General features: G+C 45.1%; 1 protein-coding gene across 1 annotated transcript; it reads right to left on the minus strand.

Moving 5' to 3' along the window:
* Positions 1-28,857: 28,857 nt before the first annotated feature.
* LOC142290914 (uncharacterized) lies at positions 28,858-43,579 on the minus strand. Its single transcript, XM_075335034.1, has 7 exons — positions 43,465-43,579; positions 43,310-43,387; positions 43,151-43,228; positions 42,848-43,061; positions 42,611-42,767; positions 37,477-37,570; positions 28,858-29,046 (listed from the first exon to the last, which is right to left on the minus strand). The coding sequence occupies exons 1-7, from the start codon at positions 43,504-43,506 to the stop codon at positions 28,858-28,860; spliced, it is 852 nt and encodes a 283-aa protein (XP_075191149.1). The 5' UTR covers positions 43,507-43,579.
* Positions 43,580-69,472: the final 25,893 nt, after the last annotated feature.

Consider the following 69,472-nt stretch of genomic DNA (forward strand, 5'->3'; position numbering starts at 1 on the left):
TAAATGATGGTCCAACTAAACGCAAACCAGATGGAATAGCATACCGCTGCAAGAAGCTGTGGTAGCCATGCTGGTTTAGTATGCCTTCAATTTTGAATAAATCCCCAACAGTGTCACCAGCAAAGCACCCCAAAACCATCACACCTCCTGCTCCATGCTTCACGGTGGGAACCAGGCATGTAGAGTCCATCCGTTCACCTTTTCTACAAAAACACGGTGGTTGGATCCAAAGATTTCAAATTTGGACTCATCAGACCAAAGCACAGATTTCCACTGGTCTAGTGTCCATTTCATGTGCTCTTTAGCCCAAGCAAGTCTCTTCTGCTTATTGCCTGTCCTTAGCAGTGGTTTCCTAGCAGCTATTTTACCATGAAGGCCTGCTGTACAAAGTCTCCTGTTAATAGTTATTCTAGAGATGAGAAGGCATGTCCAAACGTTTGGTCTGTACTCTCTCTCTCTCTCTCTCTCTCTCTCTCTCTCTCTCTCTATATATATATATATATATATATATATATATATATATATATATACAGACAGGATCTGGTAAAGTAGCAGCATTTTTATTGTCGAAGTACACAGCTCGTTCCACAATGGGACAGAAAAAGATATTGTTGATGAACATTTAATTGCATGAATAGAGAAAGAGATAGGACAGGTGGCATCAGCAATGTCAGTGAAATTAATTATTATACTCCATTTAAACACATTGCGCATCATTACAGGCAATTAATACAGTTTTTCAATATCGAAAATCAGGCGTTTTATATCTAAAATTCACAATGACTAACATTTAGAAATAGTAATAGTTCTTCTGGAGATTCTGGTGAGATTTGTGGCCCTTTTTAGCTGGAGAAATACTTTAGGACCAATTCAATTTACCCTCTGTCATCTTTTAACTTTTCTATTTCTTAAATGAGATTTTGAATTTGGGTTTTTGCCCAATTTAAATAAAAAGATGGTTAAACTCTTCAAAATGTTAGTTGTTATCTTGAGGAGTCCATAAACAGAAAATGATTTACTGAGTACACACAGAACATCGAAACCTAAGAAAACTAATATATTTTTTTAAGTTCTTAATTGGAAAGTAAATATTAAAATGTGAATATTTTACACATCAGCCGTGTATAATATAAATCCTCTTTTGTTAAGACGTGGAACACTACAAACATTCAAACAGTGGCTTCTCCTAATGTTCTTTTCTCGTCTATTTTAAAAAAAGTTAAATGTGCTTTGGCTTTGTACCATGAAGAACTACAGAAGCCAAACAGGGTAAGACAAAATGGAGAAAAAAGGGTGAAGAGGCACCATTTATGGTAAAAATAATTAACCAAATAGAAAATAAAAAATCTTCAGAGTGGGCACAAAGCAAGTTTATTCTCAACCAAGAAGAGTGGTGCTTCATAATGATGCATTTTCTACGTCTCCAAGCTATCATCAAAAAATAACCTATTCTTTAAATCAGGATTTATTTTACATGTATTTAAAAAATGGCAGTTTATTTTTTTTCATATCACAATGTTTATTTTTTTTAAATAAAACAAAAATTTGTACTTTTGCAATTTTCACATTGGCCACTGGATTTTGGTGTAGACCTACTGTATATACTGATGAGCAGCAGGGTACTAACAATGTTTTGAAGTTTTGAACTTTTTACTTTCAGGCTCCATACCTCAAAATCCTCTACAGCTTCCAATGTGAGACTACCTTCATTTAATAGACGACTTATCTGGCTTATCTCATACCTAAGTTTGGCTTACAATTATTTAGCATATGATTAGTAGTTATACCACAAATTACAACCTGTTCTCACATTCCCTAATAGCTCACTGTGTTATTAGGTTAATTTCCAAATGAAAGGCCAATGGTTCATTTTAAGAAGCAGCCATGAAGAAGATTTCACAAGAAAAGAGAAACAGTATCTTCCAGCTCATTCACCCCTTTAATCTCTGCAGCAATGCTGGCAGCGCTCATACATCTATTTCAAAAAGACAACCTCTGGATATAAGGCTGAGCACATGCACTCAACTTCTTTGGTTGACGATAGCGAGGCCTGTTCTGAGTGGAACCTGTCTTGTTAGCCACTGTATGATTTTGGCCACTGTGCTGCAGCTCAGTTTCAAGGTGTTGGCAATCATATTATAGTCTAAGCCATTTGTATGTACAGGAACAATTCTTTTTTTCAGATCCTCAGAGAATTCTTTGCCATGAGGAGCCATGTTGAACTTCCAGTGAGCAGTATGAGAGAGTGTGTGAGTGATAACATCAAATGTAGCTCACCTGCTCCCTATACACACCCATGACTTTGTAACACTAATGAGTCATACGACACCAGGGAGGAAAAATGTCTAATTGGGCACAATTTGATCATTTTGACTCAGGGGTGTATTCAATTTTGTTACCAGCGGTTTAGACATTAATAGCTGTGTGTGGAGTTATTTAGAGGACACCAAATTTACACTGTTATACAAGCTGAACACCGACTACTTTACATTTTATCTCAGTGTCAGATCTTCAGTGTTGTCCCATGAAAAGATGTAATAAAATATTTACAAAAATGTGTGATATTGTGATATGTTGTGATTTTGTATGTTCAAATAAAAAGAGAATATCACTTTTCTTTTTAATTCATTATGCGACATGCACAGTACTTCATAATTAATTAAATTGACGGTGTGCACTGACAATTCAGCAGTAACAACCAAGGTCAGAGAACACTTTGATCCTAGTCATATAACCTTTAATGCATTGTGATCAGTTTGGAGATGGTGAATGGGAGTGCTACAGGTCTATAAAAATAAAAAATGAAGGGAATTTAGTTCATTTGTTTGTTTTTATTTCAAATAGGGTGGCCCCATATGTATGCTACATCCTGTTACTATACTATAATATTCTTAAATAGGAATGCTTCTTTAAAGGGAACCTGTCACCAGATTTTTCCCTTATGAGCTATGGCCACAACCAGTAAGCTCTTATACACAGCATTCCATAATGCTGTATATAAGAGCCCAGGTTGCTATGTAGAATGTAAAAAACACCTTTTATAACACTCACCTGGGGGGTGGTCCAGTCTGATGGGTGTCGCTGCTCTCAGTCCAGCACCTCCTCCATCTTGTGCAATCGCCATCCTCTTGTGCAGCTCTGTGTGCAGCCTCCATTGCGCTCCTGAGCATGTATACTTTGATCTGCTCAGCTAACGGCAGATCAAAGTACTGCAGTGCGCATGCGCGGGTGGTCTTTGACCTTTCTTGCACCTGTGCATTACAGTACTTTGCTCTACCCCCAGCCAGGCAGATCAAAGTTCGCATGCTCAGGAGCGCAATGGATTAATCTCTGTAAATGATGCAGGATGCGTTATGCACACAAGGCTAGGCAAGATAGAGGAGGCACTTCTCCGAGAGCAGCGACACCCATCGGACCGTACCGCCCCCCTGGGTGAGTATTATAAAGATGTTTTGTACGTTATACAGCGCAGCCTGGGCTCTTATATACAGTATTCTGGAATCCTGTACATAAGGGCTCACTGGTGGTGGCTGCAGCTCATAAGTGAAAAAGCCTGTTGACAGGTTCCCTTTAAGAGTAAACGACATATAGGAAAAGCAAGCGGTGATTGTTCCACTAATATGACTGTGATTCATTATTTTAGAAACTTAGCTTTCATCAACTAGGAAGTTTAATGCAAATGTCTCTATGTAAATGGAGAATATTATAAATCAAACTATTGTATATGAGCATGTAACAATCAGAGATTCTCTTGAAATTCTAACTGCTCTTCAACCGTATGAACCATTTGCCCCGTCTCTTGAACCTCCTTACAAAGAAAAATAACACTTACTTTGCTTATGGAAGACTGAATTTGCTTGAACTAATTTGAACAGGATATTGTAAGTGAATATATTTTAATATGTATATATAGGTAGGTTTTCAAAAGCAAATAGGATTTGACCTCAAACAGACATGAGTTCCATCTGAATTGACTGTATGAAAAAGGGAGTGGAGCGTAGAGGTGGAATCAAAAGTGTTCTCACCTGTTAAAATGGAAGCTTGGATAATATTATAAAAAATCATTTATTATATTATCATCACTTATTTTATAATAGCAAAGTACACAATTTACATTAAAAGTAAACTTTTAGGCAGAGTTGCTAATAAGAGGTGACATCTTTTTGCTTATGCCATTAGTCTAGTTATTGTTACCAACCCTCTTATGCTAGAAGGTCTTTGATTGTAACACATTGATGAAAAATATTATGAAACCAGAAATACAGTATACATGTACTGTAGGTACTATTATATAAAACACCAGCCATATATTTGAGAAGCCTTAGTATGACTATCCTGCTGTATCTTCTCCTCTAGCATTACAAGTGAGATGTAATTTTATTATTCATCCCATGTTTACCATGCTTCAGTACACAGATTAGCCAGTGTGTGAAAGGGGTGGTCCACTATTCGGACAATTCCTTCTCAATCAATATGTTTCCCCTTGTAAATTAACACCACATATACTCTCCTCCGCTGTCAGCACTGTTCCAGTGGTGTTCGCACTGACTCTCCAGGGGATCACGTGACATTATGTCATGAGATCCCTGTGGTCAATCAAGGCATGTTTTACTGTCCCCTCCTAAAACACAAACTAAGCAGTTGGCATGGTGTCAAATAACTCTAAATTGCTATTAAACTGGCTTAGAATCACATTTTGAGCATTATGTAACACATGTGAACTACGCTCTTTATATGTTTTAATGAAACACTACTATAAGTGAATTTTAAATCTAATATGGATAAGCTGGACCTTAACAGATATTGCAAGTCTATGAACCCATGAAGACGTGGAGTGTACAAACACCAGAATAAAATCAGGGCAAGGGAAAACATGACTAAAGACTGTACAATTTTGTATGAACAGTCACATAAATGCACTACCAATTATAAATAAAAAAATATGCTTATAGCAAAAATTATTTCAAAATAAATTGTATGTTGTTAATCATACATTATCTTTAACTTTCTAATGCATTCTTCTTTAATGATACTTTTCTTGCAGTATACTGGCCAGGAGAACATAATAATTGGGAAAAGTTATTGTCCTTCTAGAATATGTTTATCTACTAAAGGACCTTTGAGATCCTATTTTATTAATGTAAGCTGGAAATAGTTTCTGATGAAACTCTCATAATGGTGGAGACCAAATGTGATTCCAGAGTCAAAGGTTGATGAATTAAGCTTGAAAAGAACTTTTAAACCACATATTAAAAATGCATCAATAAATACAGAACCAGTAGGGTGCAATTCACTGGATGGTCCACTCACTCCCTTTGTCTATCAGCCCAATGTTTTAAAGAATGAAAAGTGATGTGTTTGAAATCTTTTACATTAGTCAGGGACATAATAGTTCTTCTTAGGCTAAGTTCACACTTCCGTTGTTTTGTATCAGTCACAATCCGTCGCCTTGAGGAATTATGGTATCCTGCAAAATATTTTGCAGGATTCCAGTTTTTCCCCATAGACTTTTATTGGCGATGGATTGTGACTGATAATGCTGCGTTGCATCCGCTGCGTCGCGGTCAGTCGTTTTTTGACTGACCGCCGGGCAGGAGCAACGCAGCATGTAACGTTTTTTTGTGCAGTGGAATCCGTTGGATTTCGCTACGCATGTGCTCTCTGGCTCCCCGCACAGGTAACCAGGATAAACATCGGGTTACTAAGCAACGCGCTTTGGTTAGTTACCCGGTATTTACACTGGTTACGGGTGCAGGGAGCCAGCGCTGAGCGGTGTATGCTGGTAACCAAGATAAATATCGGGTAACCAAGCAAAGTGCTTTGCTTTTACCCGATATTTACCCTGGCTGTGCACGGAGCCAGACACTTCACCGCTCGGCTCCGCCCCCTCCCACACTCAGCATGTGTATACGCACACACACACTCTCACACTTACACTCACACTACACTCACACTTACACTCACTTGTCCTGCAGTCCCCGCGGCACTGATGTCCTCAGTGCCACGGCCCCGCTCGGCTCCACCCACCCCGAACTTCGCCCCCTCGCGCTCCGCCCCCCGCACACACCATGTATACATATACACACACACACACTCTCACATTTACACTCACACTCACCTGTCCTGCAGTCCCCGTGGCACTGACGTACTCAATGCCATGGCCCCGCTCGGCTCCACCCAACCTGAACTCCGCCCCCGCACACAACGGAACCCGCCAAAGAATTCTGTTCTTTGTCATCCATTGTCATCCTTTGTACAGCGCATCAGTCACATGCGTCAAGCGACGCATGTGACTGATGCAAAACAACGGAAATGTGAATTTAGCCTTAATCAGCATCTTATTCAGTTTGCCGGCTCAGATCTCATTCCTTATACAATGTATAATGTGTCACCAGCATATGTGACACCAGCATATGTGACAACTCATTCATTTTTTTTTTTTTTTTTTAAAGCATCACTTCAGCGTTTTTAATTTTTTTTTTCAGCACTGGAGTGCCACTTTTAATCTAAACCCTCTGTCATATACTTATCTTCCGGCATCTTCAGCTTTAACCAACGCCTCTCTGGTCCCATGGCGCCATCTTATGACTGTAACTTCTGACTGACCAAAGTCAGAAGTTACATCACCATCTCTCACTGCATCGCTATGAGAGCCAGATAGAGGCCAGAATAAGGCTGTCATAGAGATATATTGATTAGTGACCTCTGACGCCCTCCATGAAACACTGGAGCTGCTGGTAGGTCACAAATTGCCGAGACCGACTGGAGCAGTGAGTGAGTGAAGCTGCCAGAAGGTGAGTATATGGTGAGTATATTCCTTGCTTTCTAACCTCTGAACCAGGTGAGAGTTCCACTATTTCAACACCTTTAACTGCACTATAATCCTATTGGAAAGTGCATCAACTCCTCTTTGATTATTCAAGTCTTTCTAACCTCTGAACCAGGTGAGAGTTCCACTATTTCAACACACCTTTATATACCAACATTGGTAGCAGGAGCGCCGAAAGACTAGTAATTGCCTTTGGGAAATATGACACGGGGCGGGAGACTTAGATGAGCTGATTTTTTTCTAAAATTGTAATTCTGGTGCTTTGTTGTATTTTCCTAAAAAGTTAGATTCATGGCAAATAATTTTGCATGAATCTCCATACTGGCTAGCTTGTAGTTTCTTAGAAAAAAAACACGTAAGGGAGAGGAGAGAGACAGACAGAGAGAGGGAGAGACAGGAAACCCTGCTAACCATAAATGCTTATACTATATTGGAGAGAAAGAGAAGACCCCATTAGCCATTCGATTTAACATACTATAGAACAGAGAGCGAACTCACTGACCATAAGAGCTTATAATCTACAGGAGAGAGAGATGAACGCTCTGACCATAAAAGCTTACACTGTACAAGAGAGAAAGAGGACCCTGCCAATCATAGGAGTTTATAATCCACAGGAGAACGAGAGAGGACACGCCTGAACATAAGAGCGGAACCACTGGCCATAAGAGCTTATAATCTACAGGAGAGGGAGAATGAGAGGATCCCACTGACCATAAGGACTTACACACTACAGAAGGATGAGACCCAGTGACTCTGTAGGTGGAAAACAACTCTGCTGTACAAACTGTGCTCCACTGGAAGTCGCTAATTTTTTATGTCCCAGGTACTGACCACCAATGTTTATCCCCCATATGTAATTGCTACAGGGCATTATGGGGCGGCATGTTCAGCCATGCAAAAGGACTTAAGCCCACTCCCTAATGTATCAGCAGTATGGGAATTGGTGAAGATAAGGCATTTTTTTGCAAACCAAGAATCAAATCTCAAAGTGTTCCAGTTGATGTGATTGTGAGTTTCAGGAAATTTGATTCCAACTTGATCCTCGGAGGATCCTAGCAACTTTCCAACTAAAACAGATACAGAAACCATCCTTCCTATCTATTTATGGTCAATAAACAACCACACAGGTCACTATATAACGCAATTCCTAGGCTAGTTTGGCTGTCGATATGCACACTAAAATTAGAATAAGTCTATGCCATTTAAAGTGATCAACAATTGGCATGTAAGTGGTAAGCAGGAGGTAAAGCTCGGGCTGAGATATCATTGTTCTGTATCACATGAAACATGCTTGTGTAGTATTTAGGCTCTTCAGTTTTCTTGTCTGAAATAATATTCCAGATAACACTTACTGGTTATACATGCAACAACCTACTTTCAGCATACAAATACTGTAAGTATATAGGAAACCTGGGAATCATTCACATACATTACTCATCTGTTTTGCATTGAGAACTTTAAGAGATTGAATGATATAGAACAAAGATTTCAGATCCTCGTCCATCAATCTCCATAAAACGAATTCATTAATTGGAGTTGTTACTTAAAAAAAGAGTCTTTTTATTTAATTTCCAACCTCTGTGCAATGGGAGTCTGTGATCCTTCTATATTTAAAGAAAGGCACAGAGGAGAAGCCTGGACTGCTCTCACATAAACCCATAACAAAGGTCTTTTCAGGCCTTTTGTAGAGCTGAATCCAATTTGCGATTCTTAATTTGCTATACGAGATACTGTTGGTGATAAAGCGCTTGTGCAGAGAAGAGAAGCATGCCTTGTCATCTCCAAGAAGAAGAAAAGAACGATTTTTCTAGCAGTTAATTTCTAGCACAAGCTGCACAAAGAGCCGCCTTTATTAACACTGAATATTTTAAGTTAAATTGGGCTGAAGCTGGCCTTGAAATTTGAAGACTTTCCATCTAGAAGTCATGTACTCTGAGAATCCTGATTTATTGTCAATGTTCTTTGTATAAAAATGAAGCAACTTTTGCTCAAATGAAGACTTTTCACATTATGTATCTAGATGTAAAATGTTTATTCTGCTGCTTCTGGCCCTGACCCCTGATGATATGTGATCACTTACTGATTACCCCTCTCTATGTCCTTCACATGCTCAAGCCACTGGGTAGGATGGACAATCAATCATCTGTACGGTAGTTTCCTGGCATCTGTACCTTTTCCGTGTTCGTTAATTCTGTATTTCCTTTCCGTTAATAATTAGACGAATGTGGGAAGTAAGTGGGACTTTTATCTAGGCTGCTTAGAATATCCGGTGAAAGGGTGCAGGAGACACAAGATGATTCTTGGTGTTTATTTTGTACGTGCATCAGGGTATTCCAACCTCTTCATCAGAAAAAACACATTATAGGTAACCACTATAATCGGACTGTCTAAATGGTCCTCTGATCTTTTTCACTGTAGATCATGTATTCTGACTAGATGTTATGAGGGTTCCACGACGGAGTAGTCCCTCCTAGGAGCTTCATACAAACTTGCTCAGGTTAATACTGCTGGCTGTGCAGATTCTCCTTTATCCAGCACTGCTAGGTTAAGTAGATCCTCTAGTCTCCTGAAGTCTGAATGAAAGCTAGAGCCAGCTGTTCGCTATTGCTAATTATCTTTGCTATAAAGACGCCTCCCTCAGGCCAGGTAATCACTGGTGATAGTTTCTGCTTAGCTTGCCTCTAGAGGAAGCCTGTGAGCTGTTGACCAGGAAGCCATTCAGAGAACATTTGCTGTGTGAAAGCTGTGTTGAGTTTTTCCTTTCTATGTCCTTTATTGGTTTTGTCCCTCTGGTTCATTCCTCACTATTACCTCTTGTCGTTTGGAGCGCTTTGTATGATTACTGTTTATTTTACCCCTGTCTGTCTAATCCTGTCTGTGTCTTTAATCTAGAGTGGGACTAGAATTCCCACTGCCCTGTGCACTATACAGGGCTGAGTCCAGGGAAAGTCAAGGATAGGCTTGTCATTGGCGATGGGATGAAAGAACCCATATAGGGTTGTTATGAAGTGCAGGGATAAGCCTCAGATGAGTTTAAGAAGGGACCCTGCTCCCTTTTCCCTAGTTCCAGGACACACCATTGTAACGTGTACCCTGTGTGTTGTAGCACTCTCTGAGGGTTCTGTGAATCTGGCAGAACTCCAGTGGTCACTGGCATGACACTACTATGACAGATTCCTTTTCCTGATCTTGATGGATCTCATTTACTCAGGTTTCCAGATTTCCATCTGTGAGTTTCTGTCATTTGGGCTGTAAAAACAGAACTGAAAGCTAAAGGAAATGCCAATTATAATGGATATTTTTTTTATATGGAGGCCAAAAGGTGGTTAAAATGTATAGTGCATAACTTATATGGCCGTTTGCTAAATGACTTGTAATGCACGGCTTTTTCAGAACGTTTTTCGTCTTGGCCACAATGACAAAATTACTGAATCTCTGAATTTTCATTCTGATCTGTAGCCCTGTTTGGGCTTTAAATGACGTTGTGCAGATCATAAGGCATTTTAAAAACTACAGCGCCTGGCAATGACATAAACACGAAGAAGACTTATCCAAAGTTTTTAGGGTATTGTCTAACAATAGGAGAGATGATAACTGACTGATCATTCAGGTCTCCGCAATCTCTATCAGTCGTCTAGGCCATGAATGAGTGTGCTGGACATGGTCTACCATTTTAGACAAACCCATTAAACCTGACACACTAATTTGTGTCTCGAAAAATAAAACCAGGTTAAGCAGAGGAGGTCTAACTTTTGTGAATGTGGAGGAACACATATTGCTATACACAACAGATTTCCTGCCCAGTATTCCCCATTCAAATTCTCTAAAGGTTATATGTAAAATAACTTGACAATATTTCAAAATACTTTGTACTCAGGTTTTCTGTAATTATCATCTTCATTAGCAAAATAGTTATACTGTTGTTACAGTATTTATCCATCTACACAGATTTTCGGCCGTTTAGAATAATTTTTGTTTTAGGTCTGGTTGTCATTTTGATGTACCAGAGGCTTATTTTGGCAGAGTTCACATTTATGAATTACGGTACATATCAGGCTCAGTTTTTTTCGTGCTCAGCTTATCCCATCTGATGCCACAACTAACAAAAAAAACATCAGTTGCAATCAGAATGTTTCATACGGTGCCGGAACTAGAGTCCGGAATGAAAACTGCTGCATCAAATGTTATGTTCCAACCCTGAAATTCCTTACTTGGATCTTTCTAGCTTGACAACTGATATGCAAGACAGTTAAGAACCATATAATGGGATCAGTTACTTTCACAATGCATCAGCAGCACACTATAATTAATGAGTACAGGAACTCCAATATTGCTATAAACGTTAAAAACCTATGGCACTTAGTTTTAGTATTTTTTAATCAAAGAGCGCAAAAGCCATTCAACCATGTCAAGGTGTAGCTGTAATATGAATGGTCCCTAAACAATATTCTCCTACCTCTCCATGTGCCAAACCAGGTCTTATCTGAATTAGTAGTAAAAAGTGAGCCAGGCAAAGCTCGCAATTACATAATGGGGGGGGGGGGTGTGGCCCCCTCCAAGGCTCAGCACCCTTATCTACCCATTTTTCCCACACAAAGTTATTTTTGAGAAGGATATTATGCCTGGTTCACTTTTACCTTCCCATTCAGGTGAAGCTGGTTTGGCATATAGAGAGGTAAGACAACAGTGTTTAGGGAGCATCCATATTAAAGGAACACCTTGACATGGTTCATTGGCTTTTGCGGTCTTTGATCAAAAAAAACTAACTAAGTACTTTATATTTTAATGTTTATACCAATATTAAAGTTCATGTAATCATTAATTGCAGTGTGTTGATGAATTGTGTATGGCTGCATATTGGCCACATAGCAGATTTGTGCACCTGTACTTTAATTAAGTACTAAAGCTTTGTCAGCCTTATATTTTCTCTTTCTTCTGATCAGTTACTTCCTCAGTTTCCCTATCATGTTTTAGAAAAACCCTAAATGGATCACACAAGCGAAGTACAGCTTTATGCATGTGATACTTTACTCGATGTCTTGTTGGCTATGAATTTTCGGTAATCATTTCTTATTCTTCCCAGCCCCCGTTCCTTAGGTCTGTCCATATTATGGAAAAAAATGATGTAGCTTTACGTTTCAAGTTATATGTCTACACAAGGCTTCTGTAATGTACCTGTCTCATCTTCTGGGCCAAGCTCCACTTTTTTACCACTTCTCCCTTTCTGGGCCAAGCTCCTCTTCTTTCATAGTGGCCCCTTTGTCTTACAAGTGGCCTCAGTGACATAATCTTCCAAAGTCTTTTAACGCCCACTTGGACACACCAATATGTTGAGAATTGAGACTATAATGTGTTCTGTTTCTGTTTGTTTGCCATCATTCACTGTCTTCTGTTGCTATTATCTCCACAGACTCTGCTGATTTCTATAAGTATCACCTAAAGATCCTTAGACTTGTTTGTTAACCCATCATTTACAGTAATTTTTATGAATTGATATAGAGAGATTATTCATTATGCTGCATTAATCTTTGCAAACGTCTGTGATTTATACAAACTATCAGACCTGCTAGTTAACCCTCTACTTGATACCTTCTGTTTAACCCATCATTTGCTGTAGCATTACAGACTGTTATTAGAGGTATAATAAATGTCGCGCTCCCAAAGACCACAATGGACTCCGTATAGATAAATATTGATTATTTTATAGGTATTAAAGGTCATATAATGCATTTCTGCCCTCAAAGTGCCTTCATCAGATAAAATAAATAATTTCATTTTGGGGGGCATAATACCCAATAGAGGTATAATGAATGTTACGCTCCCAGGGACCACCATGGAATCCGTATAGATACATTTTGCTTATTTTATTGGCATTAAAGGTCATACAATGAGTTTTTTACCTCAACAGGTCTTCATCAGATAAAAATTTATGACTAAGGACTTTGTTTTTATTTAAAGTCTGAAACGCGTTAAGAGCACCCATGCTTTAATGCATGTTTCCAATCTTCGGTCTTCTTTTTGTTTTTGCTTTTAATACTTCAATAAAGAATAAGAAAAACTTTTTATCAATAAGGAATTTGTGCTGTATCCTTCCCTTCCATTTTGCTGTTGCTTATCCTAAAAGATTTATTTATTTATTTATATTTCACCTGATGAAGGTCCTTTGAAGGTAGAAACGCATTGTATGACCTTTAATATCAATAAAATAATTAAAATTTATCTATACGGATTCCATGGTAGTCCCTGGGAGCTTGACATTTATTATACCTCTATTATCCCTTGGTGGACGTTCCAAGGGAGAAACTCATCCGCAGCTCACCGTGTCAGCAGGATACCGGACCATGATCGTATTGTTCATTGACAGCAACTTTATGTGCCTATTTGCATCTACTATTTGGTGAGTGCAATCTTACAATTCTTCTCTTTTTCATAAACTATTAATACACTTTGAGTAGCGCCGCGGTGTCTCCTGTTCCCTGTTCTCCTCTCTAGGGGTAAAATCCAATTTACACTGTTATTAGAGATGGTACACATTAAGCTATCATCTGCTGTGGTTTCTGCCACCTACATCTGTGCCTTTCTTTAGACCAGATATTTTCTGCTTCATTTGCCCACTTGGTCCTGTGGCTTCCTGTGTGTCCTCTCTCGCTTCTTTGTCTGCAGTCCACCATACCTGGGTGTCAGGCTCCTTCCTATCTCATGTGCTTTCCTCCCTGCAGTGCCAACAACCTGTCTCCCAGCTTTAATTTCCCAACCTACAGTTCTGATTTTGGGAAAGGCAAAAATCTGTTATCTATAAACAGGGCCGGAGTCAGCACCCGGCATACCCGGGCAAATGCCGGGGCCCTGGAGAGTCGGGGGGGCCCACTCGGCCTCATCAGTTCTGCTGCCCTCGGGCCGGGCCCACTCACCTTCAGTTCTGCTGCCCCCGGGCCGAGTTCCGGGGACCACAGTCCTCGTCAGGAAACTGCGGCTGCCGTCCCTTTAAGGTGCCCAGACCACAGCGTTCGCTGCGTCCTCCTGGTTTGAACTTCATCTGTGGGTGGAGCTACCGCCCGGCGTCCTGCTCAGTCCCACAGATGAAGGAGGTGCAGTGCCATTCAGCGACCCCCAGCACAGTGCTTCTCTCCGGCGCTGTGTGGGCCCCATCTCCTCCGGGACCGAGCGGTATGTGCTACACCCCTCCCCCCCACACTCGAATTGTATATGCCCTCCTTGTCCCCCAATTTATGGGCCCCGGTGAGCTGTATGGGCTTCTCCCCTCCGAGATGTATGCCCTGCCCCCCCCAAAGCCGTGTGTGTGGGCCCCGCAGAGCCGCGTGTGTAAGCCCCGTAGAGCCGCGTGTGTGGGCCTCGCAGAGCCGCGTGTGTGGGCCCCGCAGAGCCACATGTGTGGGCCCTGCAGAGCCGCGTGTATGGGCCCCCAAGAGCCGCGTGTGTGTGTATGTGTATGTATACATCAGAGCAGTGTGTGTCTGTCTGTCTGTCTGTATGTATGCAGCAGTGCAGTATGTGTCTGTATGTATGCAGCAGAGCAGTGTGTGTGTGTCTTTGTCTGTATGTATGTTTGTATGTGTATCCAGCAGAGCAGTGTGTGTGTGTGTGTGTGTGTGTGTGTGTTTGTCTGTATGTATACAGCAGAGCAGTATGTGTCTGTCTGTATGCAGCAGAGCTGTGTGTATGTATGTATGTATGCATGCAGCAGAGCTATGTATTCATGCAGCAGAGATGTGGGTGTCTGTCTATATGCATGCAGCAGAGCTGTTTGTGTCTATGTATGCATACAGCAAGGCTGTGTGTGTGTGTGTGTGTCTGTATGTACGCAGCAGATCAGTGTGTGTCTGTGTGTTTGCATGCAGCAACGCTCGGGTCCTGCGCTGCGGCTGCTGCTCGGTGGCTCGAACGGTGGTCCGGATCCGGGGACTCGAGCGGCGCTCCTCGCCCGTGAGTAAAAAGGGGGTGGTTTGTTTGGGGATTTAGTCCGTGACACCACCCACGGGTTGTGGTGAAGATGGGCACCACCGCTGCTGGTGACGGGGATCCCGGGAGCGATGGTAGGGAGCAGCTGGGATGTTGTTTTCCCCCTCCGTGGGTAGGGGTTGGTGGTCCCGGGGCCCGGTGGTGTGACGGGGAGGCAGGGTCGGTGAGGTGCAGGGTTGCAGGGGCAGCACAGCGCGGTGCCGGATGGCACGGGTGTACTCACTCAGCAAGAGATGCACAAAGTCTCCGGTAAACCAAACGGCTGGATGGACGGGTCCCGCAGCCGGCTGCAGTGTCTCTCCCCGAACAGGTGATGATGGCTGTCTCTCCCTGCACCTTTGTGTACTGTGTTGACTCCAATGGCTTCCCAACGGTAGTCCGCTCCCCGGTGTATAGATACCGGAGGAGCCCGTTTTGCCCGCAGGCGCTGGCCCTTGGATTTCTAGCCGGTGGCGGTGGCTGTATATCCTCATGGTGTGAGCGGTTGCCTTCAATCGGGACTTGGTTGTTAAGGGACCCCCGGGGGTTCCTGTCACATTCGGATTTGACTATTGACGGCGGCTCCAAGCCTGGTCGGGGTCCGATGGCCCTGCCTGGGTGTGCTTAGCTTCACTCCGTTCCCTGGTCCAGTACCGGTGGGCCACCGCCCAGCCCCGGTCCTTACGGCTCTGCGGAGTTCCACCAATTCCTGCAGATGGCCACCACCGTCTGACAACCTTGCTGTCAGTGCCTGGGCTCCTACCCAGACACCTGCAGTTTGTGACCTCTCTCTGTCACCTCCTGAACTGATCTGTCACTTTTCCCGCCTCCAGGCCTGTGAACTCCTTGGTGGGTGGAGCCAAACGCCTGGCTCCGCCTCACCTGGTATGGACATCAGACCCTGGAGGGAGGCAACAAGGGTTTTGTGTCTGACTAATGTAACTATCCGGGGGTGGGGGTGTGTGTGTGTTCTTTCTGTGGCTACCTGGCTAGTCCAGGGCGCCACATATGCATGCAGCAGAGCAGTGTGTGTCTGTATGTACTGTATGTATGCATGCAGCAGAGCTGTGTGTGTCTGTATGTATGCAGCAGAGCTGTGTGTGTCTGTATGTATGTATGTATACAGCAGAGCAGTGTGTGTCTGTATGCATACAGCAGAGCAGTATGGGTCTGTATGTATGCAGCAGAGCAGTGTGTTTGTATGCATGTAGCAGAGATGTGTGTGTATGTATGCATGCATGCAGCAGAGCTGTGTGTTTCTGTATGTATGTATGCAGCATAGCTGTATGTGTCTGTCTGTATACATGCAGCAGTGCTGTGTGTGTCTGTATGCATGCTTGCAGCAGAGCTGGTTGTGGCTGTCTATATGTATCCAGCAGAGCTGTGTGTCTGTCTGACTGTATGCAGCAGAGCTGTGTGTGTCTGTATGTATGCAGCAGAGCTGTGCGTGTCTGTATGCATGTATGATGTGTATCTTTGTATATCAGTGTATATGACTGTATAGATTTGTCTGTTTATGTGTATTTTTTTGAGTTTGTCTTTAAATATGTATATGTATGGGTACGTATTTGTGTATGTGTGTGTGTCTGCGAGTGGATGGGGCCCACTGGGATTCCTCCGCCCGGGGCCCACAAAAACCTGGAGCTGGCCCTGGTCTATAAATTCACACTGTAAGGCATAAGCCACACGGCATGAAAATTAGTGTGAGTGGAGTGCGATAAAAATCGCATTCCACTTGGACCAATATTAGCCTGTGCGTCAGCACCCATGAGCGGTTTTCTCAGCCGTAATCAGACCGAGAAAACAATCGCAGCATGCTTCGATTGTAATGTGAGACTCTTTCTCTCGCATCCATTAAAGTCTATGGGGCGAGAAAAAAATCACACTGCACTCGCGGTACATCGGTGTACCGCGAGTGCAGTGCGAGAATGACAATAGCCGGCTATGGAGGAGAGAGGGAGATAAATGCCTGTCCCTCCATAGCGCTGGCCCTCCCCTCGCAGCTGAGGTCCGCTTGCACAGTCGGACCTCAGTCGCAGGGACACTCGCATGACACTCGGCTCTGCTGTACTGCCAGTGTGAGCCGAATGTCATGCGAGGGGATCGCAGTAATCCCTGTGTGGCCCCAGCTTCACACTCTTTTTTATAACGTATTGTAAAAATGCTGTATAATACAAATTCTGATGGGATTCTGATCTGGCTTATATATCCTGAGTCATATTGCAAAGGATTGTTGAAAATCCACTTGTGACTTTTAGGATCGCTACTTCCAATAGGTGGCGCTGTGCTAGAGTTTGTCTCCTTTACTGGAGAGACAATTTGAATATTTCTTAGAGGGGCGTGGCAGCTATAAGTCCCCTTACCTGGCAGCCAGACTGGCTTGCAAAGTCTCCTTAAGGAGAATAGTGTTCCCCCGTGGTCCCCACATAGCTTTCTCATGAGCCAGATCAGACACCCCCATACTTTGCACTGACGAGGGGCAAGCACCCCGAAACACCGTGTCTGCAAATTGGGATTCTGATCTGGCTTATATATCCTGAGTCATATTGCAAAGGATTGTTGAAAATCCACTTGTGACTTTTAGGATCGCTACTTCCAATAGGTGGCGCTGTGCTAGAGTTTGTCTCCTTTACTGGAGAGACAATTTGTATAATACAAAAACATTCACCACCATTTTAAAGTAAATCTCTAAGCAAATATCAAGGCGAACTGATGCATTATTGTGCTGGAGATACTTCTGGGGCATATTGCGTCACTCTGTCAATATCCTTTATCTAGATGTTTGAAGTGTTTTTCCTCCAGGTGTATGAACTATATCCTGGAAAAGTCATACATTAGGAATACCAGACCAGAATAACCTGCAGTTTCAGGAAGACATTCGTTTTTTAACTGTTTGTATTCTTTATGTCTTTGAAATTATGATTAGTAATTTTGCATTTATAAAATAAAAAGGACAAAATGGTTTGGCAAGCCCATTTGTCTGAATGCATCACAAAGCTTGTCAATTCCTCTCATTTAGTTAGAAGAGCCAAAAGTACAGATGTGATTCCCCAAATACTTGTTAAAAGCACCTAAATCAGCCTACGGACACTAAAGCCTAACAAGGGTTAAAAAGGCAAAACAGTTCCTAGGGCTCAGTGCTAAGTTGGTAATATGGTCTGGCACCTCTATGCCACGGATATCTGAGTCTTTTTACATACCAGAATCCCCTATACCAGTGATGGCGAGCCTATGGCACGCTAGCTGTGTCCTCATCCTGCCGCTTTGCACTGCTGGTACGGTGGCGCTGGCAGTTCAAAGCTGTGTTGGAGCGGAGGGACATTTCTCCTCGCTCTGACACTCCTCCTCTCCTGGGCCGCAGGTCTGTTGCCTAGGAGATGGAGGAGCGTCAGTAAGCGGCGCCGGCGTAATGACGTCTTCTGGCCGCATGGGAACTGAGGACCCAGCGGCGTGGAGCGGGTGCTGGAAGGTGAGTTGTGTGTTGTTTGTTTTTTTTATTTGTTTTGTTTTTTTTATAACTTGCGTGCGGCTGTGCCAAGGGAGGGGGGGCAGCACCAGCGCGGGGGAGACAGTGCCAGCATGGGGGGAGAACATACATGCCAGCATGGGGGGAAGAACATACATGCCAGCATGGGGGGAGAACACACATGCCAGCATGGGGGTGAGAACACACATACCAGCATAGGGGGAGAACATACAGGCAAGCATTGGGGGGAGAACATACATGCAAGCATTGGGGGGAGAACATACATGCCAGCATGGGGGGAGAACATACATGCCAGCATGGGGGGAAGAACATACATGCCAGCATGGGGGGAGAACATACATGCCAGCATGGGGGGGAGAACACACATGCCAGCATGGGGGGGAGAACACACATGCCAGCATAGGGGGAGAACATACATGCAAGCATGGGGGGAAGAACATACATGCCAGCATGGGGGGAGAACACACATGCCAGCATGGGGGGGAGAACACACATGCCAGCATAGGGGGAGAACATACATGCAAGCATGGGGGGAAGAACATACATGCCAGCATGGGGGGAGAACATACATGCCAGCATGGGGGGAAGAACATACATGCCAGCATGGGGGTAGAACACACATGCCAGCATGGGGGGGAGAACACACATGCCAGCATAGGGGGAGAACATACATGCAAGCATTGGGGGGAGAACACACACATGCAAGCATGGGGGGAAGAACACACATGCCAGAATGGGGGGGAGGACACACATGCCAGCATGGGGGGAGAACATACATGCCAGCATTGGGGGGAGAACACACACATGCAAGCATGGGGGGGAGAACACAGATGCCAGCATGGGGGGAGAACATACATGCCAGCATTGGGGGGAGAACACACACATGCAAGCATGGGGGGGAGAACACACAGGCCAGAATGGGGGGGGAGAACACACATGCCAGCATAGGGGGGAGAACACACATGCCAGGATAGGGGAAGAACATACATGCCAGCATGGGGGAGAGAACACACATGCCAGCACAGGGGGAGAACATACATGCCAGCATTGGGGGGAGAACACACACATGCAAGCATGGGGGGAGAACACACATGCCAGAATGGGGGGGAACACACATGCCAGCATGTGGGGAGAACATACATGCCAGCATGTGGGGAGAACATACATGCCAGCATGTGGGGAGAACATACATGCCAGCATGGTGGGGGGGGAACTTACATGACACCATAGGGGGGAGAACACACATGCCAGCATGGGGGGAGAACATACATGCCAGCATGGGGGGGAGAACATACATGCCAGCATGGGGGGGAGAACATACATGCCAGCATGGGGGGGGGGAGCATACATGCCAACATGGGGGGAGAACATACATGCCAGCATGAGGGGAGAACATACATGCCAGCATGGGGGGGAGAACACACATGCCAGCATGGGAGGAGAACACACAGGCCAGCATAGGGGGGAGAACACACATGCCAGCATGAGGGGAAGAACATACATGCCAGCATGGGGGGGGAGAACACAAACATGCCAGCATGGGGGGGAGAAAACACATGCCAGCATGGGGGGAGAACACACATGCCAGCATGGGGGGGAGAACATACATGCCAGCATGTGGTGAGAACATACATGCCAGCATGGGCGGGCGGGAAACATACATGCCAGCATAGGGGGGAGAACACACATGCCAGCATGGGGGGAGAACATACATGCCAGCATGGGGGGGGAAACATACATTCCAGCATGGGGGGAGAACATACATGCCAGAATAGGGGGGAGAACACACATGCCAGCATGGGGGGAGAACACACATGCCAGCATGGGGGGAGAACACACATGCCAGCATGGGGGGAGAACATACATGCCAGCATGGGGGGAGAACATACATGCCATCATGGGGGGAGAACACACATGCCAGCATGGGGGGAGAACACACATGCCAGCATGGGGGGGAGAACACACATGCCAGCATGAGGGGGGAAAATACACATGCCAGCAAAGGGGGGAGAACACAGATGCCAGCATGGGGGGAGAACATACACGCCATCATGGGGGGGACATACATGCCAACATAGGGGGGAGCACACACATGCCAGCATAGGGGGGAGAACACACATGCCAGCATAGGGGGGAGAACACACATGCCAGCATAGGGTGGAGAACACACATGCCAGCATGGGGGGAGAACATACATGCCATCATGGGGGGGACATACATGCCAACATAGGGGGGAGCACACACATGCCAGCATAGGGGGAGAACACACATGCCAGCATAGGGGGGAGAACACACATGCCAGCATAGGGTGGAGAACACACATGCCAGCATGGGGGGAGAACATACATGCCAGCATGGGGGGAGAACTACATGCCAGCATGGGGGGAGAACATACATGCCAGCATGGGGGGAGAACTACATGCCAGCATGGGGGGGAGAACACACATGCCAGCATAGGGGGAGAACACACATGCCAGCATGGGGGGAGAACATACATGCCAGCATGGGGGGAGAACATACATGCCAGCATGGGGGGAAAACACACATGCCAGCATGGGGGGGAGAGCATACATGCCATCATGGGGGGGACATACATGCCAGCATAGGGGGGAGCACACACATGCCAGCATAGGGGGGAGAACACACATGCCAGCATAGGGGGGAGAACACACATGCCAGCATGGGGGGGGAGAACATACATGCCAGCATGGGGGGGAGAACACAAACATGCCAGCATGGGGGGGAGAAAACACATGCCAGCATGGGGGGAGAACACACATGCCAGCATGGGGGGAGAACATACATGCCAGCATGTGGTGAGAACATACATGCCAGCATGGGCGGGCGGGAAACATACATGCCAGCATAGGGGGGAGAACACACATGCCAGCATGGGGGGAGAACATACATGCCAGCATGGGGGGGGGAGCATACATGCCAACATGGGGGGAGAACACACATGCCAGCATGGGACGAGAACACACAGGCCAGCATAGGGGGGAGAACACACATGCCAGCATGGGGGGAAGAACATACATGCCAGCATGGGGGGGAGAACACAAACATGCCAGCATGGGGGGGAGAAAACACATGCCAGCATGGGGGGAGAACACACATGCCAGCATGGGGGGGAGAACATACATGCCAGCATGTGGTGAGAACATACATGCCAGCATGGGCGGGCGGGAAACATACATGCCAGCATAGGGGGGAGAACACACATGCCAGCATGGGGGGAGAACATACATGCCAGCATGGGGGGGGGGAAACATACATTCCAGCATGGGGGGAGAACATACATGCCAGAATAGGGGGGAGAACACACATGCCAGCATGGGGGGAGAACACACATGCCAGCATGGGGGGAGAACACACATGCCAGCATGGGGGGAGAACATACATGCCAGCATGGGGGGAGAACATACATGCCATCATGGGGGGAGAAAACACATGCCAGCATGGGGGGAGAACACACATGCCAGCATGGGGGGGAGAACACACATGCCAGCATGAGGGGGGAAAATACACATGCCAGCAAAGGGGGGAGAACACAGATGCCAGCATGGGGGGAGAACATACACGCCATCATGGGGGGGACATACATGCCAACATAGGGGGGAGCACACACATGCCAGCATAGGGGGGAGAACACACATGCCAGCATAGGGGGGAGAACACACATGCCAGCATAGGGTGGAGAACACACATGCCAGCATGGGGGGAGAATATACATGCCATCATGGGGGGGACATACATGCCAACATAGGGGGGAGCACACACATGCCAGCATAGGGGGAGAACACACATGCCAGCATAGGGGGGAGAACACACATGCCAGCATAGGGTGGAGAACACACATGCCAGCATGGGGGGGGAACATACATGCCAGCATGGGGGGAGAACTACATGCCAGCATGGGGGGGAGAACACACATGCCAGCATAGGGGGAGAACACACATGCCAGCATGGGGGGAGAACATACATGCCAGCATGGGGGGAGAACATACATGCCAGCATGGGGGGAAAACACACATGCCAGCATGGGGGGGAGAGCATACATGCCATCATGGGGGGGACATACATGCCAGCATAGGGGGGAGCACACACATGCCAGCATAGGGGGGAGAACACACATGCCAGCATAGGGGGGAGAACACACATGCCAGCATGGGGGGGGAGAACATACATGCCAGCATGGGGGGGAGAACACAAACATGCCAGCATGGGGGGGAGAAAACACATGCCAGCATGGGGGGAGAACACACATGCCAGCATGGGGGGAGAACATACATGCCAGCATGTGGTGAGAACATACATGCCAGCATGGGCGGGCGGGAAACATACATGCCAGCATAGGGGGGAGAACACACATGCCAGCATGGGGGGAGAACATACATGCCAGCATGAGGGGGGAAACATACATTCCAGCATGGGGGGAGAACATACATGCCAGAATAGGGGGGATGAACACACATGCCAGCATGGGGGGAGAACACACATGCCAGCATGGGGGGGAGAACACACATGCCAGCATGGGGGGAGAACACACATGCCATCATGGGGGGAGAACACACATGCCAGCATGGGGGGAGAACACACATGCCAGCATGGGGGGGAGAACACACATGCCAGCATGAGGGGGGAAAATACACATGCCAGCAAAGGGGGGAGAACACAGATGCCAGCATGGGGGGAGAACATACATGCCATCATGGGGGGGACATACATGCCAACATAGGGGGGAGCACACACATGCCAGCATAGGGGGGAGAACACACATGCCAGCATAGGGGGGAGAACACACATGCCAGCATAGGGTGGAGAACACACATGCCAGCATGGGGAGAGAACATACATGCCAGCATGGGGGGAGAACTACATGCCAGCATGGGGGGGAGAACACACATGCCAGCATAGGGGGAGAACACACATGCCAGCATGGGGGGAGAACATACATGCCAGCATGGGGGGAGAACATACATGCCAGCATGGGGGGAAAACACACATGCCAGCATGGGGGGGAGAACATACATGCCATCATGGGGGGGACATACATGCCAGCATAGGGGGGAGCACACACATGCCAGCATAGGGGGGAGAACACACATGCCAGCATAGGGGTGAGAACACACATGCCAGCATAGAGTGGAGAACACACATGCCAGCATGGAGGGGAGAAGACACATGCCAGCATGGGGGGGAGAACACACATGCCAGCATAGGGGGGAGAACACACATGCCAGCATGGGGGGAAAACATACATGCCAGCATGGGGGGAGAACATACATGCCAGCATGGGGGGGAGAACACACATGCCAGCATGAGGGGGGAGAATACACATGCCAGCAAAAGGGGGGAGAACACAGATGCCAGCATGGGGTAGAGAACACACATGCCAGCATGGGGGGGAGAACACACATGCCAGCATGGGGGGGAGAACATACATGCCAGCATGAGGGGGAGAACATACATGCCAGCATGAGGGGGGAGAACACACATGCCAGCATGAGGGGGGAGAACACACATGCCAGCATTGGGGGGAGAACACACATGCCAGCATAGGGGGGAGAACACACATGCCAGCATGGGGGAGAGAACACACATGCCAGCATTGGGAAAGCATGCATGCCAGCATGGGGAAAACATGCATGCCAGGATGGGGGAAACATGCATGCCAGGATGGGGGAAACATGCATGCCAGGATAGGGAAAACATACATGCCAGGATGGAGGAAACATGCATGCCAGGATGGGGGAAACATGCATGCCAGGATGGGGAAAACATGCATGCCAGGATGAGGAAAACATGCATGCCAGCATAGGGAAAACATGCATGCCAGGATGGGGAGAACATGCATGCCAGCATGAAGAAAACATGCATGCCAGGATGGGGAAAACATACATGCCAGGATGGAGGAAACATGTATGCCAGGATGGGGGAAACATGCATGCCAGGATGGGGGAAACATACATGCCAGGATGGGGGAAACATGCATGCCAGGATGGGGAAACAAACATGCCAGGATGGGGAAACATGCATGGCAGGATGGGGAAAACACGCCACGATAGGATACATTTACCAGGGAGGGGAACATTTACCAGGATGGGGAACATGTTAAGATGGGGAATATTTACCAGGATGGGGGAACATTTACCAGGAAGGGGAACATGCCAAGAAACCGGACATTTACCAGGATGGGGGTACATGCTAGGAAGGGGTACATTTACTTGGATGGGGGTACATTAACAAGGATTGGGAACATTTACCAGGATGGAGGACATTTACCAGGAATGGGGTACATGCCGGGATGGGGGAACATTTACAAGGATGGGCAATATGTCAGGATGGGGTACATTTACCAGCATGGGGGAACATGCCAGAATGGGGTACATTTACCAGGATGGAGAATATTTACCAAGATGAGGTATATTTACTAGGGTGGGGCCATGATGGGGACAAATATACAAGAATGTGGGAAATATATATCAGGATGGGGGATATGTTTACCAGGAAGTGGCCCAGGAAGGGGGACATAACTACACAATGAAACGGGAGGGGAGCAACTCGCACGTCTTTATGGGTTTTCAAGATGTTCAGACTTTGAATTGTATATGTGGATTACAGCGTGAAATCTGATTGCATTCCATGCTAAAATCTCTGTCTAATATGCTGCAATTTTTTCCAGAAAGATCAATGTAACTGCTGTGTCTGGAAAGTGCAGGGGCTCAGCTTCAATGTGTGGTAAGCACAGATGAGCGTGATGCCCCCTGCTGAAGAGAAGAGAAGACTGCAAAGGTAAGATTAAAATCAATTATTTACATAATAGGATTGGTTGGCACTTCGGAAAAAAATTGGGTTTAGGGCTACAGTTTGGGCACTCGGCCTGTGAAAGGTTCGCCATGACTGCCCTATACCTGTGTTTTATTTCTAATAAAAATATTTTTCTGTGTGTTTTATTTGTACTAGAAATTCAAGGTGGCCATGTCTAATATTGGCGTGACACCATGAATTTCGGGCTTAGGGCCAGTTGATAATATACAGCTAGCCCTAACCCCATTATTACCCAGTGAGCCACCCGTCACCAGGGCAGCTGGAAGAGTTGGATACAGTGCCAGAAGATAGCGCTTCTATGAAAAATTGGGCGAAGCCCACGTCATTTTTTTTAACTATTTCATGAAATTCATGAAATAATTAAAAAAAAGGGGGTTTACCTATATTTTTGGTTCCCAGCCGGGTACAAATAGGCAGCTGGGTGTTGGGGCAGCCCGTAGCTGCCTGCTGTATCTGGCTAGCATGCAAAAACATGGCGAAGCCCACGTAATGTTTTGGGGGGGCAAAAAACTCCTGCATACAGTGCTGGATGGAGTATGCTGAGCCTTGTAGTTCTGCAGCTGCTGTCTGCTGTCTGTAAGGAGGAGAGCAGACAGCAGCTGCAGAACTACAAGGCTCAGCATCCTCCATCCAGGACTGTATGCTGGAGGGAGAGACAGCAGCTGCAGAACTACAAGGTTCAGCATGCTCCATTCACTAGTGTATGCAGGAGAGCAGACCGAAGCTGCAGAACTAAAAGGCTCAGCATACTCCATCCAGGATGGTATGCAGGAGTTTTTTACCCACCAAAAAAATGACGTGGGCTTCGCCAAATTTTTGTATGCTAGCCATGTACAGCAGGCAGGTACGGCTGCGCCCAACCCCCAGCTGCCTATTTGTAACCGGCTGGGTACTAAAAATTCAGGGAAGCCCTTTTTTTAATTATTTCATGAAATAATTAAAAAAAAAAAAACGACATTGGCTTTGCCCCATTTTTGTGTCCAGCCAGGTACAACTAGGAAGCTGGGGATTGGAATACGCAACACAGGTTGGCCCGAGCTTTCTGGGCCCTTCTGCTGAAAATTGCAGTCCACAGATGCCCCAGAAAATGGTGCTTTCATAGAAGCGCCATCATCTGGCGCTGTATCCAACTCTTCCAGCTGCCCTAAAGCTGGATGGCTCGCTGGGTAATAATTGGTTAATACTAGCTTTGTTTTACTAGATAGTATTAAGCCAGAAATTCTTAATGTCAGGCAAGCTTGACTCGGCCATTAAGAATCTCCAATAAAGGGTTAAAAAAAAGACACCACACAGAGAAAAAATACTTTAATAGAAATAAATACACAGACACATTAGAGACTCCATGTTTATTACTCCCTCTCAACCCTCCACGATCCTGGTCTTCTGTCTTCTTTCTCCTTCAACCCATGCAGCTCTGCTACATCAGACAGCACTGCATGGGAGGAAGACGCTGCTGCTCCCGTGCAGTCTAATCACTCAGTGAGTGAGCAGAGGCTGCGGGCTGTAAGCGGTGACGTCACAGCTGACAGGCGGGTTACTATAGCAACGGTGATCTCCGTTATTCACCGGCTGTGGCATCCAGTCCTTGCATGTGGGCTGACTCTGTAAAGAGCGCCGACATGCATGGACGGGGAGTCGACCATGTGCCAGAGCATCTCGCCGGTACACGGAGATGCTCAAATGAGCACCGCATACCGGAGAGATGCACTGACAGGACCTAGCATGACGTCTAGCCATGTGACCAGTCTGTAGCCAATGAGATAATAGACACGTGACTGGTCACATGCTATTTTGACGTCACGATAGGTCCTATCATCAGTGCTGGTTACCGGGAGGACGCAGCGATTATCGGAAGGAAAAGCAGCGGAAGACAGAGTGCAGGACTCGTGGGGACCTGTAAGTGTTATGGCAATGTTTATTAACTGTATGTGTATATGTATAATGTGTTTTTATGTGTTTGTGTTTGCCTGCCATTGTTTTCAATGGGGTTCGAAGGGGTTCGTCGAACGTTCGCCGAACGGAGCCGCCGTTCGATGAACCGAACTCGAACACTAGGGGGGTGGCTCAACACTAGTTTTAAGGCATTGTTATTAATTTCTGCAAAGTCAAAAGTTTACAAATATTTCTTTAGTATTTGGTACTATTTCCCTAAAACTGTATGACTTGGGTCAAACGTTTTGGATCTCCTTCCACAAGCTTCTTAAAATAGTTGGTAGGAATTTGAGCCCAATTTTCCTGACAGAACTGGGAACTGAGCCACGTTTGTAGGTCACCTTGCTCGCACCTGCCTTTTCAGCTTTGCCCATAAATGTTTAATAGGATTGAGATAAGGGTTTTGTGATGGCCACTCCAAAACATTCACTTTGTTATCCTTAAGCCACTTTGTAACCAGTTTGGCAGTATGCTTCGGGTCATTGTCCATTTGGAAGACCCATTTCTGCCCAAGCTTTAATTTCCTGGCTGATGTCTTGAGATCTTGCTTTAGTATTGCCACTTAATCTTCTTTCCTCATGATGCCATCTATTTTTATTGAATGTTCTCAGTGAGAGGAACAAAATTATAATCTTGTGATACCTTTTAATGGCTTAATAAAATAAAGTGATGTTACAAAGCAAGCTTTCGAGACATCTCAGGTCCCTTCATCAGGCATGCCACCTATATTGTAACGTGAACCAGTCTCTCCTGCAGCAAAACAATCTCACAACATGATGCTGCCACCCCCATATTTTACAGTTGGGATGGTGTTCTTAGGCTTCAAAGCTTCTCTCTTTTTCTTCCAAACGTAACAGTGGTCATTATGGCCAAACATTTCAATTTCAGTTTCGTCATACCACAGGACATGTCTAAAAAAATTAAGGTGTTTGTTTCTGTCTGCATTTGCAAAGATTAATCTGACTTCTTTATATTTCTTTTGGAGTAATGGCTTCTTGATTGCAGAGTGGCCTTTTGGCCCATGTTGATACAGTACTCATTGCACTGTGGATAATGACACGATCTTACCAGCTTCCACCAGCATTTTTACAAAGTCTTTTGCTTTTGCTCTTGGGTTGATTTGCACATGTCTGACCAAAGCACATTCATCTCTGGTACACAGAACCCATCTCCTTCCTGAGCGGTATGATAGCTGGATTTTCTCATGTTGTTTGTACTTGCGTATAATTGTTTGTACAGATAAACTAGGTATCTGAAAATTGCACCTACAGATGAATCAGACCTGTACAAGTCCACAGTTCTCTTCGTGAGTTTTTGTCTAATTTCTTTTGATTTTCCCATGATGCTACACAAAAAAGCAGTGTGTTTCAGGTGTGCATCAAAACATGTCCAGAGATGTGTCTCAAATGTTACCAGAAGCTTCCAAAGACATGACATCATCATATGGGCTGTCCCATATTGTTTAAAGGCATAGTACTCTTAGTGTTTGTAAACTTTTGACTTTGCAGCAAGTAATAAAAATGCCTTAAAACATTCTCTCTCTTTGTCTCTCTCTCTCTCTCTCTCTCTCTCTCTCTCTCATTATTCTGGCATTTGGCAAATATAAGTAATTTTGGTAATGTTAATTGACCTAAAATGGAAAAGGTTTATCCTGATTTCATGTCAGATAGAGAAAAACATGCAGAAGTGTCTTTCTAGATAGTGTATGTAAACTTCTGGTTTCAACTGTGTATTTTCTTTCACTGAAACAAATTGAGAGTTTCCTTGGTTGTATGTTTGGGATTATTGTCTTCCTGAAATGTCCACCCTCGTTTCATCTTTATGATCCTGGTAGATGACAGCTAGGGATAAGGTTGTTCGACTTCACCGGCTCCGAACAAACTTTAGTTAATAGTTTGGTTTGGTACCCGGGCTTGACCCGTACTTCACCCCAGACCCCAAACCCGTTATAAGTGAATGTGGACCCTAACTTTGGTGCTGTAAAATCATTGTAGTAAGAGTTAGGGGGCTGCAAAAAGAAGCAAAATGGGGGTAAGAGCAGGATAATTGCCCTGCAAACAAGTGTGGATCGGGAATAAATAATTTAAAAAAAATGGAGGGACAGGAAAGACAAAAAAGGTGGTGGGGTGTGTATATTTATCAAATCTAACCTAAAACCTGTGTTGAATGATAACATTGGGGGGAACTGCAACAATGTAGAGTCAGTATGGGTAAATGTACATGGGGAGGGGTATAATGGAAAAATGCTAATTTGAGTTTTCTATAAGCCTCCTAACATACCTGAACAAATAGAGGGTGAAATACTGGAACAAATTGAAAAGTCAGCTAATAATAATAATCGGGTTTTTATTATGGGGGATTTCAACTATCCAGACATACAGTGGGACATAGAATCTTCTGGTTGTGCTAAAAGCTGTAAATTCTTATCTACTATTCAAGACAATTTCCTCTCTCAGATGGTAGATGAACCGATGAGGGGAGATAATTTGCTAGATCTGGTCCTGTCAAATAGACCGGATACAAGTTCAGATCTACAGGTCCGGAAGCACTTGGGCACCAGCGACTATAATATGGTGAGCTTCAAAGTAATATTCAATACAACATTTCAAAGGGGAAATGCTAAAACCTGGAATTTTAGGAAAGCTGATTTCAACAAATTAAGGGAAGAGCTTAAATGTGTAGATTGGGACAAAGTCATGATAACTGGGGATACTGAACATAAATGGGGAAAGTTTAAGGATATACTGCTAGAGTTCTGTAAAAAAATTATACCCTCTGGTAATGAAATGTCCAGGAATAAAAAGAAACCACTATGGATAAATAAGACTGTATAAAGTATAATAAAACAAAAACAAAGGGCATTTAAAATCGTAAAGGCTGAGAATACAGAAAAAGCATTTCAAAAGTATAAAGATATCAATAGGAAATGCAAAAAAGAAATCAAACAAGCAAAACTAGCTACTTAAACAAAAATCGCCAATGACATTAAAATAAATCCCCAAATCTTTTATAAATACATAAATGCCAAAAGGAAAACAAAGGATAGTATTGGCCCCTTTAAATATAATAACAAGTTAGTCATAGAGGACAAACAAAAGACTGAGATATTAAATAGGCATTTCTCATTGTGTTCACCAAGGAACTGACTGTACCAGGCATCATTCAACAAGTGAAAAATCAAAGTTCATCACCCGATATAATTAATTTAACACAAGAAGAAGTACGCCTATGTCTGAGTAAATTAAACATTGACAAATCCCGAGGGCCAGATGGCATTCATCCACGAATATTGAGGGAATTGAGCTCCGTAATCAACAGACCGCTGTATCTCATCTTTTTAGACTCGCTTGTAGCAGGGTTGATGCCTCAGGATTGGAGGATTGCTGATGTGGTACCGATATTTAAGAAAGGTAAGAGGGTAGATCCAGGCAACTACCATCCAGTAAGCCTGACATCGGTAGTATGCAAAGTTTTTGAGGGCATTTTAAGGGATGACATGCAAAAATATATTGCAGAAAATAATATAATAACTGACAGACAGCATGGATTCATGAAAGATAAGTCGTGTCTAACCAACCTGTTGGGGTTCTATGAGGGGGTAAGTTCAAACCTGGATATTGGTAATGCAGCGGATGTGATTTATTTGGACTTTGCAAAGGCATTTGATACTGTACCACATAATAGCCTTATACTAAAGCTCCAGAAGCAAGGACTAGGGGAAACTATATGCAACTGGGTAAGGAATTGGCTAAAAGATAGCAAACAAAGAGTAGTCCTAAATGGTACATTCTCTAAATGGGCTATAGTCAGCAGTGGGGTGCCGCAGGGATCTGTGCTAGGACCGATTCTTTTTAATCTCTTTATTAATGACCTTCTGGATGGGATTGATAGTAAAGTGTCAGTCTTTACTGATGACACCAAACTATGTAGGATATTAAAAACTGACCTTGATAGTACAATATTACAAAAAGAGCTGGATAAGATGTCAGAATGGGCAGATACTTGGCAAATGAGATTTAATGTTGATAAATGTAAAGTAATGCACCTAGGATGGAGTAATTCTATAACTGCGTATACATTAAATGGAAGTAAACTAGGGACTACTGAACAGGAGAAGGACTTGGGTATTCTCATTACAAATAATCTGAGCAGCAGGACTCAATGCCAAGCAGCAGCTGCTAAAGCAAACAAGATTCTAGGGTGTATAAAAAGAGAGATTAGATCCCGTGATCCCAATGTATTGTTACCCCTCTATAAATCACTTGTAAGGCCACATCTGGAATATGGGATCCAGTTTTGGGCTCAACATTTTAAAAAGGACATTCTGAAGTTAGAGTCAGTTCAATGGCGGGCAACTAGATTACTACAAGGAATGGAAGGCCTCCCATATGAGAGGCTGGAAAAGTTAGATATGTTTAGCTTAGAAAAAAGACGTCTCAGAGGAGATCTCATTTATATGTATAAATACTTGTGTGGTCAATATAAAGGACTGGCACATGACTTATTTCTTCCAAAGACAATACTAAGGACCAGGGGGCATACACTGCAAATGGAAGAAAAGCGATTGCGACAGCTAAATAGGAAAGGGTTCTTTACAGTTAGAGCAGTAAGACTGTGGAATGCCCTATCACAAGAGGTAGTAATGGCAGATACTATAACAGCTTTTAAAAAAGGGCTGGATGATTTCCTCAGTACACAAAACATTGATGGTTATAAATGACTTAGTGACTAAATGTAGAACTGGTGGAGGAAGGTTGAACTGCATGGACCTAGGTCTTTTTTCAACTTAAGTAACTATGTAACTATGTAACTATGTGAATGAGGAAGTGTGGGGAAGTCTTTCTTCAAATAAACTATTTTTTCCAGTGTGTGTATTTTTTTTACTTTATACTTACTGGGTTAGTAATGGGGTGTCTAATAGATGCCTTTCTATTACTAAACCCTGTGCTTCATGTTTACTGTCAATTCACAGCTGACATCAACCTCAAAAATATTACCTCAATTGCCACCGCACCAGGGAAATCGGGAAGAGACGAGTAAAGTGTCAAAATTGGCGCATCTTATGGACCTTCCCAGCCTTATAATACCAGGTCCCAACTCTCTGCTTTACCTTGGATGGTTATCAAAAATATGGTGGACTCCACAGTAATTTGTTAAATTATTTTTAAATAAAAAATTTTAAATAACGATGTGGAGTCCCCTCTAATTTTAGTAACCAGCCAAGGTAAAACAGACAGCTGAGAGCTGGTTGTGAAAAATAGGGGGGACCTCATGTCATATTTTTTATTTTGTTTTCCACAGCATCCAGGCATATTTCCCATGTTGAAAATGAGTTATGATTGGCTGCACAGCAGCCTTTTAACCCCTTCACTCTAGTGCAATTTTCCACTTTTCGTTTTTATTTCCTCCCCTTTTTCCAAGAGCCATAGCTTTTTTTTTCCCCATCATTATTGCCATATGAGGGCTTGTTTTTTTTGGGATGAGTTGTACTTCACATATTATACTGGAAAACAGGAAAAAAATTCCAAGTGTGGTGAAATTAGAAAAAAAAGTGCAATCTCACAATTGATTTGTGTTTTTTATATTTACCATATTCGCTATATGGTAAAACTGACCTGGCAGTATGATTCCCCAGGTGACTACGAGTTTGTAGATAATTCAACTTTTATCTAAGTGGTGAAAAAAAAATCTGAAATTTGTAAAAGAAAAAAGAATTGTGCTTTAGTCGCCATATTGCCATACACATACTGTTCTCATTTTGCAGGGTCTGGGGCTGATTGATGTCTTATTTTTTGCATCTTAATTTGATGTTTTTATTTATACCATTTTTGGGAAGATGCAATGTTTTGATCACCTGTAATTGCATTTTTACTCAATTTTGTGGTAACCAAAAAAAAAAGTTATTCTGGCATTTTGAGTTTTAATTGCTATGCCCTTTACTGATTAGATTAATTGATTTTATATTTTTATAGAGTGGGCATTTTTGAATGCGGCGATACCATATATGTGTTTTTTTTATTTTGTTTTATTTTCAAAGGAGCAAAAGGCAGTGATTTGAACTTTTAGGTTTTTTTTCAAATTTTTAAAAACTTTATTTTTACATTTCTTATTGATGTTATTAATCCCCTTAGGTGACTTGAACCCTGCACTGTCCAGTTTAGATAGATGCTTAAGCAGCCTTCTGAATAACAGAAATGCTGATGATATGTGAATGCCGGTGCTCAGCCTAATAATGAACGGTGGGGTAGTGGGAGGACCACATAATTAATTGTGGGGTGGGGAGGAATCTATCAGGACCATATACTGAATTGTGGGGTGGGAGGACTCTATCAGGGCCATATAATGAATTGTGGAATGGGAAGGACACTATCAGGGCCATACAATAAAATGTGGGGTAGGGAGGATACTATGAGGGCACTATGTGAATGTGAATGCCGGTGCTCAGCCTAATAATGAACGGTGGGGTAGTGTCAGGACTCTATCAGGACCACATAATTAATTGTGGGGTGGGGAGGAATCTATCAGGACCATATACTAAATTGTGGGATGGAGAGGATGCTATCAGGGCCATATAATGAATTATGGGGTGGGGAGGATGCTAAGAGTCATATAATGAATTGTGAGGTGCGGAAGAAGCTATCAGGGCCATATAATGAATTGTGGTGTGGGGAGGACACTATCAGGGACATATAATGAATTATGGGGTGTGGAGGGCACTATGAGGTCCATATAATGAATTGTGGGGTGGGGAGGAAGCTATCAGGACCATATAATGACTTGTGGGGTGGAGAGGATGCTATATGGGCTATATAATGAATTGTGAGACGGGGTGGACGCTAGGAGGGTCATATACTGAATTGTGTGGTGGGGAGATCTTCCCCACATATGTAACATCAACTGCTTCCCCATGCAGCTTTACAAAAACAGTCATAACCCTTCCCCATGCAGTCCCCCAAGCATAACATAACCCTCTTCCCTATGCAGCACCCTGCATGTAACATCAAACCCTTAAACATAAGCCCCCCGGATCACAACTTCACTTCCTTCCCCTTGTAGCCCGCAAGCTTGCAGCCCCATACAAGTAAACCTAACTCTTCCCCACTCAGCCACCCAGCAGGTAGCCCTACAGCATGCAGCCACCTAAGAACTGTAACATCATCCCTTCTCCAAGTGCGTAACATCACCCCCTTTCTGCACAGCCTCCAGCATGCAGCCCCACACATACAAGATCACCCCTTTCCTCATCCATCCTCTTGTAAAACCCCTCCTTTCCCTGCACAATCCCCCAACATTCAGCACCTTCCCTGTACAATCCTCCAATATGCAACTCCTATGTAGGAACATCCACTTATTATTATAATATATTTATTATTATCCTGTGCCCCCCCAAAAACAAACACATTACTCACTCTTAACCCCTTGCTCTTTGGTGTAGCCCCTCAGTACTCAGTTTGACCTCTCCACAGCTATCATCATCTCCAACAACCACAGCACAATGCTGAGCACTGGGATGATGGAATCAGCTCTGTACTGGAGGATGACAACCCTCCTTTTCCAGTGACATAATCACCTCACGGTATCACGTACATTCTAGCCACAGGGGATAGATTCCTGCGGCTCGGCTTCCTGCACTGTGCAGAGGAGCAGCAGGATCGCTCACTGCCCAGCGCACCACTTATGATGGATGATGGCAATCTGGCCATGGGCCCCCCGGAGCCTCAGACACGGAACAGTCAAGTTTGCCTTCACCTCCAGGGCCCGATGCAGCTACACCGGCTGCACCGGCGGTATGTCTGCCAATGCTCTTAGGTGGACTACACCTGTGCTACCCAGTAATGAATTGCAATGGTGCCTGATGAAACAGCTGTTACCGATGCAAGTCAATGTAATGTATAAAAATTTTTTATAATAAGTACAGTTTGGAATGTTTAGTGCTGTAGTGCACATTTGGTGCTGGCTTTTTGTTTTTTCTTCATTGAATTGGTCGGTGGTTGACCTCCACCTTGCTATGCACCCCAATTTGGGATGTATTCCATCTATCTGAATTTTGGCGGTTGGTGACTGTTCACATTAAGTCATCAGGCTTTGTCCACAGGCTATTTACTTCATGCAGCATTTGCTTGGACCTGTCCCGCCCACAGCCATGACTCAGTCATGGGTACGGGATTGAAATAGACCAGGTGAGTGCTGCTAAGAGCAGTTCTACTATTCATATGTGAGGCCGTATGGCACATTTTATAAAAATATTTTAGTGTAGGACTGCTTCAAATGAGATTTGCCGTGACGTGGCGAAGCAGCTCAAGAAATTGCAATTTTTTGCCAAAAATCTCAAAAAATTTTTTATAATAAGTACAGTTTGGAATGTTTAGTGCTGTAGTGCACATTTGGTGCTGGCTTTTTGTTTTTTCTTCATTGAATTGGTCGGTGGTTGACCTCCACCTTGCTATGCACCCCAATTTGGGATGTATTCCATCTATCTGAATTTTGGCGGTTGGTGACTGTTCACATTAAGTCATCAGGCTTTGTCCACAGGCTATTTACTTCATGCAGCATTTGCTTGGACCTGTCCCGCCCACAGCCATGACTCAGTCATGGGTACGGGATTGAAATAGACCAGGTGAGTGCTGCTAAGAGCAGTTCTACTATTCATATGTGAGGCCGTATGGCACATTTTATAAAAATATTTTAGTGTAGGACTGCTTCAAATGAGATTTGCCGTGACGTGGCGAAGCAGCTCAAGAAATTGCAATTTTTTGCCAAAAATCTCAAAAAATTTTTTATAATAAGTACAGTTTGGAATGTTTAGTGCTGTAGTGCACATTTGGTGCTGGCTTTTTGTTTTTTCTTTTAAGTCAATGTAAGAGTGTAGCACATGCTATTTAGTTTCAATCCAGTGATTCCTGCAGCTTTCTATTTATACAAACAACATAAAACATTGTACAGTGAACAATCATACCTGTTAGATGCCCAAAAAGCATTAGTGCTCCAGTAAATGTTTTGCCATTCCAGTTTAACATTCAATATGATACGGCTACAAGCTATACCTACAGCCATTATTTCGGCTGTGTATAGTTTTCTTGGTAGACTAATATAAATGTCACCTGTCATGATACAGGACTGGTATTCCCCGGTTTCCCAGACCTGGCTTTGTCATGTCAGGGGTTAACTCCCATCAGCCTCGTTCTGGTTTCAGGATAACTATATCTGGTTGCTACACCTGCATTCCTCTGCTGGTTATGGTTTTGCTCTGCAGCCTGTAACTGGCTCTGGTGAGATTTCCTGTTTCATCTGACTCCTTGTTAACGTGCCCTGACCTGTACCCTCCCCTGTTTGTCCGGCTGTCCCAGTACCCTGATTTCCAGCTCCTGGTTCATCCTCTTTCCCGTGTATGTGTCTCCTTACCCTCCGGTCTTGTCTTCTGTTCCCTGTGCCCTTTGTGTTTCCCTCTGAATACCTGATCTCACCGCAAACGACTTTGGTTCTTTTTTCTGACCTGATTTTGATCCTCCCTTTGCAGTGACTTGACTTTCCTGGCTAGACCCTGACTGCTTGACTACTCTATTGCCCCCTGGTGGTTCACCTGTGAACTGACTGCTGAACTTACTCTGCTATACTTCAGCCTCCTTTCTGTTAAGCGGGCTTTACATGAGACGATAGATTGTGCGATATGTCGTTGGGGTCACGGTTTTCGTGACGCACATCCGGCATACCGCATGACGTGGTTTCGTGTGACACCTCCTAGCAATGCAGTATCGCTCACAAATCGTGAGTCGTGTACACATCGCTAGGTTTCATAAAATTGTTTAATTAAAATGGCGGCGGTAGTTCATCGTTTCCGTGGCATCACACGTTGCTCCGTGTGACACCACGGGAACGATGAACAACAGCTTTACCTGCGCCCCTCCGCTTCTATTGGCCGCCTGCCATGTGACGTCACTGTGACGCCGAACATCCCGCCCACTCCAGGAAGTGGACGTTCGTCGCCCACAGCGAGGTCGTCCGGAAGGTAAGTACGTGTGACGGGGGTTAAACGAGTTTGTGTGCCATGGGCAACTAATTGCCCGTGACGCAAAAACGTCGGAGGCGGGTACGATCGATTGTGCTATCTCACAATCTATCGTCTCGTGTAAAGCAGGCTTTATAGTGTTACTTTGACACTCCTTCACTACTCTGCTGCCACCTAGTGGGGAATACCCTGTACTACGTATTACCAGCCCTTTGTACAGCGTGACATCACCTATACACATTATACATATATAAATAATATAAATGTCACAAATACACATTAGATCAAAGTTAACCCAACATGTCGGATTGGTGGACTTTCTTGTATTTAAGGAGAAATCAAGGAACAAAAGGGTTATGCATGATGACTTTTAAGGCCAAATCCTTCTGTACTCAAAGGAAATAAGCCGCCACTAAAAGACTTCAAACTTACTTCCATTGATTGAAAAAACTTGAACGCTGAACAGGTATGTGCCTTCATATGCATGATCGGATTGCTGTCAGTCAAATCAGTATTCAACCTACAGCTATTGAAAGTGTAAGGTTTGGTTAATGATTAATTATATTGTTTTTTAAAATAGTATGCAGAATTAATAAGGAACAAGAATACAATGAATACTCTATATACAGTATTTTGCAAACATACTCTGGCCTCATGCACAGAGACATATCTCCAAGCTGTGTTGTGTGACTCCATAATATAGTCCTATACTTTACCTTTGTGTGACTAAGAATTAATTTGGAGGCTTAGAGAGGTTTTTCTATAAAATGAGTAAAACAAAAACTCTTAGCACGTTCCATTGTATGTTGTCTTACATATTATATAATCTCCATAACACAGAGAATACTTTCATTACATGGTGCTGTACAGGGACACTTTTGGCAACAGATGGAGTGCCCAAGACTAATAAATACACAAGGTACCATAATATCTTGGTCACTGTCCACTGGGATTTTTACATGCAATTTTCACCAATGTGATCACTGACTATTGAGTAATATTAATTATGAAGCCAATGGGGCTAGTCTGGTCACACACATAGCCCATATCACTTAGACTTGTTTCCTCTTTAGTCTAACTGTATGGCATTGTTATCACCCATTTTCTAACGGTAGACCACTCACATGGAGACATGGAGATTATCTTTGGTTTTTAATCATTTTATCAGAAATGTCATCTGCTGGCACAAGATAAATGAGTGTGTGTAATCATAACTTACTGTACTATCCCATGAGATAAATGCACAGGGGACAAAAAAACATTTTACATACTTTAATGACTATTAACTGTATCCTGCATGTATAGTTGTCGACCACTGGATATTATAGAAAATAACAGAACTTTAACATTTTTGAATTAATATCAATATATATTTAAAATTAATCTATACATTAGAGGGCTGCAAATACAAAAGCTCCCACCTCAAAGAAAAACGTAATAATAGAAGAAATAGGAGTATTTACACATGTATACAGTACAAAATAGCTTTATTGGTGCAAAAAATCAAGAACAAATTTCACACAATTTGTTCTTGATTTTTTGCACCAATAAAGCTATTTTGTACTGTATACATGTGTAAATACTCCTATTTCTTCTATTTATTATATCCAATGGAGTTAGCATAAAAACATTATCACGTAATAATGAAAAACTGGATTTTTCTATGCTCAAAGAAAAACATGTAGCATAACATTTTAATTGAAATTGCATTTTTACAGTAAGATCTGCACCATAAGTAGGGTATGATCCAACCATGAATATTATGTAATCTGTTAACATTTCTGAACAAACCACACATTCTGACATGATGATACATAACATTATAAATTACAGTAGATATTTCGGACTCTAAATTTAGCTTTAAGCAAAACACCTAAGATGACATTATCATGAGGGCCTTTTTGTAGTCGGTTTTGATTGTCATTGCATTGCCGTTATTTGTGCCAAGTTTATCAGTGTTGAGTTTGCTAAATTATTTTTATAAAACCCTGCTGTAAAGATCTGATATTCCCTTATGCCCACCAATGCCCTTCAGAGAGGCATTGATGATCTTCCAATGACATTTTTAAACTTTATTTGCAGGCTAGCTACACAAAAATCACACATGCTTTTAAACATGGCGGTGGAGTAAAATAGCAAAATGTCATCAATTGCGGTTCAAAAAAAGTATGCATTTCAGGATTTGAAAAGTGTTTGTTTGGAAGAAAGGGATAATATCACTCCAGAGCAATGCATGCAACTATTTTCTCCATACAAAGACATCTTGAAGCTGTCATCATCACAAACAAAGGCTTTTGTATGAAGTTTTAAATCCCTGGTACATTTCCTTAAGTGTGTTCAACACTTTTTCCCTATGTCATTTCTCATTATTATACATTACTAAATTTATGGACATTTGTTGTTTGATTCCCTTGTCTCTGTCACTAACCTGTAAGTGAAAGTAAGGCTACTTTCACACATCAGTTTTCTGTATTCAGGCACAGTCCTTTTTTTTGCCGTATCCAACGTTTCCGTTTTTGTTGTGCAAACCGGAGCAAACCGGACCTACCGGATCCGTTTTTCAGCGGATCCGTTTAGGACGGATCCGTTAAAAAACGGATCCGGTAGGTCCGGTTTGCATCCGTTTTGCATCCGTTATGTCTGTTTTTTGACGGATCCGTTTTTTAAACACTAAACAAACAATTAACGAGTTCCGTATTCTGATTGGCTATTGGGAACATATAGTATATATACAGTATTTTGAAGCATATATGACAGAATGAAGACAGAGGCAAGCAGAAACCATGGATGCTATTCTTGCAAATTACACAAAGATCGCTGCAGATTTTATATTTGAGGCAAATCGCTTGTCTATCATCGTCAGAGAAAAGGAGCGACAGCGACTGAGGCGTCAGCGACATCGACGCTTTTGGATCCATCCCCTGACTGCACAGAGACTGACACGTGGGGTGTTTTCAACCCTATACCTGGATCTCCGTGGAAACCATGAAAAATTCACAAGCTATGTCCGGATGTCAGTGATTAATTTTGACGTCCTCCTTGGCCTTGTTGCGGACAACATCCGTAAAACGGACACCTACAGCCGGTTCTCTATAACACCCGAGGAGCGTTTGCTGGTTACGCTTAGGTAAGTTTTTTTTTTTTAAATTGTATCCTCCTGTAAATTGACTTTTAACTGTAATGTGTTTGCTATTATTTTTTTATAATTATTGTCTTTCCTTTACAGATTCCTTGCAACTGGAGAGTCGCTTTCATCCCTCCACTACCAGTTTCGACTAGGAATTTCCACCATCTCGGGAATCATTAGAGACACTTGCCAAGCCTTGTGGGATTGCCTCCATGATGATTTCATCCCCCAGCCCACCAGGGACAGATGGCTTGCAATTGCTGAACAATACTATAACATTTGTCAGTTTCCAAATTGCCTTGGCTCAGTGGACGGCAAACATATAAGAATTGTGAAACCAGCTGCTTCGGGGTCAGAATACTACAATTATAAAAAGTATTTCTCAATTGTCCTAATGGCAATAACGGATGCGGACTACAAATTCATCTCAGTGGACATTGGCGCATATGGGAGATCCAATGACTCTCAGGTCTTTAAAATGTCCCCAATGGGGCGGCGAATCTATGGGAATACTTTTGATTTCCCTCCTGCAAGACCTCTTCCTGGCACATGTGAGCCCCCAATGCCCTTTGTTTTTGTGGCCGACGAAGCCTTTCAACTCTCCCAACATCTATTGAAGCCATATGCAAGCCGTGGATTGACGCAAACCCAAAAAATATACAATTACAGATTATCCAGAGCCAGAAGAATGGTGGAATGCTCCTTTGGGATACTAACCAGCAAATGGCGAGTGTTGTTAACAGCCATTAATTTAAACATTGAAACTGTGGATGAAATTGTGAAAGCATGTGTGGTACTGCACAATTTTGTTTTAACAAAGGAACCTTTGTCCTTGGATGACCAGAGTTTGGAATCCACCGCTTTGTCTGACTACACCAGTCCTGGATTTAGGAGTAGTGTTGCCTGTTCCACAATCCGTGACAAATATGCTGACTATTTTGTGTCCCCAGAAGGTAGAGTAGATTGGCAAGATCAAATGGTGTAAGATCTTTGTTTAGTTTTATAACAAATAAAAATAGTTAAAAATAAATTAAAAAATATCTTGTTAACTTTGTTAATTTTAATCTTTCACTCGCTTTAAAAATTTGTAATTTTTTCACCGTCAAATTACAACATGTTATGTTTTTGTATTACCTTATTATTAACTTAACTTGCAAAATAATATTCACCCCCAAAAAAAACAAGAACAAATAAATACTTTTCAACAAAAAACTTTTATTTTTATTACAAACATAAATTATAAATTGGTATATCTTGGGCTTGGGGTGGAGATAGTACTGGAGGGGCTGACAGGTGGGAACACACGCACAGTTGGAGTATTGAGGGTGGAAAGTGGTGTTGGTGGTGGTGGTGGGGAAGTAACAGAAGGTGAAGGTGTGGTTGAGAAACCAAGAGGGAAACCAGGAGATGGGATGGGATTTGGTAAGGATTGAGGGGTGGAGTGGAGGGATTGGGAGACAGAAGAGGTGGCGGGTGAATTAGTGGCTTGAGTTGGGGTCATGACGGGTGTGGAAGGCGAGATGTGGTAGTGGGTAGGAAGTGTAGGGGCAGATGTGGTTGGGAGCTGGTACTGGGCCGCAGGCTGGTACTGGGCAGCAGGCTGGTACTGGGCAGCAGGCTGGTACTGGGCAGAAGGCTGGTACTGGGCAGCAGGCTGGTACTGGGCAGCAGGCTGGTACTGGGCAGCAGAGGGAGTAGGGACAATGGCTGGAGGGGGGGCAGGTGCTGGAGGAGGGGTGGGTGGAGGTGGTTGGGAGTCAACCTGCGCCAGAGCCTGCCGTGTGGCTTGCATTACATGCATCTGCTGGTCAAGAGATAGCTTTTCCATGCGCTCTAGTACGGCTTGAAAAAAACAATGATTGGGTGATTTACTTGCATCTAAATGCAGCCTGTCCAGACGCGTGCACAATTCGTGTGTATTTTTTTCCATATTGGCATTTATGAAGCTAAAAGATGCACGATTTTGTTCTGATAATAATTGAATGGCGTTCTGGAAGGCTGCATTTAGATGCAAGAACTCGGGCGCATAGCTCTTTTCCTGACCCCTATGACGCTGACGCCCAGAACCCAAAGGTGTTCTACTGAGGGCAGCAGTGTCAGAGGGGTGGGGTAGGGGAAAAGCTATCTCATCACCAGCAGCTTCAGGTAATGAAGTCTCACGGGAAGCTCCAGCGCAGGTGGATGGGACAGATGTAGATGGAAGGGAAGGTTCAGATGGGTGGGGTCTGTGCGTGTGTTCACCAGTGGCGGACTGTTCAGGGATCGCTCCTGTCGGGTTCGATGCAGGCTCCTGAGTGCTGCAGACGGTGCTGGTAAAAAGAGGAAAAACAAAATAATAATTAATTTAATTGCTATACAGTGCCACAGAAAAAAAAAAAAAAGGCAAAAAAAATCAGACATAAAATATTATACTTTGTACATATTTTGGGGAATATTTACCTTCTGCACACCATAGTTGTCCGGAGGAACGACAACGCTCTAAAGTAACGGTACTTCGATCTGCGTCCTCCGGATCCACTCGGGGCCTGCATCTCTTGATTTAACTCCTTTTTGAAGCGATCCCTGATAGACCGCCACCGCTTTTGTAGTTTGTCACCTGAAAGTGGAAAACACAAAGTGGTTAGTATACAACACATTACATCCTGCAGCATAACCTACTGAACTGTGAATACTTACGCTGTTTCTTCTGGCCACGAGAATTGAGCTCCCCCCAACCTTCTACCGCTGCGTGGCATACCTCGTCCCAGAGTCGACGGGTTACGATAGTATCAGCGTGGCGGCGGTCAGCCATGTTCCACAGCGGCTCCCTCTCTCTAACTTCATCGATGAGGAGGTCGATGTTGATAAATCCGGCCTCCTCACCGTCAGAATCGGGAGCACGCTGTGATGCCTGTTCAAAGAAAGAAAAAAGAAATTAAAAAAAAAAATAGACAAAAAATCACACTGACATGAAAAAAAAAACAAAAAAAAAAAACTTACAGTATGACCACCGCCACCTCGACGACGACCCTGGGACGGTCTTGGGGGAGCTCTATCGTGAGCCCTAGAAGTTGAAGCCTTTAGTGAATAAAAAAAAAAAAACATTATTTACTTATGTGTTTGGTGTGCTGTGGTAAACAATTCCTGTATGAAACTTACACTCTGACCGCCCGCTCCGTGTATTTCTCCACCCCTTCCGTCCTCTTCTGGCAGCATCTCCTGTGATGTTTCGGCCACCTGTGTAAATGTCGTTTATTTAAAAATTTTTTTTTTTTTTTTTAAAAAAAAAAAAAAAAAAAAAAAAAAAAAAATACCTCAGTTTGTGAACCGAAGGGCGGGCTACCAGAAGACGACATATTTTATTACAGGCCACGCACACCAACTTGATGGGCCAAACTTTTCCGTCAACACTGCACCTGCAAAAAAAGAAAAAAAAATGTCTAAGTACATGTACGCAGCTCACAGCAGTGATCTGTGGACAGTACTGTGGACATTACCTCTGGAACACTGTCCTCCAAATTCGCACTGACTGCAAACGGACACAGGAACTGGCTGTCCTCAAATTTTCCGTCAACACTGCACCTGCAAAAAAAGAAAAAAAAATGTCTAAGTACATGTACGCAGCTCACAGCAGTGATCTGTGGACAGTACTGTGGACATTACCTCTGGAACACTGTCCTCCAAATTCGCACTGACTGCAAACGGACACAGGAACTGGCTGTCCTCAAATTTTCCGTCAACACTGCACCTGCAAAAAAAGAAAAAAAAATGTCTAAGTACATGTACGCAGCTCACAGCAGTGATCTGTGGACAGTACTGTGGACATACCTCTTCCCTGGAGCACTGGACTGGAGGACAGCAGAAGTTGAAGTCAGGAACCAACGGCAGGAGGTGTGTAGAATGTGCTGGATCCTTTTATAAGTTTTGTGATGATGAAAAAAAAAATTTGCGCATGCTCTGTTTACCAAACCGGATGCGGTCACCGCATCCGGTTTAAACCGCATTGCGCCGGATCCGGCATGCATAGACACCCATTGTATACAATGCCGTATTGCGCCGGATCCGGCAGAATGCGGTTATTTTAAGGGGACAAAAAACGTTACATGATACGTTCTATCCGGCCGCCGCATTCAATTATTTTGCCGCATCCGGAAAAAAACGGATGCAACGCAAAGCCATCCGGTACAATCCGGCAACAATGCAAGTCTATGGGGAAAAAACGGATGCGGTACCGGATCCGTTTTACCCGTTTTTTTCCGGATTGAACCTGATGGCAAAAAACTGATGTGTGAAAGTAGCCTAAATAAACAGACATCAAAAAAATCCTTTATTTGGAATAAAATTCAAAAACACCTTCTTTCACCACTTTATTAACCCCAACACACCCTGCAGGTCTGACGTAATCCACACAAGGTCCCATGGTGATTCAGCTCTGCTACATCTGAATATGACAGCGAGAGGCCATAGAGCTGCATGGTTGCCCGCTGTGAGTGCAGAATAAATGAGCCGTGATGAGTGGTGACTGGATGCAGGGAGACGCGTCACACAGGCTTGCGCGTCTGACTGCAACCAATCACAGATGCCAGGCTGGCCGGAGGGTGGGGAAATCTGTGCATATGAAATGAGCGGCAGAAGTAGGCAACAGGAGCAGCGTACAGCCGGCCGGAGCCCGGGTAAGTATAAAACGCTTGCTTCATTCTTATTTCGTTTCTTTTTTCTTTATTTTTTTAATTTTTCGAGATCTGGATCAAATAACTGGAATCCTGGGCCTGGTCCAGCATCCGGGCAACTGTGAAACCACGCGGATCCGGACTTTTACCATTTGGGTCCGCCCTGCCCTAGTTACATGTGATTATAATATATAACAAGAATAAAAAATTAAAATGTAAAAAGTTGAAAGTGCATATTATGTGCGGAGATGTAGATCGGATTTCTAGAGACCATGATACTTTTTATCAGCATGGTAATTTGAGAATTTGATGTGGGAATTTGCACCATGGGATTATTGTTTTCTAGTAAAGTCTGATGGATTTATTGAGGGTTTTATTTATGAAGAGCAATCATGGCACATGATTACACATGAAACTGCAGTCAATGTCATTAGAACCTAGCACTTAGTAGCAGGAATGTGCCCTTAATGGCGTCATTTGTGTCCCATTGTTGAAATGTGCACATATAAGTAATGGCAGGGAGAGGATTCCTCACACCATATTGTTTGTTCCCCATTGATCAGGGATAAAGGTTATTTGCTACTGTGTCCACTAGCCTTGAAAAAACACTGAAGCCATTTTCACTTACACTGTGGTTTAAGTTTGGAAGTAATTCTTGGAGATACCGGCTCAGTTATTAACAAGTCCACCTACAGTTACAAATATATGTGCCTATACACATGGAGGGATTTTTCCTAAAAGTATTTCTTTAATAGGAAAATACGATGCCTCTCAAAGTGTCATATGAAGGCATATGGATTGTTTACTGGTCTGTTATAAGTTTATACTGTATTGACCTGATTTAAATGGATATTCCCATTAACCGGTCCGGGACCAAAAGCACGGCAGGGTACAGGACCCTAGATCGGGGAGTAGCTTCAGGCAACCCGGCAATTAGCCTGTGGAGGATAGTGTCTTCACGTACTGTCCCCAAGAATCTCTGAGATTGAGGGCACTAGCGCAACGAGGGGGATAGGGCTTTCCAACCCCTGCAGCCCACTGAAATCATATGGATTGTTTACTGGTCTGTTATAAGTTTATACTGTATTGACCTGATTTAAATGGATATTCCCATCTCCAAGATCCTATCCCGATATGTTGTAGTATGTTCTGTTTTCCCTGTGTGCCAATAGATCTATTTCTGGGAGACCGTATAGAGTTACAATCCTGTTGAATATAGATTAATTTACTGTTCAATCCTCTTGTTTCAGCTGAGACTGATTTAAAAAGTTCACTTTTTTCATCTCCCCCATATAAGCACTCCCTCCTTGTTTATTTTTTAAGATTTCTAATGGTGTGCCAAGAACCATCCTTTTTTTACCAGAAAGGGGAACAGTCACCTCTACTTTCTTCCTGTTCTAGGACTGGCACCAGTACAGCCTTTTTTTACCAGTTCTAACACTTCTTCTTCTTTAAGGGGTGGTTAACTACTCTGCAGTAGTGACCACATCCCTGTCAAACTTTTTCTAAATAACTATCAGCCAATTCAGCCTCTAAGCAGTGCACCGCGGTCCGCTCTTCCCCATAAAGTGACTCCTGCCCCCACCGGGCTCCATGTCCTCTGAGATCCGGTGATGTCAGGGCAACTTCCAGTTGACCTGACATCACCGTGGCCGGCCCCAGTCTCCCTGAGTGATTGGGCTGTGAGCGCGTTTCACCACTCGTTACAACCCAGCGTCACAGCCCAGCATATCACCTGCGCAGTCCTTTACTGCAGAGCACCACAAACAGAGTGCATGCGAGATGTGGCGCTGGGCTGTGACGAGTGGTGAAACACTGCCCACAGCCCAGTCACTCAGGAAGACTGGGGCCCGCCACAGTAATGTCAGGTCAACTGGAAATAGATGTGACATCACCGGATCCCAGAGGTCACTGAGCCCACGGGAGTCACTTCATGGGGAAAAGCAGACCGCGATAGCACAGCTCAGAGACTGAATTGCCTGACCAAGGTATTTAGAAAAAGTCTCCCCTTTCAGTTTTACAGAGAGATGGCCACTACTGCAGAGTAATAAACCACCTCTTTAAGCTGATTGAACCTCCTGGGAACGCTGACATCTTGTAAGTATACATTTTTAAAGTAAAATAGAGAGAAACTACAGCTTAATGTCCCATCTTATTATATCGAGGATCCAGGGGTTTTATGAAATCTTTGTCCAGGCAGGATGAAAAGTTCTTTAAGTATAATTTTGTAATGTAAGGTAAAGACATGGCTGTAATGGCTCTGTAGTACTGATGACATTATTACATTCATACCTTTGATAAAGAAACTCACTTCATGGTTCTTGTGTTATTGTGTTATCAACATTTGAAGTTTTCTACTAAATATATCTTCTCCTCCCTGTCTGTGATGCCCCAGCCCTTTAGGTCTTTCAAAGACAGATCAGTGTTGAGATCTCAAAAAGAGGAAGCAGGTCACTTACAGACTGAAGGCTGACAGAGGGGCTGGTAAATCACTGGCGGAGAGGAGATATCCAATGCACTGTGCACTGAAATCTAATTAGCAGAAAATATCAAATGGTGATTAACCTCTTAACAACAATTGATACGCATTAAAACGGTTGTGAAGGGGCCTTATTCCCTCATCGCTGTTTCAAAACGGCAATGAGAATTAATTGAATAATAACCACCCCAAGGGTAACAATCCCAAAGGTGACAACTGTACATGATGGCTGGCCCCCAGCAGAATCGGTCCCAACCAGTTATGGAACTGATTGAGGCTGATTAACCCCTTAAATACTACTGTCAATCACAACAAAGGTATCTAAGTGGTTAAATGTGGGTTATAATACCCCTTTTCACACCACGGACTCCCCCATGTTCATAAGCATGTGTGCTGATAATTGCCATGGTACACAGAGGTCATCTGATCACCCCAGGGTATGGTGGCCTGTTAGATTCTGCTATAGGCAGGATCTAACAGGCACAATCAGTGAGTAACAATAATCCTGTGATCTCTGCTGAGCACTTGCATCAGATTTTCTATGTAAATTCCAAAAACCATGATTCACACAAAACCCTCAATGGAACCACTAACTATAATGAGGCAGATGGAACCACTTTCACATGTAAATGTTATAAAATTTTGTGAATCACTTGTGGGTTAAAAATGCTCTGTACACCCCTAGTTAAATTCTGTGAGGGGTCTAGTTTCTAAAAAGTGGTCACTTGTAGGTGGGGGTGTCTGCTGTTTTGACATGTCAGGGGCTCTGCAAATGCGACTTTGCATTCACAATCTATTCCAGACAAACTTATGCTCCAAAAGTCAAATAGCCCTCTTTCGCTCTTTTATTTTAGAGCCCTACCATGTGTCCAAACAGCAATTTTTGACCAATAATGGGATATCACTGCATTTGTGAGAAATTGCATAACAAATTATGTGGTCCATTTTCTCCTATTATCCATTGTGAAAATTACAAATTTGGGGCTAAAACAACCTTTTAGAGGAAAAAAAACGATTTTCATTTTCATATCCACATTTTAAAAAGTTCTGTGAATTACCTATGGATTCAACATGTTTAACACACCCGTAGGCCCTCTTCACACGTCCGTGTTTCCAGTACGGCTTGTGGAAGTCATGTTATCATGCCCACAGGGGCATAATAACATGGAAAGAGGGCCGACTAGTCTGGGGAAACAGCGCTCTTGCAACTAGTCAAGGCCTTAAGTAGCATAGGGACAGCGAGGTTTATACGTTTTTTGTTTGTTTTATTAAAAACATTCTTATTAGTGAATACAGGGATGGCTAGGGAGGGACTTGGGGCATTCAGATATCAATGCTGCTGGGTTGGAGGACAAAGGGGACCTGACAAGTTCCCTTTAAATTGCAAAATCATGCTGACAGGCTCTCTTTAAGCACCTATGCTGATGATGTTGCCTCCACAAAACCATCACTTCTGCTTCCCAGCTATATAATATGGATTGTACAGACAGTGTGGGAAAAATACATCTCACTATAGTCTCACATATTCATCACAGTATATATACAATGCAGAAAGTTAGTAACACGTCATAAACATGTTCTTAAAGTTATACATACACCGTCTTTACAAGTTCCTTAATATGACTGCCAGCTCACGGTTAGTGAGAGACGCTGTAGTGACTCTGCTGAGCTTGTTATAATGTCCAGACATCCTGTTTCACCTGGGAAAATCCTGAGAGTGTTAATATAATTGTATATTAGGATTAACAAAAATTTCTTTTTGTTTAAAATTTGTGATCTATTGCACTTTGTACTTCACTCTTCCAGGTCTCTATATATAAACGTTTCAGACTGAAGTATCTATTGTAACATTCTTATGTGTTCCTGGACCCGAGACAGTTCTCATAAAAATGGGTGAATGAATAAGTAAAAGGGTTTTGTGTTTTGTTTTGTTTTTTTAAGTTACGGTAGTGCTCATAGTTTACATTATTTAGTCTGTTATACCAAGGTAATAACATGGATCCCAAATTAGCACATACAGTGGGTACGGCACTCTTTGTTTCGTTGCAGACATTTGGTAAATTCAAAAAAGTTCATTTTTTTTCTCATTAATGTACAATCTGCACCTCATCTTGACAGAAAAAAAACAGAAATGTAGAAATTTTTGCAAATTTTATAAAAAAGAAAAACTGAAATATCACATGGTCATAAGAATTCAGACCCTTTGCTTAGTAATGAGTAGAAGCACCCTTTTGAGCTAGTACAGCCATGAGTCTTCTTGGGAATGATGCAACAAGTTTTTCACACCTGGATTTGGGGATCCTTTGACATTCTTCCTTGCTGATCCTCTCAAGTTCCGTCAGGTTGGATAGTGAACATTGGTGGACGGCCATTTTCAGGTCTCTCCAGAGTTGCTCAATTGAATATAGGTCAGGGATCTGGCTGGGCTGGTCAAGAATGGTAACAGAGTTGTTCTGAAGCCACTCCTTTGTTATTTTAGCTCTGTGCTTATGGTCATTGTCTTGCTGGAAGGTGAACCTTCGTCCAAGTCTGAGGTCCAGAGCACTCTGGAAGAGGTTTTCTTCCAGGATATCTCTGTACTTGGCCACATTCATCTTTCCTTCAATTGCAGCTGTACCGTCCCGCGGGCTTGGCTGCGACCGCCCAGCTGCTCAGATCCATGCTCGTATGGTGGGTGGTGGCTCGAGCCTCTCATGGACCTGGGGGTCACGTCGCTCTGCAAAGGAGTTAGCGCTACATGCAGGGGCTTGACAGGGAGTTCCCCGTCCGGGGCCGCGGTGGTTTGATTTGGGATGCAAGTTTGTGACGCCACCCACGGGTTGTGGTGAATAGATGGACACCACCGCTGCCGTCAACTAGGCCTCCCGTGGACGGTGTTGCGCAGCTTGGTGTTGTCCCCTCCGTGGGTAGGGGAGCGATGGTCCCGGGGGCCCGAGGGAGGTGCTGAGGCGTGGGAGTGGGTGCCTGCTGGGTACTGATACTGTGCGGCGTGGTACGCGGCCCGAAGGCACTGGTGTACTCACTATGACACAAGACACCAGAGTCTCTGGTAAACCAAACGGGGTGATGAACGGGACCCGCAGTCGGCTGCAGCTTTTCCCAGAATAGGTTGGTGGTTTCCGCCTTTCTCCTGCACCTCTTTGTATGAATGTTTGACTGCTATGCCTAAGCAACAGTAGCCCGCTTCCCGTTGCCGTAGGAGCCCGGTTTCCAATCGGTTCCCCGGTTCGGTACCGGCAGGCCACCGCCCGACCCCGGTCCCTACAGTTCCACCGGCTGTAATCCCAGCTCCTGCAGACGACCACCACCATCTGCCTCCTTGCCACAGATGACTGGGCTCCAACCCAGCCACCAGAGTAGTCTGCTGGCAGGCCTGGACACAGGTCTGCCCTTGAACTTGACTTCTCTCTACTCTGCACTACAACTTGACTGACTGTTTTCCCGCCTCCAGGCCTGTGAACTCCTCGGTGGGCGGAGCCAACCACCTGGCTCCGCCCCCTGGTGTGGACATCAAACCTGGAGGGTGGTGACAAGGGTTTCTTGGTTGGCTGCTGTCACCTGATCGGGGAGGGGTTTGACTGATGTGTGTGTGACTACGTGGGACGACCTGACTAGTCCAGGGCGTCACACAACCAGTTGTCCTGTCCCTGTAGCTGAAAAATACCCCCCTGGCATGATGCTGCCACCACCATGTTTCACTGGGATGAGGTACCAGGTTTTCTCCAAACATACCATTTAGAATTATCACCAAAAAGTTCTATCTTTGTCTCATCAGACCAGAAAATCTTATTTCTCATAGTCTTGGAGTCCTTTATGTGTTTTTTGCAAACTCTATGTGGGCTTTTATATGTCTTGAACTGAGGAGAGGCTTCCGTCGGCCACTCTGCTATAAAGGCCCAACTGGTGGAGGGTTGCAGTGATAGTTGACTTTGTGCAACTTTCTCTTATCTCCCTACTGTATATCTGGAGCTCAGCCACAGTGATCTTGAGGTTCTTCTCTACCTCTCTCATAAAGGCTCTTCTCCCACGATTGCTCAGTTTAGCTAGACGGCCAGGTCAAGGAAGAGTTCTGGTGGTCCCAAACTTCTTCCATTTAAGGATTATGGAGGCCACTGTGCTCCTAGGGACATTGAGTACTGCAGAAATTCTTTTGTAACCTTGGCCAGATCTGTGCCTTGCCACAATTCTCTCTCTGAGCTCCTTGGGCCTTTGACCTCATGATTCTCATATGGTGTGACATGCACTGTGAGCTGTGAGGTCTTATATAGACAGGTGTGTGCCTTTCCAAATCAAGTTCTATCAGTTTAATTAAACACAGCTGGACGGACTGGAACCATCTCAAGGAGGATCACAAGGAAATGGACAGCATGTGACTTAAATATGTGTGCCTGAGCAAAGGGTCTAAATACTTATGACCATGTGATAGTTCACTTTTTCTTGTTTAAAAAATTTGCAAAAAATTCTATATTTCTTTTTTTTCTTTCAAGATAGAGTGCAGAGTGTACATTAATGAGAAAAAAAATGAACGTTTTTGAATTTACCAAATGTCTGCAATAGAGTTGAGCGCGGTTCGAGGTTCGAGGTTCTCCAGTTCTAGGCTCGAGTGATTTTTGGGCTGTTCGAGATCGAACTAGAACTCGAGCTTTTTGCTAAAAGCTCGATAGTTCTAGAAACGTTCGAGAACGGTTCTAGCAGCAAAAAGCAGGGCTTTTTACAGCTACAGTGTGCAGGAGCCATCGCTGGCAGCCTGCCACAAGCTGGTAACCAAGATAAACATCGGGTATCCAAGCAAAGCGCTTGGTTAGTAACCCGATGTTTATCTTAGTTACGTGCAGGAAGCCCACACTTCCCGCTCAGCTCGCTCCGCCCCCTCCTGCCCGCAGCATGTATACATACATATACACACACACACACACACTCTCACACACGCACCCCCCCTTCCCCCCCCCCCGCTCGGCTTACCTGCGGTGATGAAGTCCCGCCATCCAGACCTCAGCGCTGTCACTGTCCTCCATGGCCGCCGCTTGTCACATCACCTCTCGCTTCCCACCCGAGACGTCACGGACCTCTCGCGATACTTGATGTGAAGGCGCCGGTCATTGACCTCAGTGACAGGGGCTGTCGGCAGTGCTGGAGATCAGCGCAGGTAATGTACCTCGCTGACAGCAGCACTTGTCATCCCCTGCAGTGACCTGGGCTGACCCATTGATGTTAGCTCAGGTCACTGCACTGCTCTCCCAGCCAATGGGGAACATTCTGCTCTTCATTGACTGGGACAGTGTGGATCGTCATGGCAACCCCTTGGATTACACCAGACCTGGATTTGTTTTTCATTCTAATAAATTGGTTAAAGAGGGAATGTTTTGGGGAGTGTTTTTTCAAATAAAAATGTGTTTGTCGTCTATTTTTTTTATTACTGACTGGGTTGGTGATGTCGGGTATCTGATAGACGCCTGACCTCACCAACCCCAGGGCTTGATGCCAGGTGACATTACACATCTGGTATTAACCCCATATATTACCCCGTTTGCCACCGCACCAGGGCGCGGGATGAGCTGGGGCGAAGCACCAGGATTGGCGCATCTAATGGATGCGCCACTTCTGGGGCGGCTGCGGCCTGCTATTTTTAGGCTGGGGAGATTCCAATAACCATGGACCTCCCTAGTCTGAGAATATCAGGCCCCAGCTGTCTGCTTTACCTTGGCTGGTGATCCAATTTTAGGGGACCCCTACGTGTTTTTTTTTTTAATTATTTATTTAATTTAAAATAACAGCGTGGGGTGCCCTCAGTTTTGGATTACCAGCCAAGGTGAGGTTGCCAGCTGTGGTCTGCAGGCTGCAGCCGTCTGCTTTACCCTAGCTGGCTACAAAACTAGGGGGAACCCTACGTCATTTTTTTTTCATTTTTTTGGCTAAATACAAAGCTAAGCACCCCTTAGTGCCACATGAAAGGTACCAAAGGGTGTTCCACTTTTTCGCCATTATTTTCTCCACTTTTTCTCCATTTTTTTCTCCACTTATTCTCCACTTTTTCTCCTCTTATTCTCCACTTTTTCTCCACTTTTTCTCCTCTTATTCTCCACTTTTTCTCCACTTTTTCTCCACTTTTTCTCCACTTTTTCTCCATTTTTTTCTCCACTTTTTCTCCACTTTTTCTCCACTTTTTCTCCACTTTTTCTCCTCTTATGCTCCACTTTTTTCTCCACTTTTTCTCCTCTTATGCTCCACTTTTTCTCCACTTTTTCTCCACTTTTTCTCCACTTTTTTCTCCACTTTTTCTCCTCTTATGCTCCACTTTTTTCTCCACTTTTTTCTCCACTTTTTTCTCCACTTTTTCTCCACTTTTTCTCCTCTTATGCTCCACTTTTTCTCCACTTTTTCTCCTCTTATTCTCCACTTTTTCTCCACTTTTTCTCCACTTTTTCTCCACTTTTTTCTCCACTTTTTCTCCACTTTTTCTCCACTTTTTCTCCTCTTATGCTCCACTTTTTCTCCACTTTTTCTCCTCTTATGCTCCACTTTTTCTCCACTTTTTCTCCACTTTTTCTCCACTTTTTTCTCCACTTTTTCTCCTCTTATGCTCCACTTTTTCTCCACTTTTTCTCCACTTTTTTCTCCACTTTTTCTCCTCTTATGCTCCACTTTTTCTCCACTTTTTTCTCCACTTTTTTCTCCACTTTTTTCTCCACTTTTTCTCCACTTTTTCTCCTCTTATGCTCCACTTTTTCTCCACTTTTTTCTCCACTTTTTCTCCTCTTATGCTCCACTTTTTCTCCACTTTTTCTCCTCTTAATCTCCACTTTTTCTCCACTTTTTCTCCACTTTTTCTCCACTTTTTCTCCACTTTCTTCTCCACTTTTTCTCCTCTTATGCTCCACTTTTTCTCCACTTTTTCTCCACTTTTTCTCCTCTTATGCTCCACTTTTTCTCCACTTTTTCTCCTCTTATGCTCCACTTTTTCTTCACTTTTTCTCCTCTTAATCTCCACTTTTTCTCCTCTTATGCTCCACTTTTTCTCCACTTTTTCTCCACTTTTTCTCCACTTTTTTCTCCACTTTTTCCCCTCTTATGCTCCACTTTTTCTCCACTTTTTCTCCACTTTTTCTCCACTTTTTCTCCTCTTATGCTCCACTTTTTCTCCACTTTTTCTCCACTTTTTTCTCCACTTTTTCTCCTCTTATGCTCCACTTTTTCTCCACTTTTTCTCCACTTTTTCTCCTCTTATGCTCCACTTTTTCTCCACTTTTTCTCCTCTTATGCTCCACTTTTTCTCCACTTTTTCTCCTCTTAATCTCCACTTTTTCTCCTCTTATGCTCCACTTTTTCTCCACTTTTTCTCCACTTTTTCTCCACTTTTTCTCCTCTTATGCTCCATTTTTTCTCCACTTTTTCTCCACTTTTTTCTCCACTTTTTCTCCTCTTATGCTCCACTTTTTCTCCACTTTTTCTCCTCTTAATCTCCATTTTTTCTCCTCTTATGCTCCACTTTTTCTCCACTTTTTCTCCACTTTTTCTCCACTTTTTTCTCCACTTTTTCTCCTCTTATGCTCCACTTTTTCTCCACTTTTTCTCCACTTTTTCTCCACTTTTTCTCCTTTTATGCTCCACTTTTTCTCCACTTTTTCTCCACTTTTTTCTCAACTTTTTCTCCTCTTATGCTCCACTTTTTCTCCACTTTTTCTCCTCTTAATCTCCACTTTTTCTCCTCTTATGCTCCACTTTTTCTCCACTTTTTCTCCACTTTTTCTCCACTTTTTCTCCACTTTTTCTCCTCTTATGCTCCACTTTTTCTCCACTTTTTCTCCACTTTTTTCTCCACTTTTTCTCCTCTTATGCTCCACTTTTTCTCCACTTTTTCTCCTCTTATGCTCCACTTTTTCTCCACTTTTTCTCCTCTTATGCTCCACTTTTTCTCCACTTTTTCTCCACTTTTTCTCCACTTTTTTCTCCACTTTTTCTCCTCTTATGCTTCACTTTTTCTCCACTTTTTCTCCACTTTTTTCTCCACTTTTTCTCCACTTTTTCTCCTCTTATGCTCCACTTTTTCTCCACTTTTTCTCCACTTTTTCTCCTCTTATTCTCCACTTTTTCTCCACTTTTTCTCCTCTTATGCTCCACTTTTTCTCCTCTTATGCTCCACTTTTTCTCCTCTTATTCTCCACTTTTTCTCCACTTTTTCTCCTCTTATTCTCCACTTTTTCTCCACTTTTTCTCCATTTTTTTTTCCACTTTTTCTCCACTTTTTCTCCACTTTTTCTCCACTTTTTCTCCTCTTATGCTCCACTTTTTCTCCCCTTTTTCTCCTCCTAATCTCCACTTTTTCTCCACTTTTTCTCCACTTTTTCTCCTCTTATGCTCCACTTTTTCTCCACTTTTTCTCCACTTTTTTCTCCACTTTTTTCTCCACTTTTTCTCCTCTTATGCTCCACTTTTTCTCCACTTTTTCTCCACTTTTTTCTCCACTTTTTCTCCTCTTATGCTCCACTTTTTCTCCACTTTTTCTCCACTTTTTTCTCCACTTTTTCTCCTCTTATGCTCCACTTTTTCTCCACTTTTTCTCCACTTTTTCTCCGTTCTTTTTCTATGGTCAGTCTACCCATTAGCTCTGCCATGCTTACTGTAGCTCTACACCTACTGCACATGTTACTTTATGATTGACATCTCTTTCGTACCAGAGCTGTCTAAGCCTACTCTGACCCCATATTTGTCATTACTATATTGTCCTTGTACTGTATTATGACATTTGTATCATGTGTTTCATTTCTTGCTGTGTTGCAATTTTTTTGCTGCATCCCAATTGTACCTCTACATTGTTCGAGTTTATGTTATTGTTCTCTCACTCTTATGTGATACTGATTATTGTCATTTTTCATGATTACATGCAGATAAGTCCAATCTGACAAAGGCTCAGGCCGAAACGTCATTTGTAACTTGTTTTGGACAAAAACATATATGCTTATGAAAAAAAAATGTTCTTAATACGGACCAATAAAGAGTGATTTTGCATTACTATCCATTGGGACTTACTGACTTAGTCTGGGAGATTTAGAGTGCCGAGGTTACTCACTAATTTTATCTATTATTACCTCTGAGCACCTATATACCAGTGAGCAGAGCTTCCTCTACAGTAGTTCTCCTGATTAGGCATGCCCTTACCTCATGAGAAGGGCATTGCAGCTTTGGTAGCAACCATTACGACATGGACTCTGCTGCTGTGGACCCGGGGAGAGTGAGTGCAGATTCATTGCACCCACACTCCTCACATGAAGGGTCCGCACTCCTAGAAAATGGGGGATACGTTCCCTGAGTGTCTCCCCCCCATATTCTAGACGGTCCAGAGTCGTCGTGGGACCCCTTTATTTTTTTTCTTACAATAAATTGGTGAAAGAGGAAATGTTTTGGGGACTGTTTTTTCAAATAAATTTCTTTTGTCGATTTTTTGTTTTTGTTAGTACTGACAGTTTATGATGTTGGGTATCTAATAGACGCCATGACATCACAAACTGCTGGGCTTGATCTCAGGTGACTTTACAGCTAGTATCAACCCGATTTATTACCCCGTTTGCCACTGCACCAGGGCACGGGATGAGCTGGGGTGAAGCGCCAGGATTGGCGCATCTAGTGGATGCGCCACGTCTGGGGTGCCTGCGGCCTGCTATTTTTAGGCTGTGAAGGCCCAATAACTATGGACCTTCCCACCCTGAGAATACCAGACCACAGCTGTCCGCTTTACCTTGGCTGGTGATCCAATTTGGGGGGGACCCTACTTTTATTGTGTAATTATTAATATTTATAAAATAATTATAAAAAAGAGCCTGAGGGGACCTCCACATTGGATCCCCAACCACGGTAAAGCTGCCAGCTGTGGTTTTCAGGCTACAGCCGTCTGCTTTACCCTAGCTGGCTATCAAAAATGGGGGGACCCAACGTAATTTATTTTTTTTAACTATTTTTTAAATAGAAAAAATTAATGGGCTTCCCTGTATTTTGATTGCCAACCAAGGTAACGGCAGGCAGATGGGGGTGGCAACCCATAGCTGTCTGCTTTATCTGCGCTGAGAATCAAAAATACCGCGGAGCGCTACGTCATTTTTTTAAAGATTTATTTTTACAGCACTGTGATGTCCAGCAATCAAAATACAGGGAAGCCCATTTTATTTTTAGTTATTTAAATAAATAATTAAAAAAAATATATATGGGCTCCCGCTGCATTTTTTGTATTGCTAGCTAAGGGTAATCCAAGCAGCTACTGGCTGCTAACCCCCACTGCTTGGTGTTACCTTCACTGGCAATGGAAAATCCAGGGAAGCATTTTTTATTTTTTTTGCCAAAAAACTACAAAAAAAGGACGTGAGCTTCGCCATATTTTTGTATGCTAGCCAGGTATAGCAGGCAGGTGCTGGAAGAGTTGGATACAGCGCCAGAAGATGGCGCTTCTATGAAAATGCCATTTTCTGAGGTGGCTGCAGACTGCAATTCGCAGCAGTGGGGCCCAGAAAGCTCAGGCCAACCGGTGGTGCGGATTCCAATCCCCAGCTGCCTAGTTGTACCTGGCTGGACACAAAAATGGGGCAAAGCCTACGTCATTTGTTTTCTAATTATTTCATGAAATTCATGAAATAATAAAAAAAGGGCTTCCCTTTATTTTTGGTTCCCAGACGGGTACAAATAGGCAACTGGGGGTTGGGGGCAGCCGTACCTGCCTGCTGTACCTGGCTAGCATACAAAAATATGGCGAAGCCCACATAATTTTTTCAGGGGGCAAAAAAATTCTGCATACAGTCCTGGATGGAGTATGCTGAGCCTTGTAGTTCTGCAGCTGCTGTCTGTCTGTATGTAGAAGAGCAGACAGCAGCTGCAGAACTACAAGGCTCAGCATACTCCATCCAGGACTGTATGCAGAAGTTTTTTGCCCACCAAAAAAATGACGTGGGCTTCGCCATATTTTTGTATGCTAGCCAGGTACAGCTGGCAGCCACGGGCTGCCTCCAACCCCCAGTTGCCTATTTGTACCCGGCTGGGAACCAAAAATATAGGGAAGCCCGTTTTTTTTTAATTATTTCACTTATTTCATGAAATAATTAAAAAACAAATGACGTGGGCTTCGCCCTATTTTTGTGTCCAGCCGGGTACAACTAGGCAGCTGGGGATTGGAATCCGCAGCACAGGTTAGCCCGAGGTTTGTGGGCGCCTCTGCTGCGGATTTCAGTCCGCAGCCGTCCCAGAAAATGGCGCTCTCATAGAAGCGCCATCATCTGGCGCTGTATCCAACTCTTCCAACAGCCCTGGAGCCGGGTGGCTTGTTGGGTAATCATGAGTTAATACTGGCTTTGATTTACTAGCCAGTATTAAGCCAGAGATTCTTAATGTCAGGCACGTTTGACCCGGCCATTAAGAATCTCCAATAAAGGGTTAAAAAAAAGACACCACACAGAGGAAAAATACTTTAATAGAAATAAATACACAGACACATTAGAGACTCCATCTTTATTACCCCCTGTCAGCCCTCCACGACCCTGCTCTTCTGTCTTCTTTCTTTCTAGTGTAGTAGTAGTGACGATTGTAGTGAGGAAGGATGAGATTCACCAGCTCATCACTTGGGGCTGGGGAACCTCCATCCTCACTACAATGCTCACTACAATCGTGCAGCAGCGTGCAGCCTTCACTCCGTGAGTGATCACTGCTGGCTGCTAGCGGTAACGCTGACAGACGCGTTACCATAGCAACGGTGCTCTCGGAGCCGCGGTTAGCGGTGACGTCACCGCTAACTGCGTTGCTATGGCAACGGTGATCTCCGTTAATGACCGGCTGTGTCAGCCGGTCCCTAACGGAACAGGGAGTCGACCGTGTGCTAGAGCATGTCGCCGGTACACGGCGATACACATATGTGCACCGTGTACCGGAGAGATGCACTCGCAGGTCCTACATGACGTGTCATAGTCATGTGACCAGTCTGTAGCCAATGAGATAATAGCCACATGACTGGTCACATGGCTATTTTGACGTCACGATAGGTCCTGCATCTCTGCTGGCAGTGCAGGTCACCGGGAGGATTCAGCGATCATCGGATGGAATAGCGGCAGGAGACAGAGTGCAGAAGGGATCGCGAGGACCGGTAAGTGTTATGGCAATGTTTATTAACTGTTTGTGTACATTTATAATGCATTTTTATGTGTTTGTGATTGCCTCCCATTATAGCCTATACGTTCGAGTTCGGTTCGTCGAACGTTCGACGAACTGAACTCGAACGAGACCTCCGTTCGGCGAACCACCTCGAGCCGAACCGCGACCGGTTCGCTCATCTCTAGTCTGCAACAAAACAAAGAGTGAAAAATTTAAAGGGGTCTGAATACCTTCCGTACCCACTGTAAATGTTAAAATATATAAATGAAGCAAAAAAAATTTCCAATACTAGAATAAGATTATGCTTATTCAATAGTCATTCATCAAGGGGTGAATCAGTCTGAAATGTTTATTTACTATGCAGGGTGGAGGGTGATGAGTGGCACTTTTACTGGAATTTAGTTTTTCAATATTTTGTGCCAATATGCTGTAGACATTGTGATATCACTCCTCTCTACCCCCCAAAAAACAAAACATGTTCTTCTACCCAAAATTTTTAGATTAAACAAATCCTTCAGCTAAAACGTAAAGTATTAATACTTGGTACATGTATAGTCAACATATCTAGTGTCCTCCCCATGTCCCCATTCTCTGGAGAGAATGAGACTCCAAACATAGAGAAACGGCAACATGAAGAAAGGACAAGGTATGTCAGCCATACTTGTTCCATGTATAGTCAAATTTTCGGTTTCAACTGGGCTAATTTACTGGTGATGGAGTATGTGCTGGAGTAATGATGGTCTACCAACACATGGTTCTTATGAAGGGGGACCCGGGTGATGGCCAACAGAGCTCCACTCTCCTTCAATCTGGTGTTGTGCATATGTTCCATCCCGGCTGAGGGGTGCAACACTTATTTCAGCAGCTCGTCCACCACCCCGTCGTGGGTCACCATCATAAATGTAGTTGGGCAACACATCACAGAAAAAGTCTCCTTATAACTCAAACACAAACTCTTTATTCAGCATACAGTCTTCATGGGAGATACCTTCAGAATAAACGTTCCAGGACCAGACACCTTCATAACAACCTTTCCAGGACAGACATGCCATTTTCCTCTTGAGGTACTGTTGTGCTGCCGCTGTTCTATGGAATAACCTTCTGTATAGCTCTCGCTCTGGGTATTATCCCTCCAGCAGCCGAGTCTGACTTCTGCGTTCCTTGTCTCTTGCCTTAGCGGCTTTCCATGCCAGTAAGACACAATGGAGGAGACCTCCAGAGGCCTTGGTGGACCCCAATACAGAGCTCACTATCCCAAGAACCCATATGCAGAAATCCCCTGACTTTCTCTGGCCTGTCTGCCTAACTCACCCACTGCTCCTGCCACTGTGCTCGGTCTCTAGACTACCAAAGTACCTCACTCTGCCCCGGCTACACCTGCAAATAATACTTTCTATTGCTAATACAGTCTATTTACCATTTAACCCTCGCCTGCACACTTGGTCCCTGCATTACACTAAATCCTACCTTAAAACATTCTATATTAATATTCTTATACTTTACATGACAATAAAATATTTCCTATAGAAACTTACACAAAACACATTACACGCTATATACTAAAACACCCTAGAGGTCAGAGTAGAAGAAGCCGCAGTAATACAAAAAGGTATATATACATACAGTACATATGGACACAATATACACTCAGTAGGGGTGGGGCAATCTGCCCACCTCTTACACTTAGGTACATTGTCTTTACTTCATTTTGGTGCCACAATACATTATATTCAAAGTCTAATGCCTCTGCTTACTGTAGAGATTTGGATGCCTATACATAGTCCTATGTGGCGCCCCAGGACCTGGTCGCCACAACAGCATTGCCCTTCCAAAGGGTTAATGCTGAGCCTGGAGGTAATTGGGAGATCTATTGGCCAGTAAGTTTAACACCCAACGCAGTTCTCCCTCCGGCCAGCAGGGGGAGCTCTGAACCTGGAACTTCAGGGAGCATTCCTTAAGTCTTGCTGGAGGGAGGAAGTGTAGGCAGTCTGTAGGGAGAAGTGGAAGGAAGCAGACGCAGAGTGAGCTGTCCTGCAGAACTGGGGCCTAGAGCTAGAGTAGCTTGGCCCAGGGAAGCAGGAGTAGCTGAGAGGCAGCAGAGAGACTCGGACATCGGAGTCTGTGGTTTCCAGGGTATAAAATCCGTCCCTGGTAGCCGAATCCGGAGGGCAGGAGAGCTGCAAGCCCCTTGGCCCAGAAGCAACCTGAAGGAACAGCTGCAATCCAAGGGCCCGGTGGGGACCCCAGCAGAGAAGCCCCAGAGAGGGCCTGCGCAGTCTACCCCACAGAAAAAGGGGCGAACCACCGGTCCCAGCAGCAAGAGGGCAATTGCTAACCCAAAGTGCAGTGTCCTAAACAGCAAAGAAAGATTAAGGAGTAGGCCTCATACTCAACTGGCCAAAGATCACCCCAGGCACTTCCAGGCCGGCCGGACCATCTTTACCATCTGTGACGGTCTCCCTGGACTAAACTTCTGCCGAGTAAAAGAGGAGAAGGTAAAGAGACTACTGTTTGTGCCTGTTTCTTTCATTGCTTGTCGGCCCTGCACCGTGCTAGTCACACAACACCATAGACTTCCACAAGCACCAACTGTGTCCCGGGGCACCGCTCCACCTGTGGGGAGCAGTACCACCATCGCTGCCACTTCATCACCCCGGAGGCCTTACACAGCAGCGGCGGCTTAATAGCCGCATACCACAGGTGGCGTCACGAACACAAACTTAAAGTCATCAGCCACATATTCTACTGACACCCACCAGGGCCACGGAGCCGGGCCCAGCCACCACTGACTACCACCGGACTAGTCCGGCCCAGCACCGGGTGTCCCATAGCCCTGGGGTGGGCGAGTCAACTTTTGGCGTCACGAACAGGATTTCGTGCCCGGTCCCACCGGGTACTGTGCGCCTGCAGGAATTGTGCTTAAAAGACTGTGTACTGGCTGTAAACTGCCGCCGCCATTAGCCTCGCCGAGCGCAGGAAGAAGGGGGGCGTGCCTGACAAAGAGCGCGAAGGGAGCGCGCCATCAGAGCAGAGCGCTGTTAACCCCGCGCGACCCAGAAGGAAATTTGAAAAGTGAACGGAGCCTGGTAAGGTTCACTAAGGGGGAGGAAGATGTCCGACTCAGAGGGAGAGCAGGTGGCTGCCATCGCCCAAGGTGCCGCAGCACCGGCCGAAGCAATCCCAGTCGCTGTCGCCCCAGCCCCCACTGTAGCGCCGGTAATGCCGATCACCATGCCGTACATCCCGGGAGCAGAATGGCTGCCGCAGTACTCCGGGGAGTCCCATACCTTGAGCGACTTCAGAGAAAGCCTGCACAGCTTATTCCGGGTGTATCCGCTGACTGAGAGCCAGAAGGTGGGCATATTAATGGGACAGCTAGCCAGCGCAGCCCAGCGTGAAGTGAAGTCCTGGCCTGATACAGATAAAGGGACAGTAACCCAGATATTGGCCAAGCTAAAGAGTACTTTTGACACCCGCACCGCAGCAGAGATAAAGATGAGATTCTTTGGGTGCAAGCAGCGGGCCACAGACAGCATAAGGGACTATGCCTTAAACTTGCAGGAGGCCCTGAAAGCAGTTAAACAGGTGGACCCAGAGAGTGTACGTGAAGAACACAAACTCCTAACTGAGCAGTTCATAGAGGGGCTCCTGTCAGATGCCCACAGGACCCAGCTGCGTATCATGGTCCTGCAGAACCCTGCTCTGGACTTTGCAAAGTTTAAGGACCAGGCCATCCGGGTACTGAGAGAATCTACACCGAATGACCCAGTACCCCTCCGGCCTCTTGCTATCACGTACCCCGGGGTGGTGCCTGCAACACGAGCCGCTGCAGGGGCTGAGGCGCAGACCCTGAATAAGGATCCCACTGCAGAGCTCAGACAGCAGTTCCAGGAGCTGACCAAGACTGTAGCTGCCCTTGCCAAGACCGTGCAGTCCCTACAAGTGACCCCACCGCCTGCAAGAATCGAGTTGGCCTCCAGCCCAGATGACGTCCCATGGATGCGACAGAGGAGGATTCCGCCGACCCGAGGCAGAGACACAGACCGGTATGATTCAACAGGACAACCGATCTGCCGCCGCTGCAGCCAGGCGGGCCACATTGCACGACACTGTCCTTTAAATGGGCCGAGCCTGGGGCCAGGAGCCGACCCCCAGGTGTAAGGAAGCCCGGCTCAACCCCCAGCCGCAGCAAGTATGTGGGAGGACGCCCGGTCCTTCCTATTGTGCTGGATGGGATCCCTTTGAATGCCCTCCTGGATACGGGGTCCCAGGTAACAACCATCCCTTATAAACTGTACAAAAGATATTGGGCTGATTCAGACATTGACCATGGCCCGGGTGATGATTTAACAATTGTGGCCAGTAATGGTCAGCCCTTACCTCAAATTGGGTACAAAGAAGTAACCATTAAAGTGGGGCGGGTGGAATTGCCATGTCAGGGGATGATAATTGTAGATATAGATCGCAAAGAATCTGAACCACTGCTAACCATTGGTACAAATGTGATAGAAAATTGTATTGCCGAAGTGATAATTTTGTTGCAACAGGCGTCTGAAACTGCCAGCTCCGGGCAGCAGCGTGCCCTACAGAGGGAGATCAGAGCCCTGATGAGGAGGCAGCAGGTAGAGCTGGCCGGAGGAGAAATTGGCAGTGTGAGGGTAAGTGACCCCCTCCCCATTGCAATACCCCCAAGAAGTGAAATGTTGATATGGTGTCGGGCAGCAATAGGCCTCAAGGGTCAGGATTACCATGCCTTGGTAGAACCGGTGTATTCAGACAGTAGGCCTGGAGTCCTGATAGCCAGAGGGGTAGCAGACGTCCGCAAGGGGAGAGTGCCCGTCCGTGTCTTGAATTGTGGGGAGGAGGAGGCCAAATTGCCCCGGTACGCCACTGTAGCAAAACTGTACACTGTCAGCAACAATACCATCAAAGCAGTGGAACCCTTGATCCCGTCCGACCAGGCGGAAAACAATGGCTCCAAGGGGCAGCTGGAAGACTGGTGCCAAAAATTACATGTAGGTACCGACTCCACCCCCTCGCACCAAAAGCATGGGGTTTACCGGGTGGTACAGGAGTACGAGCGTGTCTTCAGCAAACACCCCCTAGATTTTGGGCAGGTGAAAGGGGTTAAACATCAAATCCCCACGGGTGATCATCATCCCATTAAAGAGAGATACCGCCCTGTACCCCCCGCACAGTATCAGCGTGCCAAGGAAATGTTACGGGAAATGAAGGAGGCTGGGGTTATCAGAGATAGTTGTAGCCCCTGGGCAGCTCCACTAGTGCTCGTAAAGAAAAAAGATGGTACAATGAGAATGTGTGTAGATTACAGGCAAATTAACCGCATTACACATAAAGATGCTTATCCACTGCCCAGAATAGAGGAGTCACTAACAGCCTTAAAGTCAGCTAACTATTTCTCCACCTTGGATCTCACCAGTGGGTATTGGCAGGTTCCCGTGGCAGAGGCGGACAAGGAGAAGACTGCATTCACGACACCAATGGGCCTCTGTGAGTTCAATTGTATGCCATTCGGGCTCTGCAACGCCCCAGGGACATTCCAAAGGTTGATGGAGTGCTGCTTGGGCCACCACAACTTTGAAACCGTGCTGTTGTACCTGGATGACGTCATAGTCTACTCCAAGACTTATGAAGACCACCTGAGGCACTTAGCAGAAGTGTTTGAGTCCTTGTCGAAATATGGCCTGAAGATAAAGCCGTCCAAATGTCACCTCTTGAAGCCAAAGGTACAGTACCTGGGTCATGTGGTCAGCGCAGAAGGTGTGGCACCTGATCCGGAGAAAGTCACTGTAATCAAGGACTGGCCAAGACCCACCACAGTGAAGGAGGTGCGGTAGTTCCTTGGACTGGTGGGCTACTACCGAAGGTTCATCGATGGTTTCACCAAGATAGCAGCGCCCCTTCAAGATCTCCTGGTGGGCCAGCCAAAGCAGGCTAAGAAGCAGAGCCCTCCATTTGAATGGAGCAGCCAACTAGAAACATCCTTTGTCCGGCTGAAAGGGGCTCTCACGGGAGAAGAAATTCTGGCCTACCCTGACTACAGCCAACCGTTTGTACTGTATACAGACGCCAGCAACGTGGGACTGGGAGCAGTTCTGTCCCAGGTACAGGGAGGCAGAGAGAGGGTGATAGCGTACGCCAGTAGGAAGCTTCGGCCCACAGAAAGGAATCCAGAAAACTACAGTTCCTTCAAGCTGGAGTTCCTCGCTATTGTTTGGGCAGTGACTGAACGCTTCAAGCACTATCTGGCATCGGCCAAGTTCACCATCTTCACGGACAACAATCCGTTGACACACCTGGCAACAGCCAAGTTAGGTGCGATGGAACAGCGATGGATGGCCCGGCTGTCTAACTTTGACTTTACCATCAAGTATCGGGCTGGCAAGAAGAATAACAATGCTGATGCGCTGTCCAGAATGCCTCACTTGCCCGAGTCTGGAGAAGACATGGATGAACTCGAAGAGATAGAGTTACCGGCTTTCCATCACCAAGGTGTGTCCCAGTGTGAGCATGCTGTAGGAGTGAAGCGCTCAAGCCAGCACGGGGTCTCGGTCAACCCCTTACTCCACCATAATTGGGAAGAAACACAGAACGGTGACCCGGCCGTGCGATTGGTCAAAGAGAAGCTAGCGCAAGCTGAGACCCATCTTGGCCCAGACGCTCCAGAGGAAGCCCAGCAGCTGTGGAAGGAGAGGGGACGACTGTTCACCTACCAAGGCAAGCTCTGCAAGAGATATGTCAACTATCGAACAAATGAACTTGTCTGGCAGATAGTGGTTCCGCAGAGAGATGCTCCAATGGTCCTAGCAGCATATCATGATAACGCAGGACACTTCGGGTGGAAGAAGTTGGAAGCCCTACTCCGTGATCGGTTCTATTGGGTGCACATGAGAAAGATGATCGAGAAGTGGTGCCGAGACTGTGGCCCGTGTAACCTGAGGCGGAAAGACGATGCCAGCCAAAGGTCTCCCCTACAGCCAATTGTCACAAAGCAGCCCCTGGAGTTGGTGGCCCTGGACCACGTGAAGTTAACACCAAGCCGGTCAGGCTATGTGTACGCCCTCACCATTGTGGACCATTACTCTCGTTTCCTGGTAGTAGTGCCTGTGAAGGACCAGACAGCCAGGACAGCAGCTAGAGCGTTCCAGGCATCCTTTTGTCGACCTCACGGCTATCCGGAAAGGGTACTGACTGATCAGGGTCCTGCATTCGAGGCTGAAGTGTTCCAAGAGTTCTGTAACATGTACGGTTGTAAGAAAATCCGAACCACACCGTACCACCCCCAAACCAATGGACTGTGCGAGAAAATGAACCATGTGGTTATTGATATGCTGAAGACCCTACCGCTGGAGGAAAGGAACCAATGGCCAGAAAAGTTGCCAGATCTGGTAGACCTGTACAACCACATCCCAGTGAATTCGACCAACTGCAGCCCCGCTTACCTGATGCGAGCCAGACCAGGCAAGTTGCCTGTAGACTTTGAGATGGGGACTGTGTCGCCTGAGGCGGTTCAAGAAATAGAGGATTGGGATACAGAACGGCAGCAGCGGTACCGTAAGGTCCAGGAGTGCGTAGAGAGGAGCCTGTCTCAAGCAAGAACGAGGCAAGAACAGCATTACAATCGAACAGCCCCAGCAACTCCCTTAGCACCTGGAGAACAAGTCCTCAAGAAGAAGCGGAAGACGCATAAATTGGATGATCAGTGGGAAAACGAGCCCTACACCATTATCCCCTCCAACTTTGACAATAGTAAGGTATGCCTCATAAGCAAAGATGAAGGCAAGACCTATCAAGCAATTTCCCGAGACCGCCTGAAAGCGTGCCCTGAACGGTGCAGAATCCAAAGAGAAATGGAAGGAGTACAAGGAAGTCCCCAAAGTCAAGAGAAAGGAGGGGAGATGATTCAAACCATCCTTGGAAAGTTCCCCAAAACTTGGACCCGAATAAACAATGCCATAGTGGTACCAGTTTTGACGTTTCCGCAGTTGGTCGAGCCAGAAACAGAAAAGGTTCCGGATCCACCTAAAGAATCGTCCGCTCCGGCACGAGATGACACACCAGCAGTGGAGCAGGAGGATCAACCCCCTGTCAGTGGTGAACCTGTCATACCCTTGGCGACTCCTAGATCACAAAGGCAACCATCACGCTTACCTATGGGGGTTAGGCCCACCTGTAGTGCTGAGATAGAAGACGCACCACGTAGTCAGGGGCAAACACCAGAGCTACGTAGGTCCCAGCGCAGCACTCGGGGACAACCCCCTCTAAGGTATAGGGAGTCAACTGTATAAGGGAAAGAGTACTTATTAGGATGTAAATAGTTATGCAAAATGTATGCCATGTTGTGTACAAAATGTTTTCTTTTTCTTTGATTGCGAAAATGGACAATTGGGCCACTGGACTATGGGTGGCCAACACCTAAATTGTTCATAGTTAGCACCAGTGTGCTCAACACCCCTGAAGAAAAACCCGTCCGGCGTGCATAGAGTGGGGTCATCAATGCTCTGACGCACGCCCAGAGCCTACGTTGGGGGTTTGAACGCGGCGGGTCCCCCATGGAGCAGTGTAATGGACACCCGGCAGGGAGCCACACTGGACTCTTATAGTAATGTTTAAGGTTGTAACGTTAAAGTAATTGCGCCTCCCATAATGGGATGAAATGTTCTAACATGTCATGTTTGTCTCTACAGTCCGGGAGTACTGAATTTAACTAAGGGGGAGTGTGGCGCCCCAGGACCTGGTCGCCACAACAGCATTGCCCTCCCAAAAGGGTTAATGCTGAGCCTGGAGGTAATTGGGAGATCTATTGGCCAGTAAGTTAACACTCAACACAGTTCTCCCTCCGGCCAGCAGGGGGAGCTCTGAACCTGGAACTTCAGGGAGCATTCCTTAAGTCTGGCTGGAAGGAGGAAGTGTTAGTTAGTTTGGAGACAGGAGTGAAAGAGTGCAGACGCAGAGTAGTGCTGCCTTGTAAACTGGGGCCTAGAGCTGGGATAGCTTGGCCCAGTGAAGCAAGGGGAGCAGAGAGGCACAGCAGAGACTCGGACATCGGAGTCTGTAGTTGCCAGGGCATAAAATCCATCCCTGGTAGCCGAATCCGGAGGGCAGGAGAGCTGCAAGCCCCCTGTCCCAGAAGCAATCTGAAGGTACAGCTGCATTCCAAGGGCCCGGTGTGGACTCCAGCAGAGAAGCACCAGAGAGGGCCTGCGCAGTCTACCACACAGAAGAGGGGACGAACAACAAGTCCCAGCAGCAAGAGGGCAATTGCGAACCCAAAGTGCAGTGTCCTAAAACAGCAGAGAAAGATTAAGGAGTAGGCCTCATACTCAACTGGCCAAAGATCACCCCAGGCACTTCCAGGCCGGCCGGATCATCTATACCATCTGTGACGGTCTCCCTGGACTAAGTTTCTGCCGAGTAAAAGAGGAGAAGGTAAAGAGACTACTGTTTGTGCCTGTTTCTTTCATTGCTTGTCGGCCCTGCACCGTTTTAGTCACACAGCACCATAGACTTCCACAAGCACCAACTGTGCCCCGGGCATTGCTCCACCTGTGGGGAGCAGTACCACCATTGCTGCTATAACATCATCCCGGTGGCCTCACACAGCAGCGGCGGCTTAATAGCCGCAGACCACAGGTGGCGTCACGAATACAAACTTAAAGTCATCCGCCACATATTCAACTGACACCCACCAGGGCCACGGAGCCGGGCCCAGCCACCACTGACTACCACCGGACTAGTCCGGCCCGGCACCGGGTGTCCCATAGCCCTGGGGTGGGCGAGTCAGGATCAACCCCCTGTCAGTGGTGAACCTGTCATACCCTTGGCGACTCTTAGACCACATAGGCAATCATCACGCTTACCTATCGGGGTTAGGCCTACCTGTAGTGCTGAGGTAGAAGACACACCAAGTAGTCAGGGGCAAACACCAGAGCTACGCAGGTCTCAACGCAGCACTCGGGGACAACCCCCTCCAAGGTATAGAGAGTCAACTGTATAAGGAAAAAAGAAGGAGTACTTATTAGAATGTAA

The sequence above is a fragment of the Anomaloglossus baeobatrachus genome, chromosome 1 (assembly GCF_048569485.1).
Source record: "Anomaloglossus baeobatrachus isolate aAnoBae1 chromosome 1, aAnoBae1.hap1, whole genome shotgun sequence".
NCBI classification, from domain to species: Eukaryota; Metazoa; Chordata; class Amphibia; order Anura; family Aromobatidae; genus Anomaloglossus; species Anomaloglossus baeobatrachus.

Bases quoted from the DNA above. Each gene is read 5' to 3' on its own strand.
- LOC142290914 (XM_075335034.1), bottom strand. From the start codon at position 43,506: ATGTCGTCTTCTGGTAGCCCGCCCTTCGGTTCACAAACTGAG. The intron at 37,571-42,610 runs GTAAATATTCCC...CACTTTCAATAG, and splicing joins ACAACTATGGTGTGCAGAAG to CTGTAGGTTGAATACTGATT. The intron at 29,047-37,476 runs GTAAGTTTGAAG...TTCTTTTTGCAG, and splicing joins AGTTTTTTCAATCAATGGAA to CCCCCTAACTCTTACTACAA.